General features: G+C 33.5%; 1 long non-coding RNA gene across 6 annotated transcripts; it reads left to right on the top strand.

Moving 5' to 3' along the window:
* Window positions 1-34,250: 34,250 nt before the first annotated feature.
* LOC120070899 lies at window positions 34,251-37,231 on the top strand. Of its 6 annotated transcripts, none has more exons than XR_005480066.1 (4): window positions 34,251-34,387; window positions 35,385-35,492; window positions 36,079-36,203; window positions 36,399-37,231. It is a non-coding gene; the product is annotated as an uncharacterized LOC120070899 (long non-coding RNA). The 6 variants fall into 6 exon arrangements; XR_005480064.1 differs by having other exon boundaries at window positions 36,010-36,203; XR_005480068.1 differs by having other exon boundaries at window positions 35,385-36,203; window positions 36,399-36,467; window positions 36,567-37,231.
* The last annotated feature ends 34,858 nt before the right edge of the window (window positions 37,232-72,089 follow it).

Genomic DNA, 72,089 nt, shown 5'->3' with positions numbered 1-72,089 from the left:
AATTAACTATATGATAATTAATTAATTAATATTTATTTATACTCATGTTCCATTCCATTATGTTATGAAGATATATAATTGATTGAATAAAATCAAGCTCATGAGTAGTTTTTTTTGTGTGTATTATTTTAATTATTTTTCGTATTTTTAATGGTCAAAAGAACAAATGGAAGATGTTGATGTTATTCGTGTATTGGTGATAAAAAGGGTAGATATTAGTAATATTGGACTATCAGTGACATCCATGTATCGATAATATAAGTGATATCTATGATATTGATGATAAAATTTTAGTATATATCAGTTCTAATAGTCTATTAGTGATATCCGTGTATTTGTGATATTCGTAGATCGGTGATATTAGTGATATCGATGATGAAAATGGTAGATATCATTCATATTCGTATATGAGTGATACCGGTCTATCAATGATATCACAAATATCACATGAAAATAGATCGTTTTTATTAGTGGTATCAATGATAGAACATAGGTAAATATCAAAGATACACATTAGTCTATCAGTGATATCAGTGTATCAGTGATATCAATGATCGTGGCGCTATAAAGAGTAGATATTAGTGATATTGGTAATTGATTTTTTTTATTGTTATATTAATAAGGAAATAAGTGGCAATGATAAGGATCTAGAACTAAAAAAAATTCAATAAAGATTAAATGCTTGCTTCTAAACTAAGTTTACAATTTATAGTGAAAAATTGCAACATTTCAACCTTTAAGGTCATTCGAGAGACACAATGGTGATTTTGAAAATCAAGATTCATCAACATCCTTTATGAACCTGTTCCAATTTATTTTTATGTATTTACATTTATGAAAGTTCATGTATAGAGTTCAAAAGTTTTGTCTAAATCTAGATAACATAGATGAAAGGTTGTAACCCTAGATAACATAGATAAAAGGTTGTAACCTTTCTTAATGATTTTTTATTGAATTTAAATAATATTTTCCCCCACAATTGAAGTATAATTGGAATTTGAATGAATTTATCATAGAGTTTGGAGCTTTTATGCTTTCTTTTATATTCTTGTGTTTAGAATTTATGTTTTAGAAATTTCAATCTAATTTGATCAATTAGATTGTGTAGAGTTTGAAATCTTGAAGATAGGAACAAAATGCTTCTTTCATTTTTTTATCATTTTTTTTTTTTTTTACAATATGTGGGTTGATAAACACTATGTTAGTCAAACTATACTCATTTTGGCTATTTCTTCTTAATCTTTTATCAATCTTTCCAAACTGAATATGTTTATCTTTCTTGGGGTTGATTATCAATTTGTTAATAGAGGTTATTCTTATTATCGTTGTGGGTGTTTCACCAAAACTAATTGGAGTTCTCAATCATAGAACTTAAAGTAGATATCAATGACATCCATGTAATATTAATGATATCACAAAATTTCTATCATGGGCGATTTGTTAAAATCTTGATGCAGAGGATACTTTAGTAAATTTAATGGGATGTCCTGGGGTGATGACATAAGATGATATGAGTTGATATATATACTTAACTAAATGTTTGGGAGGGCAATTTGGCAAGTCACCCATATTGCACTTAGTCCCCATCACCACTGATGCCCCTGTTGCCACTCCAGCAGCTAACTCTGGCGATTTCTGCCAACATCCAACCGACAACTTCCACTGGCAAACCACAGCTGGTGACCAACTCCAGCCACATTCGACCACCACCGTCAATGGACAGATGGCAGCCAACTCCACCAAGTCCAATGATTTAAATTTTAAAGGTTAAAAATCACTTTTAATCCCTAACTTTCATAAAAGTAACAACTAAGTCCCTGAACTTTGGTTTGTAACGAGTTAGTCCCTGAACGTTCAATTTTGTAACAATTTAGTCCCTATTGTAGAAATTTTTGTTAAGATTTAATGAGATTTCTTGCCTAACTAAATCAATAAAATAATTAAAGACTTGATATTTTTTATAAAATACAAAATCTACATCATAAAATAAAAACTGACATCTAATTCTGATAAATTTGTTTACATAAGGGACTAAATTGTAATGAATTTAAAAGTACAAGGACCAAATTGTGACATACTAAAGTTCACTGACTAAATTGTTACAAACCAAAGTTTAGGGACTGAATTGTTATTTTTATGAAAGTTTAGAGATCATAAGTGTTTTTTTTTTAACCTATTTATATTAGTTCATAGTATCTTATACTTGTTCTTTATAATAATTTTACATTAACAAAAACACTTTTAACATATAACAAATCAAACAAACTTGTATACAAAAAACACTTTTGAGAAATAGTTGCCAAACACACATAATGTTTTTATTTTAAACAATTGTTATCAAAAGTGTTTAATTTAAAATAACTTTTTGAAAAATATTATTTCCAAGTTAATCCAAATAGAAGTTTATATCATGAAAAAAATATTACAAACTGGAGTTTGTGGGTAAAAGGCCAAAGTTATCGAATATATATATCAAATAGAGAATTTGGATGTATTTTTATGTAATTTTTCTATGTAGATGGACTTGGTCATTTGTTGGCACATAGAATATATAATTTTTTGTATAATATAACTGGGTTGGGAAATGTGGTTTTTGTTACATATTTTTGTGCCAACCATGTAATATGACTAATGATGTCATTATATATAGAACAATTACATTTTGAGGATATTTCATTTACAATATAAATCCAAATTTGTTTTGTTCCAATGAATCCAATATAATTTTGTCCAACTTAACTAGAGATGTTATATACACAAATATGTAAAATGATTGCTTAAGTTTAAAAAAAAAAAAAAAAAAAATTGAAATGCATGATGCAAAAGTAAAACATAAATCCCATTTCCCAAAACTCCTAGCAATATATATATACTTAAAAAAAAAAAAAAAAACTATAAAGCAAAGTGTAATCCATAGTTTATTAAAAAAGATATGTAAAATTATTAAATAAAAAAGTTTCCAACAAAAATAATCACCATAAAAATAGATTATTTGTGTAAGAAAAAACTGCATCAGATGCTCCTGACATTGAACTCAACTTAGCACTCTAAATACCCAAAACACAGACATATGAACTCCAAAGATATATAAACTCCAAAGACATATGAACTCCAGACATCATATCTTATCTTAGTATTCTAAAGAGTCCTTAAGGGTTTTAAAAATTTATTTTGTTAACTTTACAAATAGTTTTCACTTTTGCTATTGTAAAAGAGATTCGTATAAACTTTAAATATCATTCGAATAAGATAATCAACTGATAATTATTGAAGAAACTATTTAATGTGGATACTTCATAATAATAATTGGATTGATGTAAATCCAGAATGTTACTATCGTTGGGATTTGTGCCCTAAAGTCTCTAGTTGATTAATTATTTAATTTAATTAATAAATATACACTATTAAATAATATTTACAGTAAAAATTCAAGATTATTAGATGTGATCTTGAATAGTATGTGGTTGACATGCATGTGAATTATGTTTAAGTAATAAACAAAAGAACCTAAGTATATGAATAAGGTTTGGTGCCTTATCCCGGTGACACTATACATACGATCCATTTTTATAATTGCTACAAACAATAAGATGCACATCAGTGGAAGCACATGAGTGGGGGTATCCTATACAAAGAAAGTTTGTATAAGACTGGATCATGTAATATTTAACCTATCTCTATAAAACCGTTGATTGAAGAGATTAATACTTCATAGAATAATTATATGTGACTTGATCTTAATCTTCAGTGAGTTATGAACTTTTGCCTGGAAGGGCTTGTTCTTTAATTTGCATGGGTAAGAGCGACCCGAGTCGTTGACTTAATATGCTTACCATTTTGGGAACTTAACCCAATAGAAGGTTGGAAACATAATTTCATAAGATAGAATTCACTCTTTCTCATATAGTAAAAGTAGATCACACTTAAGTGTTAATTTCAAGAGTTGAACAATGGGACCTTTCCCTCTCACTAGCCCGAGAAAGACTTAGTTTATTGTTGGACCATAAACGAATTGTTTAATAGAGGATCGTGGTACTTAAGGAGATAGAGGTAATTACAGAGGTAAAACAGACTTCGACCTAGCTGCAATTACGAACAACTTGTGAAATATCGACTTGCTTGTAATGGTTATATTTATGAACATAACTTGTCCTACAGTGCATAAGAAAGAGTGCAATTATAGGTCTTTAATGGAATACCATGGAGTTAATGTAAAGGTTAATTAAAATGTTTAGTTAATTAATCTTGTATCATTGGAGGTTATAATTTATAGGTTCATAAGGTCCTCTTGCTAGCTCACAATGCACCAATGGGGATCAGCAGTATTGAAAGAAAATTTCAAATGTTCAAATTAATGTGTTAATTTTAAAGGGATCAAATCCCACAGCGAAAAGCATGTTAATGCACGTGTGCTTGCAATCAATATTTCAAATGTACAAGAAACTACAGAGAATATAAACACATTCTAATTAAGCATGCTTTTAAAGGGGGAAAAAATCATACCTTTGAAGACCGTCTTCAATGAAAATCCTTCATCTACGAACTCTCTGGAACTCCGAACCTCTTCCTCAATTAAGAACCAATTGAAGAGACACTACCACCAGTATTACCTTGCTATTCTCTGGCAAGAACCAGATGGTGGGATCCAACTTTTGGAGAAGGAAAGATGAATTTTACAAAAGATTTTTTTTTTGTAAAAAAAACTTTTTAGAGTGAGAGATTTCTTGTGAATATTGAGAGAGTTCTTGGAATGATCAATTATCTTTTTTGTTTTTTTAATTTTTTTAACGAGAAGTTACAACAACCCTCCACTAACACTGCGGCTAACTCGCCATGGAAGTTGTCTTTTATTTAGTTTTATATTAAATCTAATTTAATATATAATTAAATAAATAATATTAATTAATTAATAAATTAATATAATATATTTAATTATACTTGAATCATATCTAAATATAATCCTCTCTCATAACCAATGGTTTTAATATGAATCTCATTCATATTAATTTTTTACCTATAGTTTTATATGAATTTGATTCATATAATTAATATTTGAATTTGATTCAAAAATAAATTTATATTATAATATATCCATATATATTATATCAATTGTATCTCGTACAATTAATTTATATTCTCTTATTTAATTTGACCAATTCAAATTAATCCAAAACTAAATGATTCTTGTTTTATCGATAGTGAGCTAGGTAAAGGACTTAATGGATCTAGAGATTAAAGCTCCAATAATTTGAGATTGACTAATTAAACTCTTTAATTAAATTAATCAACACTCATTAACTGTGGGTTACTTTACTAAAGACCTATAGCTGTACTGTTCGTATTGAAATATATATCTATCTCCATGGATATAACCAATTATTAGCAAGACAACCTTTCACGAATTACTCGTAATCACAATTGGATCAAATTACCGTTTTACCCCTACAGTTACTTCTTATTCCTTAAGTGAGAGGTTCTACCCCTACAATTACCTCTTATTCCTTAGCAGAGAGGGTGATGATGAGAGAAGAAAGAATGAGAGGTTCTAAAGGAGGTAACTCAAGATGCCACTTTGGCGAGGAGGGTGTGGAGTTGTTATGGCTACAAACTTGGTGCAAAGGAAAAATAAGAAAAAGAGAAAGAAAAGGGTGGGATGAGGGGGAGGTAAAGTAGAATTATAGTTTTCCTTAAGAAAATATATAAATTTATAAATATGTAGGGAGAAGAGTGCTTAGAATTTTTTAATATTCACAAAAATTATAAATATATTGGAACTTTGGAAATAAGAGTTAGTTTTTTTCTTAATGAAACAATGTAAAACAAATCTTATCAAAATAATAAATAGGTATATAACTATGTTTTATATACCAATGAAATATTGTTATATCATTAGATTATATTTTAAAAAGTATAAACTATATAAATAATAATAATATAAACAAAAAAAAATATGATAACAAAATGTATAAACAAATAAAAAAAAGTTAAAACAGAATCTAATAACAAAAATAGATTTAAATATATATTATTGGAGAAAATCAGGGACAATCTCTAGTTTAAATCATGAAACACGAGAAAGGTTGGTTAAAATCACATAACTTCTTATTACATTTACATTGTATGTGTAAATGTAGATTAGTTAATCTCATAACTTTATGTTACAATTACACTGTATGTGTAAATGTATATTAGTTAATTTTCTGAGCCCACTTGAAGGCAAATTGGAAATATGTTTAACTTCATATTACATTTAGAATATGATAACAATATGTTTAAACTAATAAAAAAAAGATTTAGATGAAACTAAATCTGGTAACAAATGGTTAAACTAATTAAAAAAGAATTAGATAAACCAAGTTTGATAATGATGTGCTCAGAAGGTTGGAGAGAAGGATCTGCTTCTGCTGAATTAATATTCAAATATAATGTATTTGCAAGATTCATATGCACATTAGAGAGTAGTCAACCACCACACAAAGTCATAACTCTGATTCTCTGGCATCTACTGCAGTCATGAAAGTTCTGATATATTGTAGTGTTTAACTTTCCGATTCTCTAAACAAGATTTATCTCTTTTTGCCAAAAATGAAGAGAGTTGATTATAATAATGAAGCAAAAGAAGATTAAATCATCATACATGAATAAATGAAATGGGAAAGAAGAAAATCAATGGATCAATGGATATAATCGTTTGGTAAAATCAAAAGACGAGGATAAAGAAAATTGAAATTAAGAAAAAAGAACAAATGTGTAAATTCAATCTTACCTATGTGTCAATAACAAACACATGAATTTAGATAATGAGATGTAAAATAACCAAAAATGTATTTCAAAACGTTAACAATTGTATAATAATATAATATGAGATAAAATGAGATAAAAATATACACTAAAAACTATAAAAAGAATTTAAAAATAAAGAAAAACTATTTTAAATGACAAAATTACTAAAAATATTTACAAATAATGAAAAAATATCACAATCTATCTACGATAGACCGTGGTAGACCGTAATAGACTACTATTTATGTCTATCGATTACTATTTGTGTCTACCATGACACAGATAACATAAATAGTAGTCTATCGGTGTCTATTGCTGATAGACGGTGAAATTTTGCTATATTTGTAAATATTTTAGTTCATTTTCCTACATTTGAAAACAACTCAAAATAAAATTGAATATAATAATAATATGAATGAACAAATGAAAAAAAAAAAAGAAGAATAAAACGTGATAAGAAGGTAAATGAACGAATAGAAAAAAGATGGAAACAGATTAATGTATAAACAAATGAAAAAAATTAGATAAAATTGAATCTTGTAACAAATAATTGAAGAAATTGAATTGTAGTTAGATAAAATCAAATATATAAAGAAAAAATAGTTACCAAACAGATATTTGCAAAGAAAAATTAGGAAGAATTATTTGTTTAAATGGAAATTTGATAACTTACAATTTTACAATTTAGGGTTTCATTTATTTAGTTTTTTATTAAATCAGTACGTTTGAAATTTGATAACTCAACAATTACACTGTATCCATAACTACATCATTTCTTCAACTTCAACAACTACTGTTTATTTATAGGAACAAAAATCACAAAACCAGCGACCTAGGGTAAAACAGGAATTTAAAAAATATCACATATGTGATCTATACGTGATTTGCCAAAAATCTTATTATTTTCGATTTTGACATTTTTCCAAATGAAACCTAAATCGTGCCTACATATTCCAATTCCTCTAAAAAAAAAACCTTTTGGCCCAGTGAGAGGGAGGGACCCCATTGTTAAAAACCTGAGTCAACATTTAAGGGAGTAATTCATCTACTTACCCTAAAGACAGAAAGGTGCAAATTCTATCTTGTGTAGCTATGTTCCAAATCTTCAAAATGATAGGCTTATTGAGTTGGTGAGTCGAGCCACTCTCACCCATATAAATCAAAGGACTACCCTCATAGACAGGAGTTCATAAATCATTCAGCATTGAGGTCGAGTTACCTATGGTCATTTTATGAAATGTTAATCTCTTCCATCAACAGTGTTATAAAGAGAGATTAATCATTTTGCAGTCTAGTCTTATACAAACTCATTGTATTGGATACCTAAACTCGCATGTCACCACAAGAACGATTTGAATCAAATCGTTTGTAACGCTGACAACTCTTGTGATATTTATAAAGTGAGTCGTATCTGCAGTACCAACAGGATAAGGTAAACATGATCTACCTGTATGTCTACCACATACTGATCAAGTTACATAAAACAACCTTGGATATTTCCTAAATAGATAATTGCATATATAAAATAATCAATAATTATTTCAAATAACTTGTTAACTGCGAGGTTTTAGGACATACATCTCAACAAATTTAAGAAAAATTATATTTATTTTTATTAGATACAATTAATATAAGCATTGATGTATTAAGATACATTATTATAAAATTAATTTCAATGATATTTAAATTAGAAATATATAAAATGAAAAAATTAAATTATTTGAATATGATTAAAATAATTAGTCATTTAAATATAAGACATTGAAATCAATAATTATAATTAATTAGGTTAAACTTAATTAGGTTCTATATAAAGGACTTTATAGAGTGGAGGAAAGTATAAGGAGAGCATTCATTATTCAATATCATCATACCGAGAATAGTTCTTTGAAAAACTTTTTCTCCCTTTCTTTCAATTCTTTCAAGGAAGCTTCCACAAACTAGATCCTTGCCAGAGTCATAATGAGGAAGACTAATCAACCCAATGTATGAGTAGCAAAAAAGTATGGATAATTGAGGTCTCAGTGCAATCATACACTATCGATGAAGAAATAAACTTGGAGTATTCCAAGTGACGAATCCCATAGGACTAGAATGATTTTTAAGTTGTTATGACTATAGATCAATGAAACCAAGGTAAAGTAACCAATGAAAATTTTATATTGTGGTAAGTGAGGCAAAAGCTTAAAAATAGTAAATAATGATGATTGAACAGGGACAAGTAATGTTTCAACTTTTCGGATGCTATACATCTGGCCGCATCATACTAGGATAGTGAGTTACACATGAACAGAAATCTACTCCTATTCAGTCTTGTGTCAAGTTTCTTTAGAAGGTCTAAAAAGCTAATGTCTAATGTTTCCATGGCTAGCTAGATCTTACTTTAATTCTAGTTTAGTTTCTTTATCCTATGGTGTTCCCTATTTCTAAAATGATGTAACTGTCCTATTTCTAGGTTTGAAGGCCATATCCCTTTGTGATATCCATTTACACCCTAACCTTCTCGGCATTAGAGCTAGACCGTTAAATTAAGTGGCCAGTTTAACTTGTAGTTTTGTTTTTTAAATTCAATAAAGAGAATGTGTAAAACAAAGTGGTATGAAGTGCAACATTACTTAAGCCATAATAGCTCTAGGGCATCCACATTGCTGAACCCCTCGGAAGATTTAGCTCATGAGAAATGATAGAATAATGAACTTTATTAAATCATAAATCATAGCTACAATATCGAGTTCAATGTTGAAAAGAAAATAAAAGAAACTACAAGGAATAAATGAATGGAAAAATGTCGAAAATTACAACTCAAGTGTCTTGGGACAAGTCTTTAAATTCCTAGCCTTTCCCTAGGTTTATCCCCCATTTGAAGCAGGAACCATTCCTCACTACTTGCTTTCACGGGATGATGAGATTGGTGTCTTAAATCTCTCTTATATTCTAATAGTTTGTAAACTTGTATAAACAAAATATTATTGAGGAAATAATTATTATTTTATGTTCACTAACTCAATCTAATAAACTAAGATCCTAGGTTATTTTATGTAACTTAAGCATGTATGTGGAGACATACAAGTGGATCATGTTTAAGTAATAACCTGAACAGTCTGTAGTAGATGGAAAAGACTGGATACCTTTTCCTAGTGACATTATGAATACGACCTGCTTTGTAATTGTTACAATTGTTGTATAATGTTACAAACATCTGATCTTGATCATTCATTGTAGAGACATATGGGGGGGGGGGGGGGGGGGGGGGGGTGGGGGTGGGGGGGGGGGGGTGTTGGGGGTTGTATAAGTGCAGACCACAAAATGATTAGTCTCTATTTTTAACACTAGTATCAGAAAAGACTTAAATTTCACTAGGATGATTATAGATGACTTGACCTTAATCCTGAGTCAGTTGCGAACTTCTGCCTATGAAGGCAATCCTTTAATAGGAAAGAGTTGAGAGTGGCCAGATTCATGGACTCAATGCGCCTACCAATTTGGGGATTCATTTGAGTGGAAAGCCGAAACTCAACTACACAAGATAGAATTCACTTCTTCCCTTTGTTAAGGTAAGTATATGAATTGCTTCTTTAAGGGCTAATTCCGGGTCTTGAATAATGGGGCCCTCACCCTTTCACTGGCAGAGAGGAATGTAGTTATAGTTGGAATATGACTAATTGTTCATTAGAGAGGTCAGTGGTACTTAAGGAGCTAAATGTCACTATATGGGTAAAACAGTAATTTTGACCCAACTGTACTTACGAGCAATTTGTAAATGGTGATAACTCTGAAAAAGAGCTATAACTCCTAGCTTAATGTAGGCTCGCTACTGGATTTTATATGTTAATTATCTTATTTTGTAGGTACCAAGCAACCAAGAGGTAGAGTTAACTATTTGATGAGAAACAGGGTTAATTTCAAGCAATTTGAAGGTGATTTGAGCATCCAGGCTTCAAATGAGAGGAAATGACCAAACTACCCTTGATTTGAGCGTCGCAACACTCATACATTCATAAGTCTAGTGCTCACGCAACGCTGAGAGGCAGAACCTAAAGATATAGGGCAGCATCGCAATGCTACCCTTAGCATTACCATACATCGAAGATTTACGGAATGCCAAGCATCCACTCATGTGTGTCTGTCGCAAGCAAACGCTGTAGCAACGTTGCAATGCTACTCTAACACTTGAGAGTTACTGTCGACAAGAGTGTTGCAACACTCTCCTTAGCATTGTAATGCTGGCCCTTATTTCTATATATACTCTCTTTGTTTTTAGGTTTATTGTCATGCCGATTTTGATGGAGACCGAGGCCTAGGTTTCTTCCTTCCCCTTTATCTCTTCAGCATCAGTAGGTTAGATTTTTATTTTTCTTTTGGGTTATAATTATGGATTAGATCTTCTTCTTTAATTTTTCTATGAATTTATGAGGTAATTTCTATCGAATTTCTTAGACTAAGAGATTCCATGTTCAATTTTTTGAGATTTCTTTAACTGGATTTAATTTGCTTCAATTCTATGCTTTCTTTGAATCTTGATCTAATTTAAATTGGCATTTATATGTTAGATTGACGACCCTATCATAATTGCTTATCTTTGCTAGTTTATTTTAAACTTGCGCGTTTCCTTGTGCTTATCAATGCTTGAATTTACCCCGATAGTATATAATCGAATGTGAATGTTTTGATTTATAGGCTAGACTAGAATCCTAGTAATGCATGTTCGACCTAGGTTCAAAGATCAATTGATTAATTGAATAAGGCTTTCTTGAAAATTATCGACGCAATTAAATCCTAAATTGTAATGCATGTGTTTTTAGTTCTATAAGGATGCTATCGAACCCAATAGAATTTAAAAGCATATAGTTTAATTAGGGAATGGCTTTCCAACCTTGATTAATGCTTGGGACACTTGATTGATTTGGTTTTAATTAGTTGTCGGCCTTCGTAGAGACAAGTTAAACAAATTGATTTAGTAGTTGTGCATGCATAGAATGGAATGTTTGTTTAATTAGTGAACTCCATGATAGAAATTGCATAGAATTATCCCTCTTACTCTAGAAATTAGATAGACTCCAATCCATGATTTCATTTACCTTTTGCATTTTAATTTCATGCAAGTTATTTGATTCTATCCAATCAAACAAAACCCCCATTTTTTTTCTTTTTATAGTCGAATTTAGCTTAAGAGAAGATTAAATCCTTGCCTCCCTGTGGTTCGACACTGTACTTGCTGCTTATGCTACTTGTTAGTATAAGAAGTAGATTTGGGTAATATAAAAAATATTTTTGTTTCGGTTTGGAGTCGAATCAATGATATTAATTTCTGAGTCTCGACCCAAGGGTCAATACATTATTGATTGGTTATATTCAATAGACACAGAAATATATCTATAGTGCGAAGAGTGCAGCTATCAGTCTTTAGTGGAGTAACCAATAATTAATGAATGTTGATTAATTTGATTAATGAGTTTAGTCAATAATCTCGTGTCGTTGGAGTTTCAACCTATAGATCCATACGGTCCCCTTATTAGCTTAATAAGAACTAATAAGAATCAAATTAATTTTGATTTAATTTAAATTGTTAAAATTAATTAAAGGAAATTAATTGTCTAAGTGCAGTTATATGTTGGTACATTATATAGTTTTATTAGATAAACAAATATTTGAATATGATTCAAGTATTTATTATATGAATTAGATTCATATAAAGACTATATGTTAAAGTTAATGTGAATATGATTTATATTAAATCTATATAGTTTTATGAGAGAAATAAATATTTGAATACAAGTCAAATATTATTTATATGGATATGATTCATATAGAAACTATAGATTAAAATTAATATGCGTATGATTCATATTAATACTATAGGTTGTGTGAGAGAAAATAAAATATAGGTTATATATTATGTGGGATATAATATATAGTTTAATTATATTAATTTGTTAATATAATTAAATTAAAATTGAATTTAAATTTTGAATTCAAAATCAATAACTCCTTAGGAGTTATTTCAAGGTTTGGAGGTATCTCTCATATATGCAATTTTTGGTATAGGAGAGGGGAGGTGGTTGGTTTTACGTGAAAGATCAATATGTTGGATAAAAGTTCTCTCTACTAAAAAGATCTTCTTCCTCCATCTTTCTATAATTTATCTCCCAGAATAATTCTCTCAAGATCTTTCTTCATCCTCCCTTACTAAAAGGCAAGCCCATACAACTTTGTCTTTGGTTTTCTCATTGAGAATAATAAGGAAGACTTTATTAGTAGTGTCCAAGAAGTTCAATGTGTTGGTGTTTGAGATCAAGGAGTTTTTCTCATTCGTGACCATTAGAGAGGAAGCGAGAAGATTGGATCTTCAAGGGTTAGTGTTCTTATCCCTTTTCCTCTCTATTTTTGCATTAGAAACATGCTTAAGAGTGAATGTTTATCATAGTTTCCATTATTACTCTGTTAATTAAGTTCTATAAAATGACTCAATAACTTAGAGGAACTACGCCTTAGAGGAACTTTCTGTAACACCCCACACATTTTTATATAATAATGTAATTTTAGTAACGTTATATTTGGTAATTCAATAATTACTTAGTTGGAGGGCCTTTTTGGAATTTTGGATCTCAAGTATAAATGCGGGAATTTAAGTTGGCGGAAAATTATTCAATTTTGAATTTCAATGTGAAAATTAATGGCATGAATTAATTTCCTTTTTGAAACGGAAAGAAATTAATTATAATTTTGTTTTCCTTTTTAGTTATTATATTTATTACTATTTATTATTATTATTATTATTATTATTATTATTATTATTATTATATTAAATCAACCCTTTTCCTCCTTCCTCCAACGACACACCCTTCCCTGATTTCTTTCTCGTCTTCTTCCTCCCGACCCAGCCGATCTCCTCCTCGCTCGCCCAAGTTTTATCGGTCGTTCAGTCGTCGCTCGCGGCCAATCTCGCCGCGCAACCCTCCCCTATAACCTCCGCTGACCGCCGCCTCCCTTCACTGCCCAGATCGCCGCTGCACCGCCCCTTCACACGTCTGGACCACGAAGCAGTCACGGCCACTTGATTCACGCTCAGCCGCGCCTCTGATCGTCGAATCCCAACGGTATCGCTCGCCAACCGGCACTGCTCTCCGTGGGTTGCAGGTCAATGCCCAGAATCTCGAGTTCGACAGTCACGTAAGGGTGCTTTGGATCAGTCATTACTTGTCATTTGTACTGCCAACAATAAAGGTCGTCGGAACTTGTGGATTTGGGTTTTGGAGAAACTTTGAAGTCAAAAGTGTGGTGTCAAGAGGATTTGGATGTGGTTTTGACAAGCTTTTGGGATCTCATTCAAAAGTTGTGGAAAGCTAGAAAGGAGTTTGTTCGTTTGACTTAACTTTTGGACTTTATTTGAGGTAAGTAATCTTACCATTGGAACTACCCACAGGCCAGGCTTTAGTTGTATGCTAGCAAGATAAGTGTATGTTATGGTAAATGTTAGCATGTTGATTGACAGTATGACCTGAATCAAAGTATGTTCTGCACGAATTTTGATTTGTTTACATACACACCTAAGTACTTGATCGTTAGTATGTGATAGTATGTGTTTTTATATGTCGATGTCTGATCTGCTGGTGTTGAGGCATACTTGCATGTTGTGGATTTATGATGTAAGTTATACATGGATGATGTATAATATGTTATTAAGAAATATGTGTATGTGATGAAGCCATGGTATCAAGGATTTTTATGTATGTTTTAGAACTGTACAATGTTGAATCTTAGCACGTTAAGACTGTGTGAATATCCTCATTGATTAGTTAGATGCTCACCAGTTTGTGTTTCCTTCGGGATTCACCAGTTTTGTGTTCCCTTTGGGATTCACCAGTTTTGTGGTTCCTTCGGGATTCACCAATTTGTGGTTCCTTCGGGATTCACCAGTTTGTGGTTCCTTTCGGGATTCACCAGTTTGTGTTTCCTTTCGGGATTCACCAGTTTTGTGGGCATACTTAACTACAATAGGATAAGACTCAGTCTCTTGGTTGTTCCATATGTTTATGTGCCATATGTGGGTATCTAGAGGACATAGATGCCTAACCTGACCCCAGTGGTGGGGTTACTTACTGAGTATTTCATACTCATTCTTTCTTATGTTGATGTTTCAGGTAAGGGTAGAGATGCACCAGCGATGGCACAGTGGAATTCATGATCGAGCCACTGGACTAGTTTTTACGCTTCCGCATCATGAAATTTAGAATCCTTATTTTACCCTTAATTTCTGATTTTACTATTTGAAACTTATTATGAAGGATTGTTACTTTTATATTTTAATAGTTTTTACGAATTATGGGTACCCTATTATTGTTTTAAAAATTGCATTTAATAAATTACTTTTGAACTTCTCTTGTCTATTTAGCATTTATTTCAACATTACTAGGCATCGTTTCAAATCCTATGCATGTATTTATTTTAGTAATGGCCTAATCTAAGTCCTAGGGGATCGGGTCATTACACTTTCGTTCTTGAGGCTATTAACTTGAGAAGTTGAGAAAATGTCCAATGGGAGTGACGTAATGACAGAAACTATGGAAAAGTGATAATGAATTTGGAGATGGAGAGTTATTTTTTGAAATGAAGGGTTTCTCCACCTTTTATAGGTCCCAAATCAATTGAGGAGAGTTGAAATCCATGCTTTGAGGGTTTATCAGGTGAAATCACGTTGAACAACTACTGTGAATGTCAAAATCGCAACCACCTTTGATAGGATGAATTCTTGAAAATTAGGGCTTTACTGATGCGACCGTAGTAAATTTGGTGAGTGGCTGCATTGAGAAAAATTCTGTAATTTGGCCAAAATCACCTGTCAAAGTCCACAAAATCACTTCCAAATCAGTAAATAACAACTTTTAAGCCCAATCAAACACTCTTATGCTTATTTTTACTAATTAAGTTTAAATTTAGGGTAAAACACATGCGAAAGTCCATTTTTTAAGTAAAAGTAAGCAAATATCGGTCCAAAAACATGCATTTCATGGCATGTATCACACTCCCAAACTTGAGTCTTTTCTTGTTCTCAAGAAAACACTGCCAAGATAATCTCATAATTCAAAACATGCATGCTTAGTTTGATAAATGCCAAGATAACAACTTTTAGAAAGGGTCTCTGGCTCCAATCTAAGTAACTTGTATAGCTACAAACTCCCAACGAATCCGTGCAAGAGTTTTACTCAGATCAAAGGCTTAGAATCCCTCAACTATCTATCTAAACATGTCCAAATAACCTACGTACTAGTCGTTGATCCTAGTGAGATCCTAAACATACTACAACTTTTCCAATCACCATGAATTACAGAATTTTCACACCCCTAAAACTTAAATTTTGGATAGGTCTTTGTTTTATTGCTATTTTTTCTTTTTTTCCTTGCCTAGGAAAAACCCACGATGTCATCCTTACCTTCATTTCAGCTTGCCCATATGAGTGCATGCGGAACATTTTGTTATGGGTAAGGCTCACACTTTAGGTACCACTCACTTCTTTCATAACCGTTTTGCTACAAAAGAAAGCATGAGTGTCATGCTTTCTTCTAGCTACTTTGGTTAATTCAAGAAGGAGGAGGATCATCATAGCTTTATTTTTTCTTTTTCTTAATTTTTTTCAAGGCCTAGTATACACATTCCCACAATAGATGCATATATTGATATACAGAATATGAAAGTTATGAAACCCGGATTTTAATTTTCCTACTTTAGCATGTAATTAAGGAAAATAATTAAGTATAAGTTAAATCCTATGGTGAAGGGAAAAATTCTAAGTATTGGAGTAAACGTTTGAGTAGCTTTGAGTTGGAACTTAACAGGTGGAAATTTGGCTAAGTATAAAGCCAAAACGAAACCATGCGTTTGGTGTTTGGAAGCATTAACGCATAAGGCTCTAATGAGGCTAAGTTTGTAGAGGTTATAAGAGATTAAGCCTTGAAGCCAAGGACAACCATGCGTTGAGCTTGGGAGGTAAAGACGCATGCGTTGGGGTGATAAGAGGGCTAGACAATGAGCACTGGGTGTTGAGATTGGGCATGCACGCTGACTAGTATGTGCGAGCATGGGCGCTGGGCGTTGAAGCATGTGCGCAGACAATCGCGTAGCTGCTTGCGGCACTAGACGATAGTGCTACACGATAAGCAAAAGTGCTCAGCGTTAGACGCGAGTGCTAGACGATAGACGCAAGCGCTAGGCGATGGCATTACACAATAGGCATGAGCGCTAGACGATGGACGTGATGCGTTAGATTATGGGGTTAGCGCTACACGATGAGCGATAGCGAGATCTTTAAGAGCGAGAGATTCCTAAACGATGAGCTATGCGATAGGCACAAGCACTATGCGATGGGTTATGCGCTAGACGATGAGTGGCAGCGAGATCGTTAATAGCGAGAGATACGCGATAGCGAGATCGTTAACAACGAGAGATCACTAAACGATGGAGCTATGCAATGGGACATAGGTGCTATGCGATGGGCGCAAGCGCTAGATGATTGGCAACAACGAGAGGGCTGGATAATGAACGACAGCGAGAGGGCTGGATGCTAAGCGACAACGAGAGATTAACTAAACGATGGAGCTATGCGATGGGTGCAAGAGCTACACGATGGACTAGACGATGGGCTAAGTGTTTATGTAGTGTTGAGGCTTGCATTACGCAAGGCTGATGAATTCACCCAGATAAGTGGCTGAATCGAGAGGAGGTTGAGTTTGAGTTAGTAGGAGGTGGACAAATAGAGTTTTATGCAAGGAAGACTTATGCATGAGGAAGACAACTCAAACTTCATGCAAGTAGGTGAGTGCCATGGAAGTAGGTGAATGGCATCAAAGTAGGTGGTGGCAAGGTTTGGTGCAAACACTCCAAAAGTTGCTAAAGTAGGAGGTGTCTGGCATTGGAAGTTTTAAGGAAATGAGAAGGATCGGTTCCTTTGGCCTATAAATACCACCACAAGGTGACTCTTCAGCTCATAACATAAATTCTTTTCAAAGAATAGTAGGAAGAGTGTTTGAGAGCAGATTCGGAGGAAAACCATGTGTTTCCAAGAGGAGGAGATACTGTCGGACAATGAGGTCTAGAAGTACCATCAACATGGGACGAAGAGTTCTCTCAGATTACTCATGTGTTTTGAGTGATTTCAAAGCCACTTGAAATCTATGAGAGTTTAGTTTTCAAGGTAGGGATGCCGGAGAAGAAGCTCCAAGGAATCAGGTTGGAGAGTGAGAAAAATACAGAAGGGTCGAGCTCTTGGGTAAGCTTGGCCTAATTTTGATGATTTGAGAATTTCGGCCAAACCACGAGAAGTTCTGAGCTAAGATTTTATCATGAGACATTTTAGAACATGTTTATTGGAAGTATCTCGAAATAAGGCTTGGAACTATGAGTAATCTAAGCTTGTAGTTGAATCTGGAATTTAGAGTTCAAAAGGGAGCCCAAGGAAACCAAGGAACTTCTAGAGAAAAAGGTTCCTACCCGACCAAGGTAAGTGGTAATTTCCTTTAAGTCTTAAGCATATCTTTTAGAGTATATTTATATGCATATGTTTTGAATGAGTATGAGATTATGTGATCCTGATGGTCAGGGGGTCAATGGACCTAGTTCCTGAGCCTGGAGTAGAACCTCACAGGATGATCAGGGGACCGAGGGTCTAGTTCCTGAGCCTGTGAGAGGAACCTCATATGGGATGGTCAGATCGGAAGGTCTAGCTTCTGAGCCCATAAGCGGGGATCTATGTGTACATAAGAAACATAGGTAACGCAAGAGATTGAGCGTTTATGACTAGTATCATTTAACTACCTATCGTGTGTATAGGTAGAGTCGAGATCAGACTCATTCTGAGTAGTATCAGTTTAACTATCTACCGTGCATACAAATAGAGTTGAAAACAGACTCATTCAAGACTAAGGTTTAAATGTAACCTCGTAATTGTGATATACTTGTATTATTATGAGTTGAAATAGACTTTAGAAGTTGCTTACCACTGACTGAGCTTCTTAAAGCTCATTCCTTTTTCATGTATTTCTTCCCAGGTAGCGAAAGGTGAGGAGTTCCAGGGTGCTGCTAAGATCAAGGTCTGCCACAGTCATAGTCACACTTTCGGGTTTTAGAGTTGTTGATGTAAACTTTATAGTTAAGCATGAGAGTTGTATAAACGTTATATTATTTGTAATAAAATGAGCTTAATCAAACAGTTGTTGTTTACATCTTTGGTTTAAAGTTTTATGAGAGTAAAGAGATTTAGATGGGCAGTAGGTGTCACAAAAGGGTGGTATATGCGGTCCTTCACGCCTCCCCTCGGGCTCAAGAGGCAGGCTCGAGGTAGGGTATGACAAAAGTTCTCGCCCCAAACTTAAGATAAGCAATGTCTCATTGCTTGAAAAAGAGAAACTAAAAAAAAGGGGTAAAAATAAGAGTATGGTTGTTCGGCTTGGTTACAACATGTAAGGCTAGGTTCTCCTAGTGTGCTAAACTAGTGGACATGCAGGAGACTAGCCTGAAGAGGTTTTGCACATATAGACAAAAATGAAACTCTTGGTTTTGTACTCTTTTGAGTCTGAAAGAAAGATATGCAAAAGAAGATATGCCCTAGGTAACATCATTAAGAGCTACTTCCATAACAAATAAAACAAAATGCATCAAATTATTTACAAATAATGTTAGCCATCCAAAAAAAGAAAATATCAGCAGAACAGACATAAAACTATCCTATCAAAAGCGAAAACTAACTTAACCTAAAAAAACAAATAAAATTCAAAACAATAATAAAATGAGTTATGAGATTATCCAAGGAAGAATAAAATTCAAACCACCATGCAGCCCAAGCACATAGCTTGTCGATGAGGGAAAGGAAGAACAACCGCTCTCTTGTTCTGGGCCACACTCGACCATCTTTTGATTGATAATTCCTCCCAAGTTGATGGTGAGAGTCTTCTTGATGTTATATAAGAGTATAATCCGCTCAAGAGAGATGGTTGTATCGTGTGTGGTTGACATAATTTAGAGCTTGATGAAGTAAGGCCATATGGCCAACTGGTTTTTGATGTCCTCAAGACACAGGGTGTAACATTCGACTGAAGAGAGCACCCACTCAGCGCCTAGTATTCCCGCCATCTGTGAGAGCATCATTCACCAACTTCTCAGATTGAGCATAAATCCTCGTGAAGCTTTCTTCTTCATGCTCATCTAGGACTAAACATTGGGAGTTGATGGTGTTTGTAGAGAAATCCACCTTCACTCCTCTCACAATGGAGAAGCTCTTCTCTGACTGCCTCCCTACGTAAAACTCTTTCACAAGAGAAATGCTGGTGAGTGAGGGCTGCTTGGACCATAGTGTGCCACCACATAGGTTATAAATGGTGGTAACTCCTCAGCCCTATTGGAGGATCCGTTCTCCTTGAAGATCTCCCTTTTCCTCAGAATCTCCATCCTCTTGGCCAAGCCATCCTTTTCCTTATCTTCATTATTGGGTGATGAAATTACAATCCTTGACGCATTCTTCATTCTCAGCTTCTTTGCCTCAGATTGTCCTCTTATTTCCTCAATTTTTCTTTTAGTTGTTGATCTTATGACCCTCTTAGGAGCCACTTTCTTTGGCACAAATTTTCTGACCTCATCTTCTTGTACTTCCTCCATATTTATGGAGTCCTTCTACTCTTCTTCCTCTGAACTCTCTTCGCTTACCTCATAAGTAAAGAGGTCATAAAAACTCTTCTTCATCTTGAACATGCGCGTTGCCCTCCATTTGTTGGAATGGCTCTGTAGCCACATTAGCTTCATCAAGCTGCTTAGGGACTGCAGCCTCTAGTGTCTGTTGCAGCAAGGTTAATGTTGCTGCATCATCCTGTTGTTAACTTTTCTTTTCTTTTTTAGATCTCAGCCTGCTTTAGAACCCTCCAGCTCCATGTTTGGACTTCCTCTCCTATTCGATGGTAGATCGTTCCATATATTCTTTCAAATTTCCTCATTTTCTTTCTTCTCCTCCTCCCTTTCAGTTTCCTATTTTCTTCTCTTCTTTTCACTTTTCTTATTCTTTGTCTTCAGCAAGAGCCTACTTCAAGGCTCTTCGACCTCCTCATAGTGCAATTCTCCAAATATTGTTGCCTTTATTTCCTTGCTATGTCAACAATTTGCCTCATTACCTCCCTCCATACCTCTTCTGAGAAAGGTGTTCCAGGAGGGCTTCTTTTTGGCCTTGCATGTTCGTGGCAAAAGAAGATGAAGGATATGAGAGGTTTGTAGTTTTACCTTTCCCAATCGGAACAGTGACCTCCAACTATGTATGATCAACATCCTCCTCAGCAAGAGCTCAACTTCTTTCGACCCCTATTCACCTAATCTCTTCCCACCAAGCCCTAGAATGCACTCTTGGATCATTGGACTTATGATGGCTAGACGAGAAGTTGAACCTTCTTTTGAAACCCTTTCCCTTGGCTCCAATTGAGTTTCCCTCAACTTGGGTGTTTGCGTGGATCACTAAGACGTGGTCAAAGACAATGGAGGAGGCGACATTTGTTGCGCCACTTGCCGTGAAGATTTAGACGCTAGCGCCATTTCTTAAAATGCTCGAGTTGGATTCCTTTGGATGTAGGTGCATTCCACAAACGGTGAACGACTTTTCTTGGACGAGCTTGAGGTGGACTTCATTGTTGAAAGGGGGAAATAAGGGTGACCGATGATGAAAATCAGAAAAAGAAAGGGTGAATCAAAGAAGAAGTACCGGCGGTCGAGAGAGTGTGAAAGTGGACTCTTGTGTGGGTAGGTCAAAAGGCATATGGCAATTGAATGAGAGAAGGTCAACCTATTTATAAGGTGGTATGGCTGATGATGTCAGCACCTTCTGGAATTTCCTAATGAATGATGCGAGGACACTACCCTTTGATTTTCTTGCTTCTCAATTTCTTAATTTCTGCAACTAAAATGTTAAAAAGTTCATGTTGGGGTTGATGCCCTAAATCTAGTAGGGTCCTATAGTTTGTAAACATTGTTGAACAAACTCTTTATATATTTAAAATATTTTATATTTTATTCATTGTCTATAAAATATATGATATTTTAGTTGCATTAACCACAAACCAATAAACTAACATCCAAGATTATCTTTGTAACTTAAACATGTATGTGGACACATATGGGTGGATCATGTTTAAGTGATAACCTAAATGGTCTGTAGTAGATAGATAAGGCTGAGTACTCTATCTTTGTGACACTACGAGTATGACCCACTTTGTAGGTGTTACAATTGTTGTAAAGTACTACAAATGACCTGATCCTGATCATTCATGTAGTAGATATGCGAGCGGAGATATTCTATACAAAGGAGTTTGTATAAGACCGAACCACGAAATGTTTAGTCTCATTATATAACGTCGTTGATAATAGAGACTTACATTTCACCTACATGACCATAGGTAAGATGATCTAAATCCTGAATGAGTTGTGAACTTCTGCCTATGAGGATGGTCATTTGATTTGTATAGGTAAGAGTGGCTAGATCGCCAACTCAACAAGCCTATCATTTTGGGGATTCGTCTGATTGGGGAGTGGGAACACAGCTACACAAGATGGAATTCACTTCTTCCTCAAAGCAGGGGTAAATAGATAAATTGCTCCCTTAAGGGCTGATTCTGGGTCTTGAACAATATGGCACCACGCCCTCTCTTGGCCCGAGAGGGGTTTAGTCATAGTAGGACTATGATCTGTTATTTATTAGAGGGATCAGTGGTACTTAAGTAGTTAGATATAACTAAAGGGGAAAATGGTAATTGGCCCAGCTATACTTATGAGCAATTTGTGAATGGTCATCGTACTGTTGATTGGTTATATCCAATGGACATAGAAATATATATGTAGTACGAAGAGTGCAGTTGTCAGTCTTTAATGAAGTGCCCGACAGTTAATGGATGGTGAATAATAGAATTTAGTTGAGAATCAATTTTTTGATTAATTTGAATTGTTCAAATTAATAGAGGGATTTAATTATATATGATATAATTAAATTATTTTAATTATATGTGTATAATTGTCATAATGTATTCGATATATTATAGCTTAACAGGAGGAAATATATATCAGAATGAAATTGAAATATATTTTCTATGAATGAGATTCATAGTTATTAAATTTAATATAAATAAGATTTATATTAAATGCCATGTAATAGAGAAAAGAAAGTATAGTTTATATTGTATGTGATATAATATTAAAACTATAGGTTATATGTTATATTTGATATAATATATATATAATATGATAAGTTATCATATTTATACTTATATTATTAGTATTATTTTGATAATAAGATCCCCTTCCTCATCTTTTCTCTCCACCCACTTTAGTGGGGGTGGTTATTCTATTTGGAAAAAGGAGAATAAAAGAAAATCGTTTTCTTTTTCTCTGTGACTGTTGATTTTGAACGATTGAGAGAAAGAGTTATAGAAGTGTTCTGTATCTTTGAGTGTTTTTGTAAAAGTTCTCAATCTTCTTCCTTCTACACTTTAAACTATCCCTCTAAACCAAAATAGTCAGAGTCCACCACTCCTAGATTCTCACCCTTAGAATACCAAGGTTTCATTGTGGTAGTGTTTGGGTTTTTGTTCGAGGCTTATCTTGAAAAAGGTCTTCAAGAAGTTGGTGATTCCGTTCAAGGGAGGATTATGAAGAAAAGGTTCTACAAAGGTGATATTTCTTGAAATCTTTTTCTTGTATAGCATGTTGTAATTTAATTGTAAATGCATACTTTCTTGTTTGTTTATTGTAAACTTTATATTCGATAAATTATGGAATTTGGTCGATCCACTTCCGCTCAAGTTTCTCCTCATACGAGTTCCTTCAGTTCACACAACTAATTAAACTTCCAGGTAGATTTCCAGATCGAGATATTCCTTATGGTCATCTTAAATACCTCTTCCTTAGACAAAACCAACCTAGTAAAAGTTTATTCATTGAAGCAGATAGATCAAAAGAACTTAGAACTCAAAGATTTTTTTTGTTGATAAAATAATGAAAATAAAAATAACGTACCTGTACATGAGGATCTTTACTTACTCCAACTTGACAAGGGAAATTGCGGCTATACCCTTGTTTACCATTTCTCCCTAGTAAGTCTTTACCCATTGTCTGTTTACTTTGAAGACGTTATTATTATTGTCTCTTAACTCCACAACACCATGTAGATATTGTTGGAGTTGATGCCCTAAATCTCATGGATTTCATAGTTTATAAATTTTATATATGAGTTATTTATTAAATAAAATAAGACGTTATTTATGTGAAATCCAGATTTCCATTTTTCCTACTTAAGTAGGTGATTAAGGGATTAACTAGGAGAAAGTTAAATCCTATGTTGGAGAAAAAGGAAATTTCTAAGTGTTGAATAGATTTTCCTTGAGTAGCTTTGAGTTAAGCTTAAATCCCTGAAAATTGACTAAGTGTTGGAATAGGCATTGCTATGTGAGTAGCTTTGAGTTAAGCTTAAATCCTTGAAAATTAACTAAGTGTTGGACTGGGCATTGCTATGTATTGGCCACAAGATCTTGGAAAGAGTACTTGGGCAAAGGAAAAATTTGGAAATTTGGCTAAGTATAGAATGTTGTGTGAGATGCGTTGGAAGAAGGGAAAATTTGGAAATTTGGCTAAGTATAGAATGTTGTGTTGATGCGTTGGATGCATTGGATGATGGATGCATTGGATGTGTTGGATGCGTTGGTGAAAGAAGAAAAATGGAAGTGAGGCATTGGGATGGCACGAGGGCTGGAGGGTGGCATGCGTCGAGCAACCTCGGCCAAATGCCCAGCCATGCGTTGAGCAGCCTTGAGCCTGTCTCTTATACACATCTAGATGTGTATAAGAGACAGGGCATGCGTCGAGCAACCTCAGCCAAATGCCTAGCCATACGTCGAGCAGCCTCGGCCAAACTACCCAGGCATGCATCGATGTACCCAGCCCATGCGTCAAGCACTGCCGAGCGGCCATGCCCATGCGTCGATGCCTATGCAGCACGCCCATGAGTCGAGCGGCCAGCCTATGCAGCACGCCCATGCGTTAGTGGCCAGCACCATGCGCCCATGCCAAGCAAGTCGTGCGATGTTACCTAGTGAGCCATGCGTCGAGGATGGGCGGTCACCCTATGCGTTGATGATGGCTAGCTCTTGGGATGGTAGTGAATTGGCTTGCTATGCGTTGATTATAGGCTATGCATTGAGTATGGACTATGCGTTGAACATCCAAGAGTTTGACGTATATAAAGGATGAGATCACCTAAAAAACGTCATCAAACCATGTGTCTTCTTGGGAGGAAAGCCTTAAGCCTTAAGAATTTGAGGTGTGGCATCAGATTGGAGGCTCATGCGTTGACAACGTGGGAAGAAGACACTTAGCTTGCAATGATCACAGCATTGCGTTGATGGGGTGAGAAGGAGACACTTGGCCATGCAGCCAAGTAGGTGGTGTCAACTCTAGAGAAGGTTTGGATACCTATAAATAAGGCCAAAAGACTTCATTTTTAGATCACAATTCATAAATACCGTAAAAAAAGTGGGAGAGTTGAGCAAACCTTGCGTTGGAGCCAAATCCATGCGTTAGTCATAGTGAAGAGGACGCATCAACTTGGGACGAGGAGTTCTCCCAATTTACTCGTGCGTTTGGAGTGATTCTAAAGCCACTTGAAATCTCTGAAAGTCTAGTTTTCAGGGTAGGGATTCCAGATGAAAATCTCAAAGGGATCGGGCTGAAAACTGAGAAGAAGATAGAAGGGTCAAGCTGTCGAATCAGCTTGGTCCAGTCTTGAAGATTCTGTGATTCCCACCAAACCACGAGGAGTTCTGAGCTACAATTTTAGGGTAAGCTTCCTGAGACATTTTAGAATATGTTTGTAGAAGGAAGTATCTCAAAATAAGTATATAACTATGAGTAATCTAAGATGTAAATTGAATCTGGATTCTAGGGGTGAAAAGGGAGCCCGAGGTAGAAAAGGGAGCTACTAAAAAAGCTCCTAAGCAATCAAGGTGAGTGTTTACTTAGTTTTATGTGTTGATATGTGGATAAATGCATATGTAAGTGTAAAATACATGCTTATGATGTTATGTTGTTGCCATGATATTGTTTGTGGAATTTCTATGGAAACTGAGATTGTACTCGGACTACATAAGTTAGCATGCTTAATAAAAGGTGCTTGGCGAGAAAATATAGTCGGCCTCGGTCGACGGAAAATAATAGTTGGTGACGACCGGCAGAAAAAATAGTCAAGTTACCTAAGCATGACTAGTGGGAAAAGAATTGTCGATGTGTACATTGGCGGAAAAAGTGGGTTATAGGAAAGTTTCCATAAAAAGTTGTTATGATTGATAATGTGTCCATGATATGAGCATGCCACGTATAGCATGAAACTGGAGGTTGATAATTGAATGGATGTACACATGATCATGCATAAATTATACTAGAATTGTGATTATGTGGTTGATTTCCCAAAAATATGTTTACAAAGTGATTATTATTCTAAAAGAATCACTCACTGGGCTTAGTAGCTCACACACTTCCAAATATTTTCTTATACCCTCCTCCCCCCCCCAGGTAGCGAAAGGTGAGGAGTTCCAGGGTGCTGCTAAGATCAAGCTCTGCCATGTACCATAGTTAACTTTCGGAGGGTTTTACAATTGGTTGTTGTTGTAAACTTGTATTTAAGTCCTGGAGTTGTAAGAACATCACATTGTTGTAATGAAATGGGCCTACTAGGCAGTAGGTGTCAACGAAAGGGTTGATAACTGCTGTCAGTCACGCTCTTTCTCAGGCTCGGAGGGTGGTCTAGGGCTGGGTGTGATAATTTATTTGACATTTAGTGTGAATTAACCCATCTAATAATCTAAACCCCAAGGTTATTTTATGTAACTTAAACATGTATGTGCTTGACATATAAGTGGATTATGTTTAAGTTACAACCTAAATGGTCAATAGTATATGGATAAGGTTAGGTACCTTATCCTTGTGGCACTCTGAATACGACCTACTTTGTAACTGTTACAATAGTTGTAAAGTGTTACAAATAATCTGATCCAGATCGTTCATGTGGAGACATGTGAGTGAGAGTATCCTATACAAATAGTTTGTATAATACTGGACCACAAAATGTTTAGTCTCTCTTTATAACGCCGTTACTTGAAAAGATTAACATTTCACTAGGATGAACATAGATGACTTGACCTTAATCCTAAATGAATTGTGAACTCCTGTCTATGAGAAGGATCCTTTAATCTGTATGGGTGAGAGTGGCCAGATTCCCAACCCAATAAGTCTACCATTTTGGGGATTTTCTGAGTAGGGAGTTGGGAACACAACTACGAAGATGGAAATCACTTCTTCTCATTTTAAGGGTAAGCAGATGAATTACTACCTTAAAAACTGATTCCAGATCTTGAACAAGAGGCATCTCATCCTCTCATTAGCCAAGGATTTACTTGTATTGGAGACTTGTTTAATCCAGAATGATTATTCAGCCTGGATAATTGATTCAGGCACCACTAACCATGTTTGTTCTTCATTTCAGAGAATTAGTTCCTAGCGAAAACTGATAGCTAGGAACATGTCAATGTATGTTGGAATTGGGTACGTCGTCTCAGCTCTTGCAATGGGAGGACTCCAACTTAATTTATAGAAAAAAAATATATTTTACTTGAAAACATATTTGTTGTTCTGATTTAAAAGGGAACTTAATTTCTATAAAGTGTTTAATTGAATAAAACTATACTGTTAATTTCTCTATAAATGAAGCGTTTATTTCCAAAAATGGTGTAGATATTTGTTCTGCTCAACTAAAAAATAGTTCATATGTGCTAAGATTGTTAGCAACTAAACCCCTCTTAAGCACTGAAATGTTTAAAACTATGGTAACTCAAAATAAAATACTTAAAATTTCACCTAGGGAAAATGCCTATCTTTGGTACCTAAGGTTAGGACACATCAATCTCAATAGGATTGAGAGATCGGTTAAGAATGGACTTCTATGCGAGTTAGAAGAAAATTCTTTACCTGTGTGTGAGTCATACCTTGAAGGCAAAATGATTAAAGATCTTTTACTGGAAAAAGTCATAAGGCCAAAGAACCCTTAGAGGTTGTACATTAAGATGAATATTAGAACAAGAGGAGGTTTTGAATATTTCATCACTTTTACTGATGATTATTCAAGATATGAGTATGTTTATTTAATGCAATATAAGCCTGAATCCTTTGAAAAGTTAAAAAAGTTTAAGGCTGAGGTTGAAAATGCATTAAATAAAACGATTAAGACATTTTGATTTGATCGATGTGGAGAGTTTTTGGATCTTACATTCTAGAACTATTTGATAGACTAAGTATGACAGCTGGCTTAGGTGATCAATCACTAAGATGATCCTTCCCTCTTGGTTATCGACGCAAGGGTCAGCTCCCAAGCCAACGCTTGCAATCACATGGCCTCATGCCTCATTCATAATGCATCGCCCAATCTAGCTAATGCATAACTCACTTAGAGGCTATTGCGTCCCTTCTTTGGTCGCATACTCCTAAGCCAACGTATGTCCTAGCCCATGCATAGCTTGGTCTTATCATATCAACGAAGCATTAGGCCTTCGCCTCATAGCATATCTTTAGCGTGCATCGAGTTTCAACGCTTTGTACACATCGCATACTCCATCGTCTAGTGCCTAGCGCCTATCGTCTAGTACCCAACGCCTATTGTTTAGTGCCCAGTGCCTATCGTGCAGCTCATTGTCTAGTGCTGATGCCAATCGTGTAGTGCCAATGCCCTATCTCTTAACGTTATCATCCAACGCATAGCACTATTGTTTAGCGCGACCCTTCGTATCATCTAACGCCACACTTTACCGCATGATCGCCTACCGCATCGCTTAGCTCTACTCATCTGCTAGACGATCACTTACCGCATCGTGTAGCGCCACTTATTTACTACACGATCGTCCAGCGTGCGCATCTCCAATGCCCAAATACCCTCGCAAGCCCCTTGGCTACCGCAAGCCTTATCAACGCATCATGTCTTTCAACTCATGCGTTCATCCTTAGTACCAATGCATAGTTTATCCTGGCCTTCAACACTTAGCCTCTACAAGCCTTGGTTGCTACACACGCAACCTCATGCGTCCACACTTCTCCATCAACGCATGCCTAGACTTGGCTTCATACTTAGCCAATTTTCACTTGTTATACTATCTAAAACTCACCCATGACTAAGTATTTCTAACACTTAGAATTTTCTTCCTCCATCATCCTACTTTCTTTACGTCTTTTCACAACTTTACTTAGCACGCCTGTTACTCACTTATGTAGGAAAAATGGAGTACGGGGTTTACAAGTAGGGACTTGAGGACATTCCTCAACAAGGACAAACCTCAAGTCAATGATAATTAACATAGTGTTTACCGGTTTTTCCAACTCGTGTGGTTGTTGTTATTCAGTTTGTCAGCACTTAATAGGTTTAATGTAGCGCTAGTTATAATTGAAGATTTCTGAAATCATACAAATTATTTATATTAGTTATTAAAGCATTACCCATGAAAATTTGATCAAATTTTAGCAAAATTCTAATGAATCCTATGTGACATCTAATTTTGCCATGATGTTTTAGTGAGTCAGGATAAAAGCCACCATAGGATGGCCAGTCACCCCTTCACTAAATTGAAACAATCTCAACCAACCATTACTCCAGAATAAGTCTTATCCTTATAATGATTAGTTACTATTATTCAGTCCAAAAATTATTAACTTACTTAACAGTTTCTTGTAAGTGTAACCCTTCATTCTAGAATTTAGAGTTCCGCCCCAATGAGCTAACTGTAAGGAAAAACTGATTAGGGCAAAAACTAAACTAAATCCTATCCATTTTCAGGACTTGTGTAAAATTTCATGCAAATGCCATCCGAAGCAAGTACAAGCAAAGGTCCCTTGAGACCGAGCATAAAACTTTACAACAAACCAATGCAGAATATCGCAGGATGTATTGACACACATCCCTCTCCCACTTACTATAAATACTATTTCCATTCACCTTGGTATTGATCTATACAAACATCAATCGTAGGGGGACACAAGAAAAAGTATCTCGAAGTTGAGCATAGATCTCACGATGTGAACGTTTTAGGAAGAAACGTGAAAGAAAATTCATTTATCATATACATCATTTTCCTTCCACTAAGTGTTTTAAACCTAGGGTTTATCAACTTAGAAAAATCCGACTAATAATTTAACTAAGTGATAGTAAAATTTTTCCAATATAACTCTTATATTGGATAGTTTAACAATAATGATTATTGTTTATTAAACACTTTAATAAATTTAATCATTTACTGCATGTTTATAACATATTTGTCTAATTCACCTTTCAGGTCAGTTCCCAGGTAGAGGTGTTCTATTTCCATCAGCTTAAATACTCCAGCCTAATCAGAACATTCCTTAGACAAAGGTCTCTTATAGACAATTATGTTATAAATTTTATCTTTTATTTAATCCAATTTAATCCTATTAAAAGGGAATTAAAATATTAAACATATTTATAATCATATTCGAGATATTATTAACATAGGTCTCGGTAAAATCAAATTTAAACCGTTGAAAATTAATTCAACCTATGTTTGCATACAACTCTTGATTATAGATTTTTAATTCTAATTTCATTAACTTATAATACTTATTAAGAATAATGAAATAATTAAAACTTATACATGCATCTAATGACATACTAAAAAAAATATAGAACAGTTATATTTCTAAAGTAATGTCATGCTTCATGCATCTCCAATTTCATTATATAACATAACAATTATATTACAGTAATGAAATTAATAACATACATCCATCATCCAAACTATATATTATAATAATTATAATATAAAATGATGCATGGACATGTTATATATGCATGCAATTATATAATATAACAATTATATTGATGCATGATCATGCTTAATTAAATCATGCAACTATATAACATAACATTTATATTAAAAATGATGCATGAATTTATGTTTATCCTATGGTGGGATTTTTATACTATATAGCATATATTATGCAATATAATAAATTAAATCATACATCACATGTATAAAATAATAAACAACAACATTGGACCAAAAATTGACATACTAAACAATTAATTCAATTTTTTTATATTAATTTAATTAATTAAAAAATAATAAAATTAATTAATATGACAGATTAATTAAAAAAAGAGCAAAAACTACTTCAACAGTTGCTCGAACACACGACTTTGAACTACCTAACGCACGTGCAAACTGTCCTCGAAGTGTAACAACACTTGGCACCAACGTTGTTACGTTTGCTTTTTCTTTATTGTAGCATAGCTTTAAGCTACACGCATACACTCTGCATCAGTGTTACAAAATTGTTGCCAAGTGTAGCTATGTTGGACATTTTACCTTACAGCATAACACACAACGTAATTACAATGCCCTTACGCTCCAAGGCAGATTGCTTTTCTCTACTTGATTTCCAGCCTGTTCTTGCTCCAAACTCTTCAGCAACCCAAGCAAACACATAGAAACAGAGTTATAGACTCGATAGCAAAAATTAAATGTCCCAAATATCGGGCTCTTACAACTTTAAGCTCATTTAAAGTAGTAAATCTATGCCAATTTTTTAAATACCCATGTGTAAACCATCATACATTCATAATGCAGAAGGAACACCCACTAAAACTCTGAAATCAAGTTAAAAAACATAAATCAGAGGCACAGTTTGGCTCTAATACCAATTGAAGGGATTGAAATTCTCACAGTGGAAGTAATTGAATGCCTTGTATCTCAAATTTCATTTTACATAATTTGAAATTATATAGAAGTGACAGAAACCAGAATAAATAAAAATAAACCTAAGCATGCTTCTACTATAAAATTAGAGAGGAAGGGTAAATCAGTACTAACCCTTGAAGAAACACTTTCTTCACGTTTCCTCTCCACAACAAGAAATCATGAACTAGACTCCTCCTTTTTTATCTCGAACACCACGAACAACAACTCAACGAATACTAGTTCTCAAACACCACTACAAGAACTTCCACATTATTCTCTAAGTGAGAATCATAGAGAGTGTGTTGGCTTCTGGCTTTTCTTTTTGTTTGAGAGGAAGGAGGAAGTTGAAGATTCTATGACGCACAATCACGTTCAAACAAAGTTATTCCCCTGTATCATAACTAACGAGAAAAGTTAAATAATCCCATAAGAGTTATTTAATTTCAATTTTAAGATTTAAATTCAAAAACCAAAATTTAATTATATTAACTTTTAATATAATTAAATTTAAACTATATATTATATCTCATATAATATATAATCTATAGTTTATTATATCACATAGAATATAACCTATAGTTTATAATTCTCAATATAACATATAGTATTAATATGAGTCATATTCATATTAATTTAACCTATAGTTTTTATATAAATCACATTCATATAATTAATATTTGAATCATATTCAAATATTTATTTCTCTCATTAAAATTTTATATTATAACGTATCACATATATTGTACTAATTGTATCATATAAAATTAATTTCCTTTAATTAAATTAAATAATTCAAATTAAACCAAACTTAATTTGATTCTCAATAATTCTTATTGCCCTAAGAATGAGATCTTATGGACCTACAAATTGAAGCTCCAATGATACGAGATTACTGATGGTCACTCCACTAAAGACTGACAACTGCACTTTTTGTACTATAAATATATTTCTGTGTCCATTGGATATAACCAATCAACAATGCGTTGATCCTTCACAAATTGCTCATAATTACAATTAGGTCAAAATTATCGTTTTACCCCTACAATTACATCTAACTTCTTAAGTACCACTGATCTCTCTAATGAACAATTGGTTATAGTCCAACTATAATTGAACCCCTCTCAGGCCAGCAAAGGGTGTGATGACACATTGTTCAAGACCCATAATCAACCATTAAGTGAGCAATTTATCTACTTACTTCAACAATCGGGAAGGAGCGAATTCCTTCTTGTGTAGTTGTGTTTCCAACTCCCCACTTGGACGAATCTCGAAAATGGTAGGCATATTAAGTTAGATAATCTGGCCATTCTCACCCATGCAAATCAAATGACCATCCTCATAGGCAGGAGTTTACAACTCACTCAAGATTAAGGTCAAGTCACTTATGGTCATCTTAGTGAAATGTAAGTCTCTTCTAGAAACGATATTATAAAGTGAGACTATTCATTTCGTGGTTTGGTCTTATACAAACTCTTTGTATAGGATACCACTGCTCACATGTCTCCACATGAATGATCAGGATCAAATCATTTGTAACACTTTACAATAATTGTAACAACTACGAAGTGGGCAATATCCATAGTGTCACCAGGATAAGGTATCCAACCTTATCCATCTACTACAGACCATTCAGATTATTACTTAAACATGATCCACCCATATGTCTTTACATACATATTTAAGTTTCATCAAATAATCTTGGATCTTAGTTTATTGGTTTTGGGTTAATGCAACTAAATGTCACATAAAATAATTATTTATTTTATTAAATAAATAATCTATATGTACAAATACAATTTACAAACTACAAAACCACGAGATTTAAGGTATCAACCCCAACACTACCATTGTAGGGCTCTTTTCAAGGGGAGGTACTGGAGGTTGTGCTCATGACTATTGTCACGGTGTTGGAGGAAATCCTAGTAGAGCTATCCTTGTGCTTTACTGAGTTGTACTTGTATTGCTATTGTGCTTCGCTTATGCGAAGTTCATCTGTGACATCCATCCTGGATTGTAAGTATTGGAGTAAGGATCCCAATGCTCTTGTGCCTTTGGTAACCTACATAACATACCAACTAGGGGTTAATACATACAATCATTAGGTAAATGATTAACATTACATATTTCGCAAATTTGAGTTTGAGGTTTCACTACTACAAAATCTACATTACGTGACACTTGTAGTTTTTAATTACTCGACATTTCTTTGGAAAAAACGTCAACTAATGACCTTTTAGAAAAGAAAATGTCAAGTAAAAGGGTTAAAAAGGCGGAGATTGACGGAATGTTTCGAATATTTTCACGCGAACCATTACTTGACATATTTTTCATGTCAAGTGATATAAGCTCTTGCTTGACATGTTTTTTGTGTCATGTATAAGAATCTCTTACTTGACATATTTTTCATGTCAAGTAAAATATAAATAATAATATTTTTTTAATCTTTATTTTTTATTCCCCTTCTTTCCCATTTTCATTTCTATCTCAAATTTGGTTTCCCTCCTACTAAAATTATCAAATAAAATACAAAAAAAAATAATTAACTTACCAAAATTATCAAATAATGACCAAAATTTGGTTTCCCCTTCCTCGTTTTCTCTCTCACAAACCCCCCTAAACCCTCCCTTCGCAGCAGCCGACTTTCCCTCTCCCTCTCCCCGCCGGCTCTCCTTCTCCCCGCTGCCGACTCTCCTTCTGCCCGACTTTCCCTCTCCCTTCCTCGTTTACTATTTTTCATGTTTTGTTGATGTTGCTCCATATGTCCGGTTGTAGGTCAAAGTAAAGAAAAGGGGAGATGATACCAAGTACGTAGCTAATGTATTGCTGGTCGAGAAGTTTGTTCTTCTCTCTTGAGTTTATCTTGATAGATATTCTGTTGTTATCTTGTTCTATTCAGAATCAAGATTTCTCTTCCCTTTATTTCTCATTAATTGTGAAGGCCGTTTATGTTGCCTAAGGAAGAGATAAAAGAAAAAGAAGTATGAAAAAGGGGAAAAAAAAAAAAAAAAATAGAGTGAGCGCAAACAAGTGAGAGAGGATTTGGTGTGCAAAACAAGCTGGAGCATCATAAAATTTGTATTTATTTTAACAGATTTTGGAGAACTTAGGAATGAAAACACGTACCAATACTAACATTTTTAAAAGAAAAAAAAATACAAACAGGCTTATCATTAAAAATTTTCCTGCGATTCTAGTTTGTGTCAAAGGAAAAGTCTATAGAATATAAAAGAAAAATCCTTTCCACTAATTTCTAAGCAAGTTATGGCCAAACATATGCAATCCAAAGTTGTTAGTTGCCCCTAGTTGCTGTCATGTCCTGAAAAATTCAACATGGTTTCTTTTAAAATTCTTTTGTTTGTAAGAACAAAAACAAGCCTTTTCTTACATTGTGGAATTATAACTGTAAAACTTCTTAGCCCTTCTTAAAGTAATTTTTTACTAAGGTCTTTAATTAGTTATTTTTTTTCTAGAAAGGTTCTGACTTTATTTTATTGATTTCCTTCCTTGAAGTATTTGTTAAGGTTTTGCCTATATGAATGAAAAGTTTCATTTCTCGTAAATAATTTCCTTCTGTAGCTTCTTTGCACATTAGTTATAGTAATACTGTCATTTGTCTAATAAACTACATATTCTCAAATCTCAAGTAAATGAAAAATATTTTCAAACTTTGATGCTTGTGTGAATAATCAGGGCTTAACAATTTCTCAAGTGAGATGTTTAGGTTGATGCTGTGTATTTATTGATTTTTGCAAGATCTTTGGGCATACCATCTTCTCAGTGATATTATACATTTATACACAGGTTTTAGCCAGAGGAGTTGATTGTTATATAGCTTTACTTTAAGTTGAAAATGAGGAGTTTTGGAAAAGAGCTGAACCACTAAAGTTTTGGAATTTGCCTTGCCTTCAGGTTTGCACTTGGCTCTTTCATTGAGTGATTGATTCCAGTTTATGGCATCTTTGACTTTCTGGCAAGCCCTGAGCTCCCAAGTCCTATTTTTTTCCTCTTTCAAATGCTTTGTTTTGATAACTATACCTCTCTCTTATTCATTCAATACGAATTTAGGATACTCCTAACTATCTGATAACTTTGGATTACATATGCTTCTTTTAGATTTGCTATGAAATCGGCAAGGCTCTGCACACGTCTTCTTTTGAGATGTTGGTTTAAAATTTAGGATACTCCTAACTATTTGAAGTTTGGTATTAATATGACTCTGAATCTTCTTGCTTTTGTGTTTGGTATTAATATGACTCTGAATCTTCTTGCTTTTGTGTTGAAGTTTCCTTGATATCGATGTAGCTTGTTCCCCAGATGTCTAGTATGGGAAATGATGTCAGACATTGTGATTGAGAGTAATGGCACCTTTAGAAAGCCATCCTGTAGCATGTGTCTGACATAAAATTGCTCTGCCACCATTTTACAGATTCATGGTGGAGTTCAGGTGCATAAATAGTTGAGTTAGTATTAATAGTTGAGTCATCTTGTACCGCAGAGCTTCAACAGATACTGCAAAATAAATGGTATACTTTTAGCATTGATTTTGAAGTGTGGGAAGGAGCTAAGTTGCTGTCCAATAGGTTTAAGGCTGATCTTGGCAAGGTTTTGGTAAGTTTTGAGGTTAGTATTGATAGTTGAGTTATTTTCAATTTTTGATGTTTAATTCAAAGATTTCAAAAGATTGGAGCCACTGTATAGCAAAGTTAACGATGTTTAGGTGTTTTGATAGGTATTAAGGCCTTGAAACTCTTTTAGAATTGTTACATAGTTGCTCAAATTTGCGTTTTGTAATCATTATTATTGAACTTTTCGTAGGTTGGATTACTTTGTTTAGTTTTGAAGTGGCATTCGAATCAAGCCACACTTTGGGTAATCTATTTGGAGGTAATTGGTTATTTTAGTGAATGAAATTTTGAAGAAATTTTTTATTGCTTGTAGATAAGATTGGGCTTCCAATATTGTCTATTTTTTTATTGCTTGTAGATAAGATAAATTGTAAAAGTTGTGAAAGTTGGAGGAAAGGTATCTGCATTCTTCTATTTTAAATTTTAGCATATGCTTAATTTGTTGATAATCTTCTTCCTCTTTATTATATTTTCTCAAATCTCTCCCATCTTCCTTTGTTTTGCAGTGAAAGGTAATTGTTCCTTCTGAGGTTGGATATGGCCAAAAGAGAATGAATGAAATCCCATAAGTCCCTAACTTTAACTTGTAGATATTTTTTAAGTTTCGAGTATGATATTTTTCCATTGCATAAAGTAAGCCAATCATGTATATTTTTCCTTGTGCGAGACTTTTTGTCATTGTTGTATCTTAACACTTATTTCTATATTTTGAAATTTGATGTTATCGCCCTTTATTCTATTTTGTAGGTTGGCTAGCTTAAACAATGCCTGATCCTTCTCGATCTTTCGACTTCAAAGCTCAATGTATGGATTAAATAATGTACTTTGTTGAGATGTTACTTATTAAATAATTTATCACTTTTGTGTTTATTAAAAGTTCAGTTTTGTATACAAAAACAATAGTTGAGATTTTATTTTTGCATGTACATGTGAAAGAGAAATATTGTTGTAATTTGTGAGTGTTCATATGAAAGAGGTCATAGTTGAACATATGAAATTTTTAGTGAATATATTGAATTGATAGATCTTAAATGTAATGTTTATTTAGTTGATGTTATTGTATTGTTAGAATACAAGGCAAGAAATGAGAATATCAATTGGGACATTTATTATTATTTTTTTTAAAAAAAGACATATACTTGATAAATAAAAACCGTCAAGAGTTATCATATATGATATGTAATCAATGTCAAGAATCAATAAACTTGACATATCACTAATGTCAAGTGTATTATCTTTTTTGACACGAAAATTATATCAAGAAACATTTGTCTTGACATTTTTTGGAGTTAAGTTATCACAATATACTTGATAGTCGAATACTCGATGTTTTTACAAGCATCAGGTATACCCTTTACTCGACTTTGGAAAAACGTCATTTCTGTAGTAGTGTTTATCTTGAATAATTGCCATTTTTTGTGGTCCCAACACTAAACTTTATATCATATTTTTTATGGTTGTCAATTGTTGGTCTATTGTTTTTGTGGTTGAAGTGTATTCTACGTCTCCCCAAGTCTGGTTGTTGTTTGCAATTGTATCCATAATTTGTGGGCTTCCTTCACGGACTTCTTGAGCATAGATCCTCATATTGATGCATTCACCATTGTTTTCGAGGCTTGATTTAACCCATTATAAAATTTCTCCATCACGATGCATGTTGAAAATTCGTGATGTGGGCATTTTATCACCAGCTTTTGGAATTTTTTCCACGCTCCCTTGACAGATTCAGATGGAGATTTTCTGAAGGCTATGATGTCACTTCTGAATTTGGCATTCTTATCTGACGGAAAATATTTTCCTAGAAATTTATCCAAAAGGTCATCCCGTGTGGTGATGGAGTTGGGAGGTAATGAGTCAAGTCATGCTTCAACATCTCCTTACAAGGAGTAGGGAAATAATTTGAGTCTTAATGCATCTTCCGAAACACCATTAACATTAAAGATGTAATTTCTCACAAAAAGTTTGAGATGTTTATGGGGTCTTCATTAGGTAGTCTAGCGAATTGACCAAATGAGTTCAACATTTGAAACATTAGAGAATTCATTTCAAATGTGGGTGCATCAATTGGTGGATCTAGAATGCTAATGTCCAAGGTTTGAAATGCAGAAACTGCATAGTCTCTGATAGCTCTATCTCTATCTTTTACTACGAAGATAGGATTTTGGGCATCCGTGGTTGGTTGTGGCTGAGGCTAAGGTTGTGGAGTGGTGGTGGATGTTGGTCACCAGTCTATTGTACCTCATTCATGGGAGGGATTGGAGGACTGTCTCCAAGAGGGTGGTCCATTAGAATTTGTTACACGAATCTAACTTCAGTAAGATTCTCTTGTGCGCTCAATTCCTTTTACTCCCGATGCTTCTGCCTCTGTTCTTGTCTCTGTCAGTTAAAGATCTTTTCTATTTCAAGATCTAGTTGAAAAGGCAGGGTCTTTCTCATGCACCACCTCTTCCTTGCAAAATAAACAACAACAAAAAGGAGTTAGATTTTTCCTGAAACATAGTCAATCCGGTTGCATTGGTCAATCACAGTCAACAATGAACTAAAAATTCCATTAATTCTCGGCAACGATACCAAAAACTTGATTGATCAAATGTATGAGTGCCAAAAAGTTAAGAATAGTTGAGGTCTCAATGCAAGCATACACTATCGATGAAGTAATAAACTTGAAGTATTCCAACTATCGAATCCCATGAGACTAGATTGATTTTAAAGTTGATTATGATTGGATCAATAAAACTAAGGTAACGTAACCAATGAAATGTTTACATTGTGGTAAATGAGGGAGAAGTTGAAAATAGTAAACAATGATAATCGGAACAGGGCAAACAATGTTTCAACCTTTCGGGTACTATGCCTTCTATGCCTTAAGTGATGCAGCCGCATCGTACCATGACACTGAACTACGCATGAATAGAAATCTACTCCTATTCGGTCTTGAATCAAATGCCTTTAGGAGGTCTAGGAAGCTAATGCTAGATGTTTTCATTGTTAACTAGATCTTAGATTAATTCAAATCCAGTTTCTTTATCCTATAATGCCTTTTTAATTTTTAAGGTGACGTGAACGCCTCATTTCTAGGTTTGAAGCCCCATATCCATTTGTGGCATTCATTTACCCCATCACCTTCTCAGCATTAGAGCTCCAATAGATCGTTAAATTGAGTGGTCAGTTTAGCTTACCGATTTTATCTTTAAATTAACAAAGAGAATGTGTAAAACAAAGTGGTGTGAAGTGCAACATTACTTAAGCTATAACAACCCTAGGCCATCCACATTTCTGAAACCCTAAGAAGATTTAACTCATGACAATTGATAAAATAATGAACTTTATTAAATCATAAATCATAGCTACAATATGGAGTTCGATGTTGTAAAGGAAATAAAAGAAACTACAAGGAATAAATGAATGGAAAAATGCTGGAAATTACGACTCAAGCGATCTTGGGATAAGTCGTCAAATTTCTAGTCTTTCCCTAGGTTGACCCCCTCCCCTTCAAGGATGAATCGTTCCTTACCACATGCTTTCATGAGATGAGATAACCTAAAGCAACTACGCCTCAAAGGAACTTTATTTCTTGAGGCTACTAACTTGAGAAGTTGAGAAAATGTCCAAAGAGACCGATGTAATGACAGAAACTATGGAAAAGTAATGATGAATTCGGTGATGAAGAGTTATTTTTTGAAATGAAGGGCTTAACCTCCTTTTATAGGTCCCAAATTGGTTAAGAACGGGTGAAATCCATGCTCTAAGGGTTTACTAGATGAAATCGAGGTTGAACAACTGTTACGGACGTGAAAATCACAACCACCTTTGACTAGGTTGAATTCTGAAAAATTAGAGTTTCATTGATGCGACCGTAAAGAATCTGGTGGTGCGGCTACATTGAGCAAAAATTAACTGTCAAAGTCCACAAAATCACCTTCAAATCAGCCAATAACAACTTTTAAGCTCATGTAAACCTCTTAAGCTTATTTTGACTAATTAAGTCTAAATTTAGGGAAAAACATGTGAGAGTTCATTTTTCTAAGTAAAAGTATGCAAATATAAGTAAAAAATATGCATTTCATGGCATGTATCAAAGACCTCATAGTGGTAGGTTCAGAAGAATGAGGAATTTCAAGGTGACCTTGTTGCAGTACGTAGATCAACAAAAGTATATCAATATGCTTAACTTTTTAGTTGTTAATTCTTGTATTTTAATTCTAAAATGGAATCAAAGCATTCGATTCAATCATTTTTGTTGCTGGTTTGAAGAATTTGATCACATTAATTGTATTATGATTGGCTAATTTTATTACAAGCAAAACTTGAGCAACTTGTTTTCCAATATGTCTTAATTTATGACAACAACATATTCTATGACATTGTTACGTGACGGGTAGTAGATTCTAGAGAATATTTTTTCCTTATCTGCTAGTGGGATTTTGTAGATTTTGTGGTCTGCTTTGTTTTCCCTACAGAGATGATTTATTCTTTCCTTGAAGATGATGATTTATTATTCCTTGAAGAACTTCTCAAAGTTAGTTATATATACTGTGGTTCTGTTTATTTTTAGGGCTAGCTTTCTTATTAAAAAATAAAGTATTGTTTGAAAGTTGTGAGCTTTGGATTTGTTTAAGCCTCAACCTTCATGTATTGTTATTAAAAATCTTATATCTCGATGATGTTGTTTTTGGCAACCATTGTAAAACTTGGGATGAGTTTTTCTTTTTATATTGTACTTATAAAGTTGGGGGATCTCACATTTAGGAGGAGCCTAAGTAAGTTATATTGAGGGGATCTCATACAAAGCTTGAAGAAGCATTAACGGAAGTGACATACGCTCAAATTTAGGGGGAGCCTAAGTTGAAATTGAAGAGAAAGCTATACGCAAGTCACTTTAGATGGAGTCTATCAAATAAGTATATAGTGATGTTTCTTTCTGCCAGACTGGCACACAGACTCTCCCAAACGTAGGTGATATAGCACTGAACTAAGTTATCAATCTCTGTATCTTTATATTTTTGTTTGTTTCATTGTTGCTCATTTGTCATACATATTATTTGTGACATCATGTTTGACATTTGTATTCTATATTAGACCCACTTTATTTTTTCACAAAATATATACCTACTACCTTAATAAACATTCATAATGTTTAGAATGCATAGTTTCAATTATCTCTTATAACAACTAACTATATATATGTATAAATTAGCAAAAACTCAACTCACCTAAAGAATTTGGTAACCATAAGCTTTAAAGAGGATATTCTCTTTCTTCCTTTCATTTTTTTTTTTTTTCAAAAAGCATCGTAAGCATTTCCTTATCCATAAAGCTTTAATATTACTGTTATTATTATAAGATATATTCATAATAATGTCAACAAATAAATAAAGCCCTAGTTTCAAGCAAGGTTCAAAATATCGATGTCGTCGATTGAAATATCTAGGTCTCAGTTTTATGGAAATATCGATACCGATGGAAATTTCATGAAACTTATGAAAATTGTTATAAGTAGTTCATGAAACTTTGATTGCGACTAAATTAGACTATAATTCACTATTTTTAATCATCATTTCTATAAAGTAAGACAACAGTTAAATGAATACTATAAAATATTTTTGTAAATATCAATGCAAGAGCAAAAACTTTAAATAGAAATGGAAAAATAATTACAAAATAATATCAAATATTGAAAACTGATTACAAAATTAAAGAATCTGAAATACTTGCATATGAAATTGTTTATTATAAAATGAAGTGGATAAAAAAATGAAAAATCATAGCATTAAAGTAACATACCATAAAATAGTAAGTATATACAAATCATAACATTAAACATAAGAGAGGTGTAAAAAACACATCAGTAAACATAACACAACATGATAAAAAAAAATAAGAAAGAAGAAAAAGAAAACTTTAGCAATAGATAGAGCTTAAGAGAAATTTATAGAACTCACCTCAATTTGTGATAATTCAATTAAAAATGTTTGAATGAAAATATCTGATTTCTTAAAAATATATATATATATATATATATTTTTAATGTAAAAGAGGAAACACTTCCTTTGAGATAGCATAATTAATTGCTACTAAAAAAACTAGAAATTGAGAGAAAATCGAATTTTTCTCTAACCAAAATTTCGAGACTATCAAAATCTCAAAATTGTGAGATTTTGACTGAAATTTTAAACGGTAGTTTCAAGAAACTTATTTATAGAGGTTAGTATTGAAAAACAATAATTTTTGAAAAAATTCAAAGGAACTTGAATAATTGGCGGGAAATTTAAAGCACGTGTTAAGAAGTTAAATTAAACGCAAAAGTGAATATTCTAATAATCGTCGAAGTCGAAGAAATCAAATTCAAATTAAATATATTTATCCACTTAAAACTAACCAAATAGTTCTAACATTCTTGAAAAACTTGAAACTCTATCTGATTTGGTTATTCAATTTCGTTTTTATGTTTTCAAAGAATATATAAAAAAATAACTATGAAAATATTTTGGTACTATTATTAGCAAAACAATTTAAAAAGTAACATATTTTCATCAACAACGAAATGTTCTATTATTTGTTTTAAAAAGCCATAGAAATTTACTAGATACGATAAGATATACTAAAAAAAAACATATAATATTATCCTAAATCATAAAATCATATATAGATTCTTCTTTTTATAAGTGATTTTTTCCCTTTTATCTCGTAGAAAATTATTTCAGAAACGAGTATTTGTAAAATTAACTTTAAAATAATATAATCGAAAAATTACAAAGTGTTGGTTTTTTTTCTTAAGGTTAAATTAAAAAAATGTCCCTGAATTTTACACTTTGTGTCAAAAATACTTCTAAAGTTTCAAGATTTTCAAAAAGACCCTTAAACTTTCAAAACGAGTTCAAAAAAATACTCGTGACGCTAGTTTTGGATGAAAACCATTAAAGATTTGTTTCAAAAATACCCTTAAATTTTCAAAATGTTTCAAAAATAACTTAACTTAACTAAAATCCAAAAAAAACCTCTACTGTTAGTATTTAAATAAAAATCGTTAATTCCTTGTGACAAAAATGGTTTTAAAAAATAAAAAAATTTAAAATAGTGCTCCTACTGATCAATTTATTTGGATTTTTCTTAAGTTCGAAAAGAACCAATTTTAAAGTAAATTATATAGATCTCCTCATTTTTTTCATATAGGTAGTCTCATATTTCTTTTAATTTTTTAATTCTTAGCTTACACCAATTTTTTCAACCACTAAAATAAAAACTAAACTTTTAAGTTAAAACGTAAAATACCACAAAATTTCAAAATCAAAATCTCCTCTTGAATGATACCAAAACGATAAATAGTCAAATAAAAAAAATATTTAGCTATTAACACACATTGAGCTACATTTTTTAAAAAATAATGTTATTTTAATATATATTAACAAAAATAGTGTAGAATTGAAAGTATTGACGAAAATAGGTTTCTAAATCGTGTACCCGGTACACGATTACGCCTCAATCGTGTACCCGGTACACGAGTGCCTGTTGATCTGGCACGCGCAAACTGTCAATGTGGCAGTCATGCAGGGTTGATTGAGGTAATCGTGTACTTGGTACACGATTACCTTAAGTCGTGTATCGGATACACGACTTCCTTCTCCATTAAACTACCGTGTGGCCCTTCTTCTTCCTCATCCGAACACTTCTGCAAGCTTCTGCCTCTCTTTGACTGTGGTAAAATTTTTTCCCTACGTTCCTTTCCAATATATAATCTTCATATATATATCATTTTTTTTTTTTTTTGCATTTGGGCTGAACTTAATGTGTAGTTTATTGAGTCATGATTTATTTGTTGGGTTGAATCTAGAAATATATGTATATGTTTGTCTATTTGTTGGGCTGATTTTGTCAAATATAGTTTATGAACTTAGAAATTAGATTTTGTTGGCCTGATTTTGTTGGGAATGTGTTGGATGATTATGTATTTGTTGGGTTGAATCTAGAAATATATGTTTATGTTTATAAAAATGAAGATTGGTTCATATATATATTATTTTGTTTGCATTTGGACTGAATTAAATATATGATTCATGAATATACTATTTTGTTTTTATTTTGGTTGATTTAAATGTATAGTTTATGAATCTTAGATTTGGGCTGATTTAAATATATAGTTTATGGATCTTAGATTTGGGCTGATTTAAATGTGTAATATTTAGATCATATATGTTGAACTTAGAAATTGGATTTTGTTGGGTTGACATATTAACATATTTTTTGTCAACTATAACATTTGAAAAAATAATAATAAATATGTCGATGCGTCCTGAAGATTTAGTTATTCTTGAACCTGGAAATGATGGAGACAGTGATATTGATATTGGAGTTGATGAATCATGATGGAGACAGTGATATTGATGTTGGAGTTGGTGATGGAAACGACAGTAGTGGAGGACATGATCTTGAGTTTGTATCGCCGGATATGTTCACCCAAATAGATTGAAAAATTACAAATTCAACATGTGAACTAGGGTCTACTTTGGAGTAAAGGAATATAGGTCTAGATAATTGTAGTTTAATACAAAAAGGAATGTTGTTTAATACTAAAAAGATTTACAGTTTCCTGTAAAAAATTATTGTATGACAGAACGCTACGAAGTTATTGTAGTAGAATCAAATCAAGATCTTTGGTATGTCAGATGTAAATCATGGAGTGATGGTTGTGCTTGGAGGTTACAGGCATGTCGATGTAAAACTCATGGGATGTTCGAAATCACCAAACTTAAGGGGAACACTCATGTTTGTTTTCAGAATTGACACAGGATCATTCACAACTTGATTCAAATTTTATGAGTATCGAAATCCAAAAGTTGATTAGAGCTGATTCTGGGTACCTATGGCCCTACTCCAAAAAGCAATTAAAAAACAATATGGATATAATGTTAATTATAGACGGTTGTGGCAAGCCAAGAGAAAAGTATTGATTGTTGTGTTTGGTGATTAGGAGAAATCATATTCAGAGTTTCCATATTGGTTGAGTGCTCTTGTTCATTATGATCTAGGAACACGAACATATTGGTTTTTCCTTTCCTATGATGTGCTAGGTACGACTATTTTTTGTCGAGTTTTTTTGGTCCTTTGACAGGTTCACTATAATATGAATGTTTGTGAAGAGCTCTTAGGCATTCTACCAGATGATCTGAAAAGATCAAGATTGAGTATTTCCTGTTTGGCGTCCCAGTTTCCAGAATTACCTCCAGATGTCGACGACATCAACGTACGTAGGTATGCACGAGAATACATCATACAGCTTATTGGAGGATTTTTGTTCGATGACAAGTCAAATACTCTAGTGCATCTCATGTTCCTCCCGTTACTGTCTGATTTTGAGCATGCTGGTACATACTCGTGGGGTGGTGCATGTCTTGCATGGTTGTATAGAGAACTTTGTCGGGCTACCAATACACAAGCGTTGGAAATAGCAGGGCCACTGATACTACTACAGGTATCGGCTTATGATAGATTTCCAATTATAGCACCATAAGTCCAGTTATAGGCCCCAGATCATTGTTCACTTAGTGCCAGATATTATTTCATTTATATATTTATTTCATTATCATTTTATGTAAGAATATAAATTAATTGTACTTTTATAATTTTAGATGGAGTGGTGTAGCTGCCTCGATTAATGCACAATCAGGTAACAAATGTATATATAAATGAATATTTAAAACATTTTGGATGTATACTTATTTTTTTTTATCAGATTATTTGGACACCATACACACCACAGATTTGGTCATCACTACTTAATTACTGTCGTGATGGTGAAGACATCTGGTTGATCTTAGCCCTTTTATATGCTTTCATATAGTAGGTGGCATCATCCAGATCGTGTGTTAAGACAATTCGGTCTGTGACAAACGATACCTTCGTTGTCCTATACACTTCCAGCACTACACCGGATTGATTTGAGAGGTAAGCACGACCAAGACTGGCGTCAAATCCATGCAGAATATATATCCTACTGGGCATGGATGACATGATTGTTGTGCACAGGGAGAATTAACAAATGGGTCTGCTGTATCAGATGACTACTTTTCCTGGTACAATTCAATCACGAGGCGATTTATCACATCTGACGGCGTTTACTCTTACTACATGGTAAGAGATTTAAAATCAGACATTTTCCATATATATGATATGAATATTGTTTAATATTTATTTTTTTCATTGTACATAATAATTTTATCGGAGATGTACAACAATATTCAGTGTAGCACAACTTACCAAACTTGGGTTTAATGTGTCAGCAAACATGGGTCAACATAGAAGGTATTATTCAACAAACAATACATTTTTTTTAATATGAGTACAAAATAATTATGTTTTCATTGTAGATTAAATATATAATTAACTTTAAAAATGAAGGAATTTGTGGACCCATTCCTAAAGTCTTAATATTGTTGTACATCTCCAATTAAAAAAAATAATTAGTCGATCTATTTAAAAAAAAAAACAAATCGTGGAACGGGTCCATGATTAGGGCAATCGTGGACCCATTCTACGAGTTTCCATGCGACCAGTCAACCAGTCAGGCGACGTGGTGCTGACTGCATTAAACAGTAATCGTGTACCCCGTACACGATTTCACTGCCCTACTTTTGTCAATAGTTTCAATACCCACCTATTTTTAAAAATACTTTCTCATATATCCTATTTTTGTCAATAGTTTGAAAAAATACTTTATTTTTTAACCAAATCCTTCAACTACTAACATACAATTTTTTAAAATATTTAAGTTTTAAAATTATTTGGTACTTTATTTATTATGTTTCTTATTATTATAGTTTATATACCTTTATGTAATTTTATTTATTGATTTATTTTAGATAAACAATTCTCAAATACTTAAAACAAAAAAAAGAATAAGAGGGTATTTAAGAAACGGAGGGGAGAAAAAGATTGAAGATAGAGAGGTATTCCGTCTTACCTCTATATTTTCGAAAAATTATTAAAAAATAATTATTTCAAAAATATTTTCGATCATTATATTTATGTCAGAAAATTGATGAAAATAAGAGAGGTATTCTGTTTTTATTTTTAAAAAATTATTTCAGAAACGAGTATTTGTAAAACAAACTTTAAAATAAAATATTCGAAAAATTACAGAGGGTTGGTTTTTTTTTTTTTTTTTTTTTCTTTTTAATTATGAAATTATCTACGGAGAAAACATATAATTTATCCCAAAAAAAAAAAACAAAAATCATATTCCTTTCCTTTTTGATAAAGGATTAATTTTCCTTTCTCTTGTCCAAAATGGTTATTTCTTTTCCTTTTCGTTATTGGAAAGAGTTTCTTCTTCTTATAAATTCCACACTTGTATAACTTCAAGAGACAAACCAAAAATCTTTTTCTCCTTTTTTTTTTCCCTCTACAGCAACAACAGGTATAATTTCAGCATAAAAAAATAGCGTATTTTCCATCTTTCACAAATAGTATTATTTTTGGTCAATTATTTTAATAGTTAATCTCGATGATATATCAGTCAGAGTGGCACATTTGAATTAATATGGAACTGCAGAATTTATTTTATTGCAAATAAGTTTTCATTTAAAAACTATGAAACTGCAAATTTTTTTTATTCTTTTTTGATTGTTAATCTCTAGTAAGTAGTGAAAAGGAAGAATCTCATGCGTTACAAGAACCTTAATACGATGATTTGGATTATTTTGCTTTTTTTTTTTTTTTTTTCTGGGGCTTCAATTTTCCTTTTTTTTCTTTTATGGTTAAGGTACGCTACACATACAATAACAAAATAGTTGACAAGGATGTTTACGAAGTAGCTTTGATTATTTGTGACATGAAAAGTAGAAGTGGGGAACTATTTGAGTCTTTGGAGCCGCCATGTCGTTTTGAAAATGGTTCAACTTCTTCTTCCATAGTCAACGAACAACCTCCTCCAATCAACGACGAAGCTCCACCTAACAACAACAATGAAAATGTGGTGGCAGTGGCGGTGGCCGGTGGAGCTCAAGATAGAATTTTGCCTGTGGCAGTGATCGAAAACATAATTGGAGAATGCAGTCGACCGTTTGTGAAGCAATTAACGATAAGCGACCTAAACGATGGGTTAGGGCGATTGACACTTCAAAAGGAATTTGTGAATCGTCATTTGGTTCCAATGTTTAATGAGGATGAGGATCTAGTTAGGGGAATTGATGTTATAGTTTTTGATAGTGAAGCGAGACAATATGACATGACGTTCAAGGTTTGGACTTCTAAGCTTTATGTGCTCACGAAAAATTGGAAGGAGTTTAAAAGGACCAATAATTTCACAGAAGCTGGTGAATATGTTAGTGTCTGGATGTTCCGACATCTCGTCAATCACAAGCTTTGCTTTGCTATTATTCCAGGAAGGGCTGAAGGGCATTGAACTTCTTTTTGGTTTTTTTTTTTTTTTTTAATCTTTTTTATTATTATTATTTTAAAATTAGTCAAATAAGGGAGAAATTGTCCCATTAGTTCGATATCAATAAAATTGGCGTATTCTCAATTCCTTATTTCCACGCTATCTTTTATTTTACTTTCTTTTTCTCATCAACATGTTATCATGTATTTTAGGGGTTGTTGAGTAATTATCTTGTCTTCAAATTAAGTATATATTTTCGAAACTTTCTTAAGTAGAATGGTTTAATTATTAGTCAAATTTAGTTTTCAAAATTTAACTTGGTTTTTGAAAATATTGGTAAAATTAGATACTAAAGTAAGAAATTAAAATATGAAAGAAGATGTTTATATACTTAATTCTCAAAAACTACGTAGTTACGTAACGGGAACTTAGGAGTCGTTTGATAACCAAATGGTTTTGGGAAACAAAAAGAGAGAAAAAGGAAAGAGAAGAAAGGGAAGAGGAAGAGAGGGAGAGAGGAAATTGATACTTAAATGTGAGCTTTTGTTTCCTTGGTGTCCATAAATAATAACAGAATATTAACTAAACCTATTTCTTCTAATAGGTTGCTTGAAATTGAAGTTGGTGAGACAAATTGGTAAGTTCTTTGGTCTTGTAACCTTAACATAGCAATTGGGCAAATATGGATTTTATGGAAATCAAGAGATATTATGTATTATGAGTTTCTGTTTTCATTTCACATATACTTATTGGACGTTGATGTGAATAAAATTAGAAAACTAGGAAAGTGCTCACGTTAAGTTCAAATCAATTATAGGAGCGAAGATCGGATTAGCTAATCACAGGTTGGATCCTCATGTATCGATAATTCTATGAGTGACTATCTTATACATACTTTTGCTATTTTAGCGATCCATAATTTCTTTTAGTTTTTTAAACAAAATTATGATTTGTGTCCTTACCATTGATTTGATTATTAGAGATTTCAAGAAATTGATACACATTTCGTAATTGTTTACCATTAAAAGAGACTTATGTTTATGAATTCTTGGATTTACGTGATTGAATTTCAAGGGATTTATATTTATGTGCACTTTAGCTATAATTGCTTATTTGTATTATTGAAGATTATGAAAGATAGATTTATGGAAATCTCTCAAGTTTAGCCATTTGGCAAAAGTTCAAAATTATTTGATATGAAATCAAGTATTTATGACTTTAAAAAACGACTTGACTTTCATATTAAGAATAATTCATTAACGTTAGTTTTGGATTTATGTAAGTCAAAATGTAAATTATGGTGATTTGAGTTAGAGCATTTGTTTTGAAATTATGGTTTTGAGTCAGGGAATGTTGATTTGAAATGTTTCAAGAAAATGTGTTTCATATGAACGTTTGAGATGTTTGAAATGTTATTTATTATGATAGAGCATGATTCGAGGATAATTTGAGAAAGTATAAAAGAGTGATCTTTTTAGTAATTGAAAATGAAAAGATTTGTGTTGAAAGCAGTTTTCAAACCACTAGATGTATCCACCTTAGTGATCACTCATATGTTATGTAAATGTGTTTTGATAGTATACCAATGCGCCCATGCCGCAAGAGATGTATAGGAATGTCGGAGCCATTGGCTAATCTAGGTTCTAAATCTAGATCCAAATCTTGGACTTGAGGCATTACATTACTAACATGTCTAGGTCGAAGGGAATGCAAGGAATGGCAGAGCCATTAGTTGCAAAATCTGAATTCCAGATCCTAATTCAAATCCTACACTTGAGGCATTATAGACATTACGAATTTCTCTGCTTGCACGTATGACAGTTTCATCCTGTAGTGTATCTTGAAACTACTCTATACCAATATGATAAGTTACGGGTACAATCTCTCTAGCCATGCCCACATATTTTAAAGATTATGTTCTTGAAAAGCTATGTTTTAAGGTCATGGTCAAATGCTATGTTTTGAAGATTTAGTAGGTTTCAAACTTTTTGAGTTGTTGGAATACATTGAAAATTATGAGTACCTCGAAGGTGTTACATGCACGATTTCTTTTATTTATATAGCATTTATTAATAGAAAGTTGTGATTGCTTATATTAATAATAATTATAAAAACGGTTTTCTTATAAACTCTTGTCATTCACTAGGCTTATAAACTCACTTTTTATCTTAAAATATTCTACAGGCAATACCTGAGTATCCAACAGGTTTATCGAAGACAAGATTGTCTACTTCTATCTAAATTACCTAACAATTGTGTGTAAATGTAGTATTTACATTGATTTTATAATGAAGGAAGTGGCTAAGAAGCTAGCATGATTTTGACGACATTATATTGTTTTAGTATTAGGTTGGTTTGTAAATTGGAAGTTCTTACTTTTCCATTAATTTTGGTGATGTTTTTTGACCTGATTTCCTATTAGGGTACCGTGAGGTACTCTCGATAGATTGGTAGTAGGGATGGATTTTGTAAATATATTATTTGGGAGTGTTTATAAAATTTCTTTTCAGGTGTGGATTATTCGATTTTTAAAGGAAACTCTCTTGAAATTTCTAATAATTTTTATAAAGAAAATATTTGCTAGTCACATGTTTTTTAAAACGTGTATTTAGTTTATTATAAGACCAATAATAGATTTCAAAATTTTATTGAGATCTATTGCCGGCATATCACGTTCTATGTTTGATAGAGTAACCTAAGGCGGGGTGTGAAAAGAAATTTTCATATCATCTTTGATGACTTAGGTTTAGACCATGCAATCTTTTTTCTACTTTGCTTCGTTTTCTATTTTAGGTAATGATTTTTCATTTTTTATATGAAATTGAATAGAAACAATATTCAAAATATTTTTTTTTTATTATATGCTTCATTTCCACATCAATAAAAATATCTTGAAGATTTTTTAAAAATATATTTTCTTATTTTAATAAAAATATTTTAAAGACTAAAAAAATCAAAGTTAAAATGGTTGAAAATACTTGTTTTAAAATTTAGAAAACCACAACTTTTTATGATATTGTGTGTTTTTTTGTGAACGACGCAATTTTAATGGAAGAATTTCTTTTTTAAAGAAAAAAAATGTGACTATTCGAATTGCTCATATTAGTTTTTAAATATGTTGTTTTTTTTATTAGTTTAAAAATACACAAAAATAGAAAGAATTATTACTCCAATTCTCATCTCTTTTATATACAATTATTCACAAACAGTAGTGTTTTGTCAGTCATATGATTGAAGTATTGTATTCATATATTAGTAGCTCCTCCTATCTTGATGATGTGAATCTAACCATTGATCCATTGCACGTACCTAAAGGAACTATTACAAGAAGTGAGACAAAGAAGATTTAATAGAGGTTTTCACAATACATCTTCAAAGCCTAGTTAACGCATAAGAAGAAACATAAATTTTCAAGCTCAAATTTATGTATAATGTTAGTTCAATGAGTCTATAAGAGAATAAAGTGAAGAAGGCACCGGAAAATTCATATAGTTTAAAAGATGGCATGGAGGATAAACAAAAATATACATAAATTATAAAGGATATATTGTCAAGTGTACACTACATTAAAATCCATGATGTAAAACACTAACAAACATGCACATCAAGTTTGCTGTCTTCTTGATGAGTTATTTAAGACTCTTTGAAGTATTTTTACGATTTTTAGTTTTACATTTTGACTTCTTAATTAATATGCAATTGAGTTTCAATTTTTTAGGTCTTATTTTCTACCACATATTTTCATTTATTAGCTTTTGAAAACTCTTAATTAATATGCATTTGAGTCTTCTTGTTCTTGAAAACTCAAATTAATGATATTAAAAACCTTGTATTTATTCAACCACTTTATTATTATTATTTTTTTAATCCAAATCTTACTTTGGATTTGATGATTAAATTGATTCATTGGATTAGTTTGGATCAAGCTAATCCTTGAGTAAATTGTCTTATGATCTAAGAGTGACTATCATAGATCCTAAGACAATTTTAAATTTGATATAAAAGTTATTCATCTTTTTAACTAAGCTATTGGTTATAATAATTCGTTAAGTTAAACATTATTTATGAGTGTTGCAAGGATTCTAGAAGTACGGATATACATGGGGTGGATTGGGTTCGATTAAGGGTGTTTTTTGGATTGACCCGAGTTGATTGGATTGACAACCCAAAAGACCCAATAGAGTCTCCAACCCAATCTGGTTGAGTTGGGTTGTCGGGTTATAGCTTATTTTTTCCTTATTAATTTAAAATACGTCAATTTAGCTACAACACATAGCTAATAACTATAACCTCATAAAATTTAAATATTAAATATCAAATACGTATGATTTATTATGAACTTTAAACCAAGACATAAACAACATAACAATTTTAATAGAAGAATATTGAAATGAAAAAATTCATCAATCCAAGAAAAATAAAAGGCATGTTTGTGTAATTTGAGTTGAGTTGGGTCAACCTGAATTTACTTTTAGCCAATCCGAGACCCAACCTAACCAGACAAAAAATATAAAAAATTTAATCCAACCCAACCCAAGAACAAACTAAACTAACCTAACCCTTATAATTTGGGTTAGGTAGTCCAAATTGTTCTGTTGGTTCATTTAAACACCCCTATCTAGAAGGACATTTAGGTTTGCATAAATCAAGTATTATGGGTGTTTATCACTTGGGAGATGATTGTTCATGACACAATGAATGCCTTGGAAGAAGTAAAATTGTCCTAAAGAAACAACGTAAATTCATTGTTTGTTTTCATTGCTTTCTTATTCCCTTTTAATTTGTTCTTACAAAAATAGTATTTTATTTTTCTTCATTTGATTTATGATTAATCCATGCATATAAAACTTTGACAATGCTTTTATCAATATGATTTTTTAAAAAAAATAAAAATATAAAAAATATAATTTTATAACTATATGTGCATATTAGATGAGAAATTATTGTAAGAATAGATTGATTTTATTAGGTATAAAACTAAAAATTTATCAAAACTTGTTTTCATTTAAAAAAAATTATCGAACATATTTTTGTTTCAATTTTTAAAAAACAAAGAAAAAAATACAATGTCGAGGTCGAGACTACCAATACCGAGACTGGAACTACCAATACCAAGGCCTAGGCTACCAATGCTGAGGCCGAGGAGACCAAGTTAAAACGAAGATTCAAGGTAAAGGCAAAGGCGGAGGCTGAGGCTGAGGTCGAGTCTGAGACTACCAATGTTGAGGTAGAAGATATCAAACTGAGGCCAAGGAGAACAAGGTGACAAGGTCGAGGATGAGGCTCAAAATTATTAATGGAACGTAGTTATGATCAAATTTCACAGGGGACTGACCGAGGTTGACCCAAAACACATCAAGGTACAATATTTTCACCACCTAAATGTGTCCAATCACACCATACGCACTAGAGGAGATGGTCGAGACCAAGGTCGATGACGACCTTAAGCACAATCCCAACCTTATTTTAACGTATCAAAGAGGTTGTGTGAACCCCAATTATTTAAGGTTGAGGTTGAGGCTGAGACTAAGGTTGATCAACTAAGCCAATATCAAGCCAATCGAAAAAAGTAGGCCTAGGAAAAGTGGGTTGCCTTAGGCTCGACCTCAGCCAAAGCCGAGGCTGATCCTTTTTAAATGCCTAACAGAGCAAGTTTTATGCATATCTCGATCCAATAGATCATTTTAGACTCAAAATATAGCAAACAGAAGATGTTCAACCAAGGTCAAGGCCGAGGCCAACCCTTGCCGAATGCCTAATAGGGTAAGTTTTACGCATACCACGACCAAAGAAATCAATTTTAGACTCGAAATATAGCAAACAAAAGATGTTCGATTAAGGCCGAGGCTGACCCTTGTCGAATGCCTAACAAGGCAAATTTTACATATACCCCGACCTAGGAGATCATCTTAGGCTTAGAGAATTGCCAAAAGAAGATGTTTGGAGTTGGGATACATCAATACATTTGTTGATCCACACCATAAAAAAGGAGAAAAAGTTCATCTTCCCCTTTATTGTTTTTGTTAGAGAGTGAGATATGATGAGGATACTACGTCTGTGTCAACCTAATTGAGATATACTGATGCACCTACTGAACCACACCCTAGAAAAAAAGGAGAAAAGAGTTCATCTTCCTTTTTTTTCTTTTTGTTATATTAATGAATGATTGGGAGTTGGATATGATGAGGGTGTTATATGTGTGTCTACCTAGTTGAGATATATTGGTGCACCTACTGAACCACACTCTAGGAAAAAAACACAAAAGATTCGACCAAGGAAAAAATGCTGATGATAGAGGACACAGGGAAGTACTATGCCCACCTCTCGCAAACAATCGAGTGCAGGGTAAAATCAAAAGAGCGACAAGTGGAGGGAGAAAATAATCCCCAAAATCACGAATAAGAAAGCCAGATAAAGGAATCTACAAGTAAAAGCAAGAAGTTAAGGTCATTAGCATATATGCCTAACGAGGGAGGCGATGGAAGTTGAAGCAAAACCTCTCATCAAGGGTCGAATCGAATAGGGGAATCAATTAAAGTCTACCCTGAGACAGACATCTAAAACTGGATAAAAAAGAAGCACCTACAAGGGAACATATGGTACAAAGCTTTGATTGAATGGGTAGATCTTCCATTCACCAACGAAATAATGAAAGAAGAAGTTCGACCCAAATTCAAAGTTCCATCAATTAAACCTTATGATAGAAAAAATAAGCCAATTGAACACTTGGATGGAAATTCATGGGGTACAAGATGCTATAAAGTGCAGAGCGTTTTCTTTTACCCTAATAGGACCAACCAAAGAATGGTTTCGGAAATTACAAAGCAAGTCCATTGGATCATTTGAACAGTTAGCAAGGGCTTTCGTCGCTTAGTTCTTGGGAGAGCGGGATCAACGAAAATCAACGACAAATCTGTTAACCATAAATGAAGGATGCAGAGAGTCCCTAAAGGATATATTGCATGATTTAATAAAAAAGCTTTACAAGTATATGGATACACAAATTTAGTAGCTCTACTAGCCATAGTCAATGGACTACGAGACAAGAAATTTATAAGATCCTCAGGAAAAGAGAAGGAAAAACCTAAATAGAATTAGTGACTCCAGCACAAAATACATGAGCGCAGAGGAACTGTTGCAATCCAAAGGGAGATTAGACGAGACAAGGAGGCAGTCACCTCAGCCTCGGCCTCTGGACCACATCGCCAGGACTAACAAAGGTATTACTTCTTTCACTAAGATCATGGACATATGACAAGGGCTTAATTGAAAGATGAAATCAAAGCCCTAATCCGCAAAGGGTTTTTAAATGAGTTTATAAAAGATTCATAAAAGAAATGGCCAAAGACAACTCAGACAATTGAAGGCACGAGGCCGACCAGGGATAGCACAAGAGACGATGGATAACAACGTTCGATAAGAGAAGTTAGGGTAATCTTTGGAGACTCGGTTGATGGAGTAAGAAACATGCAAGTGGAAGCAATTAGGATCTTAAGCACTCTAATTTCATTAATTTAAGGATTCAGCATGCAAGCACAAAGCTGAAAAGCAGAGTTTTAAGAAGCAAACCTTGGTGTAGCTCAAAATTGAAGTTTAACACTGCTTGTTTTTTACCACGAATACTTCGTGGAGTCCCGCTAGTTTCTTCCCCGCTATTCTCCAGCCTTAGAATGGATTTTGGGATCCAAATTAGTGATGAATTTTGAGGGAAAAAAAGAGATTGAAAGAGTCTTTGGTATAAAGAGTTTTTGGAGATTATTTCAGCTTCACAAGCTGTCTTAGCCAATGTCACACCTCCTCCCATATTACCATTCTTAATCCGGAAGGTGACGACAGTAATTACCAGCCCTTTTGTGGCACTTACTGTCTAACTAACATCCTTAACCTACTAAGATCCCTGGAAACATATATAACATTCACCAAACTAAGAAAACTTTTAAAAAATAACCTTAGAACACTAGGGATCAGCAATAACATGATCACATCATATTAACACATACAGAGTTCAGCGGTCCCAATATACTTTACTAGTCCCTAATATGAGCAACACATATGTACAGACATTTACAGAATAGACACCTAAAACTTCTCTCTAGACTTTGGACTTTTAACAGAAGTCCTTGAGCGGCAGAGCAGTAGGACAGCTAACCTCTGGGGAGATGACCACTACTTAGGAAAAGAAAAACATTTGAAAGAGTGAGCTACTTGCCCAGTGAGTGACTTAATAAAACATAAATCTCATGCTTAAACTGAAAGCTAGAAAACATAATACTGGAACTAAAACATGCCAAGCAACGTGTACATAAAACCTTTAAAACCATTGTATCTGAAAACATAGCTAAACTGATTCCTGGTTGAAAGAGAACCCTTTTGTTCAATCTCAACATCGGATATCATATTCAAGTTCAATCTCTCAAACATTAGCCTGGCCTGGGGTGAGAACCTTTTTGTTTAACACCTTCTAGCCAATGCTAAGAAAGAACCCTTTTGGAATTAACTGAATCTTAGTTGAGAATGAACACCCATCGCTCTAATTCCCAACATCAAGCCATGGTCAGAAGAGACCCCTACTTCGATCACTTCATATTGAACTATGGCTAGGAGAGACCCCTACGTCTATCTCTTTATTGAACTACCTACGTGCACGTGGAGTTTTCTAAGTACCGTCAACACCTTAGGTATATTTACTCAGATACCTTCCTTAACTTCAGTATCTAGCTCATTTAAGCTGTCAAGTTCTTGAAGAGCATTAGAAAGAATAGTTTTCAAATATAGCATAGAAATCTCTTTAGGATACCTTCCCTACCTTCAGTATCATTTTTCATTATGTTTAGGAATACCAACACATATACTTTGATAACCTTAGTTATTTAAAACATAGTACATCAAACTTTATTCAACCTTAGCTTTAACCGTAATGCATGCTCAACAACATTAAGAGTACATATGCTTTAAAACATAATACAAATACTTGTAACGTAAAAATGTCATAGAATCTCCTTTTGAAAACTACCATGGTTCAACCATTGTACCAAAGCATATTTCATAAACTTTGTAACTAGCATGCGTTTATAAAATTTAGAGAAATGCGTTGCTTGGAACTTCTTATAAAATAACCAACATAAAGGTAACTTTCAATAAGCATGGATTATTAAAATATTGATAAACCATTTATAAATCATTTATAGTCACTCATAGCTCGTCGGGCTCTTAAACGGTTTACATGCCTCTCTTAGCTCTTCTTGGCCTGAAAGGACATAATCCCTGGTTAGATTCCTTAGAATTCTCAGCAAAAAGCTTCAGGTAGCTCAATAACTAATGAAACTTTCACCAACAAAACAGCATTACCAGTAAGATGATCATTATGAGCGAAATACCCTCATGAGTGAGATTTACCACTTCTAGCGAGATTTGTGACTTTCCAGCAAGATCTTCATCATTTGCGAGATCCTCCTCTTCCTTAACTCACTCTCGCTCTCGCTCATTTTCTTATCTCTCATTCGCTCTCGTTCATTTTATTATCTCTTGCTTGCTCTCGCTCATTCTCTTATTTCTTGCTCGCTCTCGCTCACTATGGTGAGCTGCCTGCTTAATCTTTCCAAGCAACTGCCTACTTACGCACCGATTCCCTATTCCAACTTCAAAAATTCATAACTCAAAATTCAAGAATCTTTTTAAAAAACTTCCTCCTACAAACTTGTTTAGAATTGATTAACTTTCTTACATTCAAAATATCAGCCGAAAACTTCTTGTAGTTTGTCCTAGAGCTTCAAATCTTCACTTCGGGCTCTAATTAATCCAAGAATCTGCCTCTTCTGCAAATTATTCACTTTTTGCTATTCTCCGTGTGAGATCTTTCTCCGAAAAAACAACCTCAAAAACTAGATTCTCCCAGCTTTCGAACGACACTAATCTCACTTAATTTTCTTAAGTCATTTTCCAAAACCGAGCTTCTGAAATTCCTCTCCCTTTTATACTTCCTTCCGCCTCCTTGTTCAAGGGTTAAACTGCCACCTCATCCAGCACTTAGTGCTTCTGGCCAATTCCCATTAGTGAGTTTCTTCAATTAGTTTATTTGTCCTTCCTTCATAACCCACGTTAGGCCTTTGCCTCATAATATAAACTTAGCGTGCATCGCATACCCCATCGTCTAATGCCCAACACCTATCGTCTAACGCCTAAGGTCTATCGTTTAGCATCCAATGTCTATTGTCTAGCACCCAACGTCCATCTTCTAGCTCAATCGTTTAGCAAATGATCTCGCTCTCAACGATCTCGCTGATCTCACTCTCAACGATCTCACACATAGCCTATCACTTAACTATTGCGAGCATCGTTTACCTCCGTCGTTTAGCGCTGATGCCTTAATGTCCAACGCATCCTTTAATCGTTTACGCCATTGCCCTGCGCCTGCCTATACGATCGCCTACCTCATCGTGTAGCTCCCCGCTTTGCTACACGATCGTCCAGCGCCCGCCTACACGATCGTCTGTCTCATCGTGTAGCGCCGCACACTTGCTATACAATCGTCTGCCCTATCACCTTGTGCTCGACATCTCGCTTTCTCTGCTCTTGCTCACACATACCCAATGCATGAGCAATTCTTGGCAACGCCTCTTGCCAATACTTCGACCAATCATGCGTCCAACCTTACAAATGCATAGTTGCCTTCTCATCTTATGCGTTAATGTCTCCTAACACTTAACGCATGGGTCCTTTTTTACCTTACACTTAGCCAAATTTTCACTTGTTATATTATCTAAAACTCACCTTTGACTAAATATTTCTAACACTTAAAATTTTCTTCCTCCATCTGCCTACTTTCTTTACCTCCTTTCATAATTTTACTTAAAACGCTTGTTACTCACTTATGTAGGAAAAATAGAGTATGAGGTTTACAGCCAATCCAATTCTCGGCAATCTTTACTTTATTTAAAGAGGAAATCATCACACCAAATTCACTATAAAATGACACCAAATTAACACTAAATGAATGGGATTTGAGGTGTTGTTTAAGTTCAAAATGTGGAAAATCCTACTCTGTTTAAAATTCAACAAATATTGAATTTCTAAAATTCGATGTAAGTGAACTTTTATAAAATTAATTCAAATAATTAATTTTCATATGAAATTAATTTTGGATAGTTAATTAAACAATTTTAATTATTTTAATTTAATATCAAATATTAATTTATATAATTAATTAATAATATTAATTTAATATCAAATATTAAATTAATAATCAACACAAATACCGATCATGAATCCCTATTCATGTGTACAATATTTAGATCAAATTTAAATATTCCCAACTCTCCAAGATGTTAAGTATATCAAATATAAATAACAGTTATTTCCTAAGCCGAATTTGAACAATTCAAATTCTCTCATCACCTTGTTCTAAGATTTAGTCCGATATGAGCTAGTAGAGGGGTCTAATAGACCTACAGATCATGAGTTCCAACGATTGAATATTAACCAGCTAAACACTCTAACATAGCTAACCAACATTCATTAACTACTAGGACACTCCACTATAGCCCAGTAGCTGCACTCCCCTTACTATAGAAATCTTTCTGTCCACTCGATATAACCATGATTAGTAAGTCAACCCTTCACAGGTTGTTAGTAATTATAGATGGGTCAAAATCACCATTTTACCTCTGTAATTACATCTTGCTCCAGTCATATTGATCCTTTAATGAATAATTGGTTTGTGGTCCAATGATAACGGGTAGAAATGCACGTTATTACAACACTAAGATATAAAACAATGTGAAAATGCGATGGTAAAAACATGCAAAATCGTGTCCAAAAGCATTAAGTTAAGAACATTGCGATCGCATGCGCCCATCGCATTAAAGCATTTACGTATTTTGTGCTGGAAAATGCGTTGGTGCAAAGCAAAATTGCGATCCAAGGAATATGATGCCCAAGCACATTAGAAGATTGTGACCGCAAAGCTATGCGATCGTATGCACTCACGAAGATCTGCTCAAGAAGGTGGCGCATAAAGACGGCGCATCAAGGTGAAAGCTTAATAAATCATGATGGGATAGAAAGTTGATGACGGTCAAATCCAAATTTAGTTGACAAGCCGTTAAGACACACTGTAGCAAGTACATTCAAATTTTTGGTGAACATTAATCGGCGCATCAGGTAGAGATTTAATGACCTCCCATCATTGCAATCATTTGAGAGAAAAGCTCTTCTCCCTGAAGCTCTATAAATAATGAAGGCCACCTTCGTTAAAAGGGTTCTAGTTCGAATTTCCAGTTTTTCTAGTTCGATATATACATAGTTTGTCATATACATAGAAGATAGATCATAGATAGCCTTTAGCCTGTAATTCTTATACTTAGAAGGCGGAGGCGAGCGAAGAGAGAAGACGCCAGAAGACCATTCCTGGTTAGCTTGAGAGACTTCTAGAAGGTGCTAAGAACGGAGAGAGGGCCGACTCTTGCGAAGGCAAGAATATTCTTTTGGGCAGAGTAAAGTAAAACACAGTGTAAAAGCCTCGGGAAGTAAGACATTACTACCGGGCTTCTTATCCCTATTTTCCATTGTAGTTTGTATTCTGGTTTTACTTATAAAATGGAATTTGCATCTCTACATTTGTTCAATCTCTTCACAATGCAAATGAGTAACTAAACTTTCAAATGGGTTGAGAAGTACTTAGCTAGCATGACCTAAGATCTTCATTTTATGCGATCACCTTTTAGAGATACTTGAGAGAGTAGTCTAAAGAAAGAACCTAGACTTGAGAGAGTTAGGTTAGAATTTAGGCTTGAGAAAGTCAGATTAGAACTGCATAAGCAAGAGATAGAGACTTAGAGATAAGTTTTGTTTGCTATCATGCATCGCATGCACCCTAGAGATAGGATATAATAGTATGTGGCCGCCTTGTATATGTGTGTATCATTCATCATCGCATAGACAAGAATAGAGGCTTAGACATAAGTCCTATAGACATTATCGTATACATCGCAAGCATCCTAAAATTAGGAACTATAGCATTTGCATTGAGAGATAACATGTTGTTGTGTGTATAGCATGATCGCATGACTTGAACGCAATCCTAGGAAATGTTAGCTAATCCCTTCTCAACCCGTTCCCTGCATACTCATTGTAATTTCCGCTGTCATTAACTATTTTCTCAATTCCGCCGCATAGGATTTATACTTTAAACAACATACTAACCAACTTATTGTTTTTGTCACCGCAAAGGAATCAAAACTTACCGTCGCATATTGTCTCAGTAGTCCCTGTGTTCGACCCTGGACTTACTAGGAAACCTAGTAAGATTTATATTTGAATTTTACTAGGAAAACTTGCATGTGCAACGCATACACCACTATCGTAAAATACACCATTATTACATCACATTCACTATGCATTATCCAACCATCAATTCGAGTCCCTCTTGGGCCAATGAGAGGATGGGGCCCCTTGTTCAAGATCCAGAGTTAGCACTTAAGGGAACAACCTATCTACTATCTCTAGAATCGGATAGGAGTGAATTCCTTGAAGTGAATGTTGTGAATTTTAATAATTTTTTATGAAAAATTATGAATCTCGACCAACTAGAACAACACCATTCCCTGAAGTGAATATTATGAATTTTAATAATCGTGGTCATGGTCAATCTCATGACCGCTGTAGAGGAAGAAATAAGCATTCTTTTTGTGGTGGTCTTTATGATCATCCAAATTTCAAGATAACCACATGAAATGATGATTATAAATGAAAAGATCCACAAGATAAGAATTCAAGAGAAATGGAAAATGTGGAAGCTAATTTTTCCTATAAGGATATTGAGATATTTGACTCATCTAATATAACAGATTTGGATGTGACACACTTTTCCTAATCTCCGGAAGAGAAATCGGTACAATTGATAGTATAACAAGTGTTTCTTTTAATTTTGAAAATATCTAAGATTAATTTTGTTTTTCTTTAAGAATCTATCAATCTTTCATTTTTTTTTTAGCTAAGGTTGAATCTTTAATATTCCAAGTTTTGTTTCACTTATGTAACTATTTTATTTAATGAAGAATCATGGATAGTTTCCATATGTTGAGTGACTAGAAAATGAACAAAGAAGATGTATATTTGGCAGACAGTGCAACTACGCATATAATCTTATAAGTAGAAATTACTTTTCCAAATTGATAATGTTGGAAGTAAAAGTCAATACTGAAAGAATTGAATTCCTCACAGAAATGTGTGAATGTCGTGCCATTGACATTCAATTTTGAAAAATACCAAAAAATAGAGAAGTAAACATACAATTTTACAGGATAAATATTTGAATACTAAGCATGATTTTTTAGAGAGGATGAGGGAAAAGAAGAACTCACCTTCTAGACTTCTTCTTCTTGTTTTTCCTCTCTACGGATCGCGAACAACCTCAAACCTCTATACACGAACTTTTCCCTCTCAAACTCAATGTACTGCAATAACATAAGACACCACCACCTGAGCTTCCTTGCTATTTTTAGACAAAGAATACTGGATTGGATTATTTTATGTTTTGGGAAAGAGAAAGGAATAATTTTAACCATAAAAATTGAGAGATAAAAACCTTAGAAAGAGTTCTTGAGTCTATATGTTTTTTTTTTTTTTTTTATCTTACTTTCAGAAAAATCTTACCCCTAAAAATATAATGTACGTGAGAGGGATAACTCCCCTCACTACATCAATTGCTCCCATGCAACTGTACTAGAGATATTTTTAAATAATATATTGTTTACTTTAAATTTAATTAAAATCAAATTCTAAATTCAATGTTAATTAACTAAAGAATAATTAATTAATCTCATTAATTAATCATAAAATTAAATAATATAATAATTAATTAATCTTATTAATTATTTATAAAGTCAATTAAATTTCACATATTTAATTGAACATATATTTAAATCAAATTTAAATGCATAATTCTCTCGTAACTTATAGTTTTAATACGAATCTTATTCATATTCATTTTAACCTATAGTATTTATATGAATCAAATTCATATAATTAATATTTGAATCTTATTCAATATATTACTCTCATACAGTATTAATTATAAAAAACATTTATAATTAATTATAAAATGTATCATTATACATTACATCAATTTGAATTTTATTCAAATATTTATCTCTCTTATTAATTATAAATCATATTTGTAATTAACTAAACTATAATGTATCAATATTCATTATACTTTATACTAATCACATTAATATGAAACTTTCTTAAAATAATTTGAACAATTTAAATTATTCCAAAACAATTTATTCTTTATTTGATCCTTAGTGAGCTAACAAGAGGACCTAATGGACCTACAGATTAGAAGCTCCAATGATACGAGCTTAATTAACTAAACTCTTTAACTAATTAATTAACATTCATTACTACAGGTTATTTCACCAAAGACCCACAATTGCACTCTTCACACTGTAGATATATTTCTATATCCATGGATATAACCAATCAACAGTAAGTCAACCCTTCATGAGTCGCTTGTAGTTACAATTGGATCAAATTACTATTTTACCCTTGTAGTTACATCTAACTTCTTAAGTACCATTAATCCCTCTAATGAACAATTAGTTATAGTTCAACTATAAATTAGACCCTTTTCTGGCCAGTGAAAGGGTGAGACGCATCATTGTTCAAGACCCGAAATCAGTTCTTAAGGGAGTAATTCATCTACTTACCCTAAAAATGGGAATGAGTGAATTCCATCTTGTATAGCTATATTCCTAGCTCCCTATTCGGACAAATCTCCAAAATGGTAAGCTTATTAAAGTGTAGCCACTCTCACCCATACAGATCAAAGGACTGCCCTCATAGAAAGGAATTCACAACTCACTTAAGATTAAGGTCGAGTCACCTATGGTCATCCTATTAAAGTGTAAATCTCTTCAAGTAACAGTGTTATAAAGAGCACTAACCATTTTGCGGTTTGATCTTATATGAACTCTTTGTATAGGATACCATTCATTCACATATCTCAACATGAACGATTAGGATCACATAGTTTGCAATACTTTACAACTATTGTAACAATTACAAAGTGGGTTGTATCCCTAATGTCACCACAGTAAGACACCCAACGTTATCCATATACTATAAACCATTTAGGTTATTACTTAAATATCATCCACTTGTATATCACCACATATATATTTAAGTAAAATAACCTCGGACCTTAGTTTATTGGATTGATTTGATGCACAAATAAAACAACTCTCATGTTATTAATAACAATTCGTTTGTACAAATTCACAAACTATGAGAACCATGGGATTTAGGACACCAATCCCATCAAATACAAATTAAGTTTTGCAAACCTAATTGAAGAATTTGGAAAAGAAAATAGTATTTTGCATAGAGGAACAAAATTTATCATTGACAATGCACTAATCTCTAGTCAATAAAAGAGAAGTCTGCTAAGTTTTAAAGACATACGTTGCAATGGTTATCATATTGACTCACAGTAAGAATAATATTATATTATATCTACTGGCTCAAATGAAAAACGTAAACTAGAAAAACTGCCTGCTTTATCCTCTGGATTATATTATACTCATATACAAGTAATTGAAACATATGCAGCAATGAACTTGAAGTTCATGAATCCATATATATTTACTATCTGGATGACTGATTGGGTCATCTAAGGTTTATAATGATGAGAAGAATGAATTCAAATGGACATCCATTAAAGAACCAGAAGATTCTTCAATATAGTGAATTATCATGTGATGTTTGCTCTCAAGGTAAATTAATAACTAGACCATTACTACCTAAAGTGTGGATTGAATCACCTGCATTTTTAGAACGAATTCATGGTGATATATGTGGATCTATTAACCCACCAAGTGGACCATTTAAATATTTTATGGTATTAATAGATGCATATGGTCACATGTGTACTTGTTATCAAGTCGAAACTTTGTATTTGCAAGATTACTTACTCAAATAATTAAGTTAAGAGCACAATTTTCTGATTATACAATTAAAACTATTTGTCTAGATAATGCTGATGAATTTATATCCCAAGCTTTTGATAATTATTGTATGTCAATTGAGATAAGTGTTGAACATCCTGTAACTTATGTTTACACATAAAATGGTTTAGCAGAATCATTTATAAAACGTTTGCAGTTAATTGCTAGACCATTGCTTATGAGATTTAAGCTTCCTACATCTATATAGGATCATGCTATTTTGCATGTTGTGTCACTTGTACATATTAGTCCAGTAGTTGATTATAAGTATTTGTTATTACATTTAGCTTATGACCATGAGCCAAATATTTTCCATATAAGAATTTTTGGATGTGCAGTATATGTTCCAATTACTCTACCACAATGCACTAAGATGGGTTTTCAAAGGAGGTTAAGAATATATGTTGGATTTGATTCCCCATCAATTATTAAATATCTTGTGTTGGATCAACACCAGCTCACAGCGGAAGGGAACAAGATCCATAAGCACTCTAATTGATTAATTTTGGCATAAAAGAAACATGCTAAAAAAAGAGTATAATGAGTTTCATAAACATACTTTGGCCGAACCATTGAAATCTCCATTTCCAGTTGCAAAATCCTCTGAATCCCTGTGTAAATCACCACAAGATCTTCCCTACTATCCTCTTGGTACTCTAGATTGAGTTGTGGGACTCAAAATAAGCTGAAATCAAAGGGAATATGGAGAAAGCTCACTGAACCAACCCATCGAAGAACACCTTCTTCATCCGAATTGTTCAGCAAAAATTCAATATGATCCTCATCATTTCTTCACTCTCATCTTTTCAATATATTGCAGACTATCATGCAAAGAGAAGTATTGCATGAGATGCAACTCAAGCTTGGTTTAAACCAAAGAAGAGGTGATGGGTTTCTTTTGAGCAAGTTGAAGATGAACTTTTTTTCAAGTTCTGTGTAATTTTTCAATGTTCAAAATCTATTTTGATTTTAAAATCATATTTTATTTCTAAAATAAAAATTTATTAATTNCCAAAGCTACACGATCGTGTAGTGCCATCGCATAGCAAAACAACGCATCGTTTAGCTCTCGAGGTAGACGATCATCTAGTGCACAACACCTAGATGATTAATGCCCGAAGCTACACGATCGTTTAGCTTTTCCTTCATATCGTCTAACGCATATAGCTAAATGATCCTTTAGCTACTGAAGCTCAACGACAATATGAACAGAGGCTGATCGTCTAGAATCTGCAACTCGGCCTCTTCGCTTGTTTCTTCGAATTACAGCTTAATTTCAACTCTAATGACTCCAAATAAAATTTAGACTCTTGGGAAGACATTAAAGCTCATCAAGCAAGAGCCAATTACAAATTTAAACGAGAAATCAAAGAGAAATTAAAGGCCAAAACTCGAAAAACCATATCATTACAGCAGTTTCATATTTTCATACAAAACACCCACCAAACCAGAATTAATCGAATTGAATATTTATAAGATGCTCTGATACTAATTGTTGGATCAACACCAGCACGTAGCGGAAGGGAACAGGATCCATAAGCACTATAATTGATTAATTTTGGCATAAAAGAAACATGCTAAAAACAGAGTATAATGGGTTTCATGAACATACCATGGCTGAACCATTGAAATCTCCATTTCCAGCTGCAAAATCCTTCGAATCCCTGTGTAAACCACCACAAGATCTTTCCTACTATTCTCTTGGTACTCTAGATTGAGTTGTAGGGCTCAAAATAAGCTAGAATCAAAAAGAATATAGAGAAAGCTCACTGAACCAACCTATTGAAGAACACCTTCTTCATCTGAATTTTTCAGCAAAAATTCAATCGTTTCCTTATCATTTCTTCACTCCCATATCTTCAATATATTGTAAACTATTATGCAAAGAGAAGTGCTGCATGGGATGCAGCTCATGCTTGGAGTAAACCAAAGAAGAGGTGGTGGGTTCCTTGTGAGCAAGTTGAAGATGAACTTGAAAAACTCGTTTTTCAAGTTCTGTGTAATTTTTCAATTTCCAAAATCTTTATTTCTAAACTCAAAATTTATTCATTTTACAAATGAATTTCATAAATTAATTTTCTAATAAAATTAATAAATAATTATTTAAACAATTTAAATAATTCTAATTGATTTAATATCCAATATTAAATTAATTTTTACACAAACTCATCTTCATATATTTAAATCATATTTAAATATATTTTCTCCAATTTCGTTTGATTTTAATTTGAATGTTTCAAATTAACTTATCACGCTACTCTAGAGCTAATCCATTTCTGAGCTAGTAGGGGAACCTCATGGACCTATAGATCATGGGCTCCAACGATCCGAGATTAATCAGCTAAACTCATTAGACCGATCTAACCCCTATTCTTTAACTAATGGGTCACTCCACTAAAAGCCCATAGTTGAACTCCCCTCACTGTAGATATATTATTTCGCTCGATATAACCATGATTAGTAAGTTAACCCTTCACAGGTTGTTCGTAATAACGACTGGGTCAAATCTCTGTTTTACCCCTGAAATTACCTCTTGTTCCTTAAGTCCCCATTGATCCCCTAATGAACAATTGTTTTGTGATCCAATCACAAAACCGAGTCCCTCTCATACCAAATGAGAGGGTGGGATTCCTTGTTCAAGCCTAAGAATCAACACTCAAAGGAACAATCTCTCTATTATCCCTAAAGCGGGTAGGAGTGAATTCCCTCTTGCACCTTATGTCCCCATCTATCTATCCAGTCTTACCCTTGAAATGGCAGTTATATTGAGCCGGCGCTGTTGAGCCAACCTTCACCTATGCAAATCTAAGGGCAATCCCAGATAAATAGGAGTTCATAATTAGCTCAGGATTAAGATCAAGTTACCTAGGTCGTCGCTTTGAAATAGTCAGTCTTAAACAGTAAACAGCGTTATAAAGTAATAGTGACTCATTTCGTGGTTCGATCTTATACAAACTCTTTTGCAAAAAGATACCCCCACTTTTCATGTCCAACATGAACGAATTAGGATCACTTCATTTGTAGTACTTTACAACTTCTTATAACAACTACAGAGCAGGTCTTATCCAATAGTGTTACCAGAATAAGGTACCCAACCTTATCCATGTACTATAGATCATTTTGACTATTTACTCGAACCTGATCCACCTTTATATCTCTATATAAAGTTCAAGTACTCATCCAATAGTCAAGGGACTTTTAGATTTATGGGATTACAATTCAAGCAATAGATTTATTCAATAGGACCTTTATTGAATTATCAGAATAAGATCCAATGTTTACATACCACGAGTTTTAGGACATAAAACCCAACAAACTCCCACTTGGACTAAAACTCTAGTAGTAACTTATACATCCGATATATAAGACTGAGTTTCTGAATTTTATAGAGAAATACAATAAACTAGAGCATCCCATATCCATCTTTTACCATTCGGTATCTCTATACTCGATATTTCTCCCACTTGCCCTAGATTATCTGGTATTCCTAGTCCTACTAGGTAATTCTCAAACACTTTAGCCGAGAGAATTATTGTAAACATTTTAGTATACAATAGGCTTTAGATAAAACTATAAGGGGATTGCATCTTAATCTCAATAATGGCCAGGAAGCACACTTTCCTCCCACTACATTGAGGTACTCTTAACTCTTTGAGCAATATGCATCTGACCTGTCTCAACAACTCTTTGTTAACAGTCAGATCTAGAAATCTTTAAACTTTTTATACTTTGATCTAGTAATTTAGATATATGAATATTTACAAATGGTTTTTAACAATTTTATTCTCAACAGAGGTTGCTAGAACAAACATAATCTTTTAAAATGAACATTTAATTTAACACAAAAATATATACAATTTGTTCTATATAAGTTTTAACAATTAAAAAAAAGTAGCAACTTCACCCACTGGATGAGATGAGCAAATGGTCCAAGTTAGCCTGCTTATATTTTCTTTGCTCTCTTCTCGACAAGATATTGACGACAGTGTCTCCTCCAGTGCCCTTTTTTCGTTGCAATGGAAACATTTCCCTTTTGCAGCGTTATCTTTGCCTTTCATTCCAGTAGGCTTCTTTTTCCCTTTCCCTTTGCCTTTCGTCACAAGAATACTTTTACACTTTGAAGAGGAAGTAACTTCAGGCTTGAAGGATATTCCTCATTCTTGGTAGTAGTAACATTTATTTCTAGCATTAGACCCTTTGTTCTCAACATTGTCTGATAAGCCTATAGCTCATTTAATAGAGTAGTCAAATTCTATTCATAAATGCATTCAGAATTGCAGAAAACTCTTCAAAAGAGATTTTAGAATAAAACAACTTAACTTCTCTCGGTCATGACAACACTGTTTACTTCTGCCATATGAAAGTGGACCATCATGTCCAGGACATGTTCACAAACATTGGTCTCCACTTTGATGTGACTGTTGTAAACGTACTTAATGGAATCCCTCATAGAGATTCCATAATCTCTTTGGCAGTACTCATATCCCCATGCTTCTTTTGTCAACACATCGGATAAGTTGGCGATGATATAAGCACGGGCTATATCATTAGCCCTGACCCATCGTCATATGCATCCCAAACATTTTGGTTTATGTTTAGAGCTAAGAATAGGAGAACAATCCTCAATTAAGTAAAATCACAAATCGTCCATCACAAGTATCGTGTTCAAATTTGATTTCCAATTCACATAATTATCCCAATAAATTTATTTGATGTCAACACTTGTATTATTGAACTTGTCATTCTGAAATTTAATATCCAATCAAGTTTTAGCAATTTTAATAATTTACCCAAGATTATTCTTTTGCAACGATACTACATCAATACATTCTTGACTAAATACTACCTCCAGAATAACTCATATTCCGATAATCATTTAGGTACCGCTTTTGGTCAGACATTATTAACACTTAATAATTCTGTAAGTGTAGACCGACCATTTTCAGACGTCAGAAGACACTAATGACCAAAGAAATCATATCTATTTCTGGAGCTTGAGTTGTTCTGATTCCTATGTTACAACCCTCTGAGGGGATAACCGTCGTTAAACGACTATCAAAGGGCCACTTAAAGCTAACCAGCAGGTGCAACATAGGAATCTCACGGTCCAAACTAATGGAGGAGACCGCAAGATATGTTGACACATTTCCTTCACCCACTTACTATGAACTACTTCCTCCGTTCACTTTGGTATTGACTCATACAAAACACTTTCTGAAGGGAGGTCACTTTTAGGGTGACACGAAGTATCATATAAATCTCACGATGTGAACTATATGGAGACGTGGCAGTTGAAATCATACACTGGATTTCTGTTCGAACAACTTTCCCTTATTCACCCGAATCTAAATTTAAGCTAAAAAATACTTTCTGAATGGAGGTCACTTCCAGGGTGACACGAAGTACTGCTTAAACCCAGACTGTGAACTCTTAGGGACGCGAGAGCTAAGAATAACATACCGTGTATGTTATTAATCTACCGCTGAAGTTTTCTAATAACTCTATTATATAGAAGTTATTCACTACTACTGAAGTGTTATAATGTTTGCGTAACTACATACTTAGGTTCTTTTCTGGCTAATAAAAATAACCATAAGTCTATGTGGTTTATCCATGTATAACTCCTATAAATAGACTTGAACCTACAATGTCTAGGTGATAAACGCTTTTATTACCTCACATCGCTTACAAATATTCATAAAACTAGTTACCAACACTTAATTATTCAGCCATAATCCCAAGGTAGGAGGTGTTCCGTAGATCGTCAACTTAAATACCCCCAACCTTCGATAGGATTATATATCGGTTGAGTTTGTAACCCTAGTTTTACAAGTTTAATGACCTATTTTAACTAATTAAAACAAGCGGTTAACCTACGTAAGCATGCAGCTGTTCTTCGTTATGGATTTTAAATGTCTAACCCAATTTTATAACAGCTTATAAAACTTTAGACATGTTAAACATCCACAACATACAAGCATTCAATATATAATATAATACTTATATTAAATGCAAGAAACCCTAACATGCACACTATATATTATAACAAATTATAACATACTTTCAATGCATGTTGCATGCTTTCTATGGTGGGATTTTAAATCTAAATGGCATACTATATGCACATACAAGATTTATTTAATTATAACATATATCCAATGCATAAATAATTAAACACGTATTGATATGGTTTTAGTTTTGGCAAATATAAGCAAACAAAACCCTAACTATTACAAAAATAGCTTCAATACCGCTCGAACCACTCCAAAACTGCTTGAACCGGACCCGAACCATTTGGATTGGACCAGTAGAGACTGAACCGGACCAACCACAAACCATTTGAAGCTGAATTGGACCAAACCTCAAGAGAACCGGCCGAACAGGCTTCTCTTGCTCTCGCCCAAAATCTCGCTAAGTCTGATCCTTTAGCATTGACGACCATCGTCATGTGTTTGGCTTGATCGTTTAGTGTTTGCTTGATTGTTTAACAACCAACGCC

This window comes from Benincasa hispida, chromosome 2 (genome assembly GCF_009727055.1).
Source record: "Benincasa hispida cultivar B227 chromosome 2, ASM972705v1, whole genome shotgun sequence".
NCBI classification, from domain to species: Eukaryota; Viridiplantae; Streptophyta; class Magnoliopsida; order Cucurbitales; family Cucurbitaceae; genus Benincasa; species Benincasa hispida.
The sequence above is the reverse complement of the archived record's forward strand: the minus strand, read 5'-3'. Positions and strand labels throughout refer to the sequence as shown.